Below are 72,089 nucleotides of genomic sequence, written 5' to 3' on the forward strand. Positions count from 1 at the left end.
AAATGATAGTGGTAAATCGGTAAGAGACATCATAGATTGCACCATATCTAATAAAGTACGGTTACGATGTTCGGACACACCATTACGCTGTGGTGTTCCAGGTGGCGTGAGTTGCGAAACTATTCTGCATTGTTTCAAATGAAGACCAAACTCGTAACTCAAATATTCTCCTCCATGATCAGATCGTAGAAACTTTATTTTCTTGTTATGATGATTTTCCACTTCACTCTGAAATTATTTGAACTTTTCAAATGTTTCAGATTTATTTTTCATCAAGAAGATATACCCATATCTTACTCAAATCATCTGTGAAGGTTAGAAAATAACGATACGTGCCGCGAGCCTCAACACTCATCGGACTACATACATCAGTATGTATTATTTCCAACAAGTCTCTTGCTCGCTCCATTGTTCCGGAGAACAGAGTCTTAGTCATCTTGCCCATGAGGCATGGTTCGCAAGCATCAACTGATTCATAATCAAGTGATTCCAAAAGCCCATCGGCATGGATTTTCTTCATGTGCTTTACACCAATATGACCTAAACGGCAGTGCCACAAATAAGTTGCACTATCATTATTAACTTTGCATCTTTTGGCTTCAATATTATGAATATGTGTATCACTACGATCGAGATTCAATAAACCATTCACCTTGAGTGTAAGACCATTGAAGGTTTTATTCATGTAAACAGAACAGCAATTATTCTCTGACTTTAAATGAATAACCGTATTGCAATAAACATGATCAAATCATATTCATGATTAACGCAAACACCAAATAACATTTATTTAGGTTCAACACTAATCCCGAAAGTATAGGGAGTGTGCAATGATGATCATATCAATCTTGGAACCACTTCCAACACACATTGTCACTTCACCCTTAACTAGTCTCTGTTCATTCTGCAACTCCCGTTTCGAGTTACTAATCTCAGCAACTGAACTAGTATCAAATACTGAGGGGTTGCTATAAACACTAGTAAAGTACACATCAATAACATGTATATCAAATATACTTTTGTTCACTTTTCCATCCTTCTTATCCGTCAAATACTTGGGGCAGTTTTGCTTCCAGTGACTAGTCCCTTTGCAGTAGAAGCACTTAGTCTTAGGCTTAGGTCTGGACTTGGGCTTCTTCACTTGAGCAGCAACTTGCTTGCCGTTCTTCTTGAAGTTCTCCTTCTTCCCTTTGCCCTTTTCTTGAAACTAGTGGTCTTGTCAACCATCAACACTTGATGCTTTTCTTGATTTCTACCTTCGTCGATTTCAGCATCACGAAGAGCTAGGGAATTGTTTCCGTTATCCCTTGCATATTATAGTTTATCACGAAGTTCTAGTAACTTGGTGATAGTGACTAGAGAACTCTGTCAATCACTATCTTATCTGGAAGATTAACTCCCACTTGATTCAAGTGATTGTAGTACTTAGACATTCTGAGCACATGCTCACTAGCTGAGCTATTCTCCTCCATCTTGTAGGCAAAGTTCTTGTCAGAGGTCTCATACCTCTCGACTCGGGCATGAGTCTGAAATACCAATTTCAGCTCTTGGAACATCTTATATGCTCCATGGCATTCAAAATGTTCTTGACGTCCCGGTTTTTAGCCGTAAAGCATGGTGCACTAAACTATCAAGTAGTCATCATACCGAGCTTTGTCAAACGTTCATAACGTCTGAATCTGCTCCTGCAATAGGTCTGTCACCTAGCGGTGCATCAAGGACATAATACTTCTATGCAGCAATGAGGATAATCCTCAGATCACAGATCCAATCCGCATCATTGCTACTAACATCTTTCAACTTAGTTTTCTCTAGGAACATATCAAAAATAAAATAGGGGAGCTAAACGCGAGCTATTGATCTACAACATAGATATGCTAATACTATCAGGACTAAGTTCATGATAAATTTAAGTTCAACTAATCATATTACTTAAGAACTCCCACTTAGATAGATATCCCTCTAATCATCTAAGTGATCATGTGATCCATATCAACTAAACCATAACCGATCATCACGTGAGATGGAGTAGTTTTCAATGGTGAACATCACTATGTTGATCATATCTACTATATGATTCACGCTCGACCTTTCGGTCTCAGTGTTCCGAGGCCATATCTGATATGCTAGGCTCGTCAAGTTTAACCCGAGTATTCTGCGTGTGCAAAACTATCTTACACCCGTTCTAGATGAACGTTGAGCTTATCACACCCGGTCATCACGCGGTGTCTTGGCACGATGAACTTTGGCAACGGTGCATACTCAGAGAGGACACTTGTACCTTGAAATTTAGTGAGAGATCATCTTATAATGCTACCATCAATCAAGCAGAATAAGATGCATAAATGATAAACATCACATGCAATCAATATAAGTGATATGATATGGCCATCATCATCTTGTGCCTGTGGTCTCCATCTCCAAAGCACCGTCATGATCATCATCGTCACCGGCTTGACACCTCGATCTCCATCGAAGCATCATTGTCGTCTCGCCAATTATTGCTTCTACTACTATCGCTACCGCTTAGTGATAAAGTAAAGCAACTACAGGGCAATTGCATTGCATACAATAAAGCGACAACCATATGGCTCCTGCCAGTTGCCGATAACTCTGTTACAAAACATGATCATTTCATACAATAAAATATAGCATCATGCCTTGACCATATCACATCACAACATGCCCTGCAAAAACAAGTTAGATGTCCTCTACTTTGTTGTTGCAAGTTTTACGTGGCTGCTACGGGCTGAGCAAGAACCGTTCTTACCTACGCATCAAAACCACAATGATAGTTTGTCAAGTTAGTGTTGTTTTAACCTTCTCAAGGACCGGGCGTAGCCACACTCGGTTCAACTAAAGTTGGAGAAACTGATACCTGCCAGCCACCTGTGTGCAAAGCACGTCGGTAGAACTAGTCTCGCATAAGCGTACGCGTAATGTCGGTCCAGGCCGCTTCATCCAACAATACCGCCGAACCAAAGTATGACATGCTGGTAAGCAGTATGACTTGTATCGCCCACAACTCACTTGTGTTCTACTCGTGCATATAACATCTACACATAAACCTGGCTCGGATGCCACTGTTGGGGAACGTAGTAATTTCAAAAAAATTCCTACGCACACGCAAGATCATGGTGATGCATAGCAACGAGAGGGGAGAGTGTCGTCCACGTACCCTCGTAGACCGTTAAGTGGAAGCATTCTAACAACGCGGTTGATGTAGTCGTACGTCTTCACGATCGACCGATCCTCAACACCGAACGTACGGTGATACGTCTCCAACGTATCTATAATTTTTGATTGCTCCATGCTATATTATCTACTGTTTTGGACATTATTGGGCTTTATTATCCACTTTTATATTATTTTTGGGACTAACCTATTAACCGGAGGCCCAACCCAGAATTGTTGTTTTTTGCCTGTTTTAGGGTTTCGAAGAAAAGGAATATCAAACGGAGTCCAAACGGAATGAAACCTTCGGGAACGTGATTTTCTCACCGAATACAACTCAAGAGACTTGGAACCTACGTCAAGCCAATTAATAGGAGGTCACGAGGTAGGGGGCGCGCCTGCCCCCCAGTCGCACCCCACCCTCGTGGGCCCCCTATTGCTCCACCGACGTACTTCCTCCTCCTATATATATCCACGTACCCCCAAATGATCGGGGACGGAGCCAAAAACCTAATTCCACCGCCGTAACTTTCTGTATCCACGAGATCCCATCTTGGGGCCTATTCCGGAGCTCCGCCGGAGGGGGCATCGATCACGGAGGGCTTCTACATCATCATCCAAGCCCCTCCGATGAAGTGTGAGTAGTTTACTTCAGACCTACGGGTCCATAGTTAGTAGCTAGATGGCTTCTTCTCTCTTTTTGGATCTCAATACAATGTTCTCCCCCTCTCTCGTGGAGATCTATTCGATGTAATCTTCTTTTTGCGGTGTGTTTGTTGAGACCGATGAATTGTGGGTTTATGATCAAGTCTATCTATGAATAATATTTGAATCTTCTCTGAATTCTTTTATGTATGATTGGTTATCTTTGCAAGTCTCTTCGAATTATCAGTTTGGTTTGGCCTACTAGATTGGTTGTTCTTTCCATGGGAGAAGTGCTTAGCTTTGGGTTCGATCTTGCGGTGTCCTTTCCAGTGACAGAAGGGGCAGCAAGGCACGTATTGTATTGTTGCCATCAAGGATAACAAGATGGGTTTTTTTATCATATTGCATGAAACTATCCGTCTACATCATGTCATCTTGCTTAGGGCGTTACTCTATTTTTAACTTAATACTCTAGATGCATGCTGGATAGCGGCCGATGAGTGGAGTAATAGTAGTAGATGCAGGCAGGAGTCGGTCTACTTGTCTCGGACGTGATGCCTATATACATGATCATACCTAGATATTCTCATAACTATGCTCAATTCTGTCAATTTCTCAACAGTAATTTGTTCACCCACCGTAGAATACTTATGCTCTTGAGAGAAGCCACTAGTGAAACCTATGGCCCCCGGGTCTCTTTCTCATCATATTAATCTCCATCACTTTATTATTGCTTTGCTTTTACTTTGCCTTTTACTTTTCACTTTGCATCTCTATACCAAAAATACCAAAAATATTATTTATCATCTCTATCAGATCTCACTTTCGTAAGTGACCGTGAAGGGATTGACAACCCCTAAGCGCGTTGGTTGCGCTGAGCTATTGTTTTTGTGTAGGTACAAGGGACTCGAGCGTAGCCTCCTACTGGATTGATACCTTGGTCCTCAAAAACTGAGGGAAATACTTACGCTACTTTGCTGGATCATCCTCTCCTCTTCGGGGAAATCCAACGCAGTGCTCATGAGGTAGCAAGAAGAATTTCTGGCGCCGTTGCCGGGGAGTCTGCGCAAAAGTCAACATACCAAGTACCCATCACAATCCATATCTCCCGCATTACATCATTTGTCATTTGCCTCTCGCTTTCCTCTCCCCCGCTTCACCCTTGCCGTTTTAGTCGCCCTCTCTCTCTCTCTCTCTATCCTCCCTCTCTATTTGCCTCTTTTGCCCATTTGCCTTTTGTTTGCTCGTGTGTTAGTTTGCTAGCTTGTCGTTATGTCAAGTCCTTTACCTTCTGCCTCTATGTTTGAAAATGGGGAAATTATCGTCGATATGGACAATAATAATATCATAAAAAATTCTGATGCTCCTGCTAAAGAACCTACCATCTTTCATACAAAAAATTCCGTGTTGGTAGTGGTAATATTATTGGAAAAGGAGTTATTCAAGATTTCTTTACTTGTGCCGGTGCTTTAGCTTCTATGGGAAGTTCTATCCTTTATAGAACTAGTAGTCTTGCGGACGCTATTGCCATGCTTGTAGTTGAACTTGAAAGACAATGCATGCACGTACATCCTTCCATACAAAGGATTTTTCTGGATTTTTCTAATATTGAGCATTCTTCTGTTAAGCGTGCCGCCACTATCTTTTTGGCTCATGAGTTTAGATTCATAATAAAAGAAGCCAAAGAAATCTTTGCGCATTATAGGGTGGACGCTTGCCGTCCTCCCATAGAGGCTATCCTCTTTGATCAAGAACAAATAATGCGTTTTCAATCTCTAGACTATGTTGCTTTCAATGAAAATCTTAGAAAAAGGGTTCCTACCAATGTTTTAGTTGATAGAATTTCTGAACTTAATGATGATTTGGCTATTCGAAATAATGAACTAGGATATTCTCTTGAATATAGGCTCACAAAGTTCTGTCAAAAGAATGCTTATAATGATGAATTGGTTGTGCATTATGAAGGACCAAAGGAGGAACCTATACCTCCCAAGGTTGATCTTGGGGAGTTTTGTCCCATGAAATTTAACCCTTTTGATTACTTTTGCTTGCCTCAAAGAAAACTTGCTGCTGAACATACAGAATATGAAATGAGTTTTAATAATCTATCTTACTATCATGGCAATACCTAGATCTATTCTTACTTGTTATGCCTAGCTAGGGGCGTTAAACGATAGCGCTTGTTGGGAGGCAACCCAATTTTATTTTTATTCCTTATTTTTTTGCTACTGTTTAGTAATAAATAATTTATCTAGCCTCTGTTTTGGTTGTGTTTTTTGTGCTTAATTAGTGTTTGTGCCAAGTAGAACCGTTGGGAAGACTTGGGGAAAGTCTTGTTGAACTTGCTGCAAAAAACAGAAACTTTAGCACTCACGAGAACTGCTGTAATTTTTATTTGGGAAGTGATATTTAGTTAATTATTTTTGAAGATGATTAATAGATATATCCCTCACGTCCAGCAATTTATTTTAGAATTTTTGGGGTTCCAGATCTTGCGCTAGCTACAGATTACTACAGACTGTTCTGTTTTTGACAGATTCTGTTTTTCGTGTGTTGTTTGCTTATTTTGATGAATCTATGGTTAGTAAAATAGTTTATAATCTATAGAGAAGTTGTAATACAGTATGTTTAACACCAAAATAAATAAAGAATGAGTTTATTACAGTACCTTGAAGTGGTCTTTTGTTTTCTTTCGCTAACGGAGCTCACGAGATTTTCTACTTTAAGTTTTGTGTTGTGAAGTTTTCAAGTTTTGGATAAAGATTTGATGGATTATGGAACAAGGAGTGGCAAGATCCTAAGCTTGGGGATGCCCATGGAACCCCCAAGATAATCTAAGGACACCTAAAAGTCGAAGCTTGGGGATGCCCCGGAAGGCATCCCCTCTTTCGTCTACTTCTATCGGTAACTTTACTTGGAGCTATATTTTTATTCACCACATGATATGTGTTTTGCTTGGAGCGTCTTTTATGATTTGAGTCTTTGCTTGTTATTCTACCACAATCATCCTTGCTGTACACACCTTTTGAGAGAGCCATACATAATTTGGAATTTGATAGAATACTCTATGTGCTTCACTTATATCTTTTGAGCTTTATAGTTTTGCTCTAGTGCTTTACTTATATCTTTTAGAGCACGGTGGTGGATTTGTTTTATAGAAACTATTGATAACTCATGCTTCACTTAGATTATTTTAAGAGTCTTAATAGCATGGTAATTTGCTTAAAATCCTAATATGCTTGGTATGCAAGAATAATAATAAAACTTTCTTATGAGCATGTTGAATACTAAGAAAAGTTTGATGCTTGATGATTGTTTTGAGATATGGAGGTAATAATATCAAAGTCATGCTAGTTGAGTAGTTGTGAAATTGAGAAATACTTGTGTTGAGGTTTGCAAGTCCCGTAGCATGCACGTATAGTAAACGTTATGCAACAAATTTGAAACATGAGGTGTTATTTGATTGTCTTCCTTATGAGTGGCGGTCGGGGACGAGCGATGGTCTTTTCCTACCAATCTATCCCCTAGGAGCATGCACGTAGTGCCGAGGTTTTTGATGACTTGTAGATTTTTGCAATAAGTATATGAGTTCTTTATGACTAATGTTGAGTCCATGGATTATACGCACTCCCACCCTTCCATCCTTGCTAGCCTCTTCGGTACCGTGCATTGCCCTTTCTCACATTGAGAGTTGGCACAAACTTCGCCGGTGCATCCAAACCCCGTGATATGATACACTCTTTCACACATAAACCTCCTTATATCTTCCTCAAAACAGCCACCATACCTACCTATTATGGCATTTCCATAGCCATTCCGAGATATATTGCCATGCAACTTTCCATCATTCTGTTCATCATGACACATTCATCATTGTCATATTGCTTAGCATGATCATGTAGTTGACATAGTATTTGTGGCAAAGCCACCGTTCATAATTCTGTCATACATGTCACTCTTGATTCATTGGATATCCCGATACACCACCGAAGGCATTCATATAGAGTCATCTTTGTTCTAGTATCGGGTTGTAATCATTGAGTTGTAAATAAATAGAAGTGTGATGATCATCATTATTAGAACATTGTCCCAAGTGAGGAATAAAAAAAGAGAAAGGCCATAAAAAAGAGAAGGCCCAAAAAAAAGTCCCTAAAAAATGAGAGAAAAAGAGAGAAGGGACAATGTTACTATCCTTTTACCACACTTGTGCTTCAAAGTAGCACCATGATCTTCATAGTAGAGAGTCTCTCATGTTATCACTTTCATATACTAGTGGGAATTTTTCATTATAGAACTTGGCTTGTATATTCCAACAGTGGGCCTCCTCAAGTGCCCTAGGTCTTCGTGAGCAAGCAAGTTGGATGCACACCCACTAGTTTCTTTTGTTGAGCTTTCATACATTTATAGGTCTAGTGCATCCGTTGCATGGCAATCCCTACTCCTTGCATTAACATCAATCGGTGGGCATCTCCATAGCCCATTGATTAGCCTCGTTGATGTGAGACTTTCTCCTTTTTTGTCTTCTCCACATAACCCCCTCATTATATTCTATTCCACCCATAGTGCTATGTCCATGGCTCGCGCTCATATATTGCGTGAAAGTTTAGAGGTTTGAGATTACTAAAGTATGAAACAATTGCTTGTCTTGTCATCGGGGTTGTGCATGATGAGAGCATTCTTGTGTGACGAAAATGAAACATGACTAAACTATATGATTTTGTAGGGATGAACTTTCTTTGGCCATGTTATTTTAAGAAGGCATAATTGCTTAGTTAGTATGCTTGAAGTATTATCAATTTTATGTCAATATGAACTTTTGTCTTGAATCTTTCGGATCTGAATATTCATACCACAATTAAGAAGAATTACATTAAAATTATGCCAAGTAGCACTCCGCATCAAAAATTCTGTTTTTATCATTTACCTACTCGAGGACGAGCAGAAATTAAGCTTGGGGATGCTTGATACGTCTCCAACGTATCTATAATTTTTGATTGCTCCATGCTATATTATCTACTGTTTTGGACATTATTGGGCTTTATTATCCACTTTTATATTATTTTTGGGACTAACCTATTAACCGGAGGCCCAGCCCAGAATTGTTGTTTTTTGCTTGTTTTAGTGTTTAGAAGAAAAGGAATATCAAACGGAGTCCAAACGGAATGAAACCTTCGGGAACGTGATTTTCTCACCGAATACAACTCAGGAGACTTAGACCCTACGTCAAGCCAATTAACAGGAGGTCACGAGGTAGGAGGCGCCTGCCCCCCCAGGCGCGCCCCCACCCTCGTGGCCCCCCTGTTGCTCCACCGACGTACTTCTTCCTCCTATATATATCCACGTACCCCCAAACGATCAGGGACGGAGCCAAAAACCTAATTCTACCGCCGTAACTTTCTGTATCCACGAGATCCCATCTTGGGGCCTGTTCCGGAGCTCCGCCGGAGGGGGCATCAATCACGGAGGGCTTCTACATCATCATCCAAGCCCCTCCGATGAAGTGTGAGTAGTTTACTTCAGACCTACGGGTCCATAGTTAGTAGCTAGATGGCTTCTTCTCTCTTTTTGGATCTCAATACAATGTTCTCCCCCTCTCTCGTGGAGATCTATTCGATGGAATCTTCTTTTTGCGGTGTGTTTGTTGAGACCGATGAATTGTGGGTTTATGATCAAGTCTATCTATGAATAATATTTGAATCTTCTCTGAATTCTTTTATGTATGATTGGTTATCTTTGCAAGTCTCTTTGAATTATTAGTTTGGTTTGGCCTACTAGATTGGTTGTTCTTGCCATGGGAGAAGTGCTTAGCTTTGGGTTCGATCTTGCGGTGTCCTTTCCAGTGACAGAAGGGGCAGCAAGGCACGTATTGTATTGTTGCCATCGAGGATAACAAGATGGGGTTTTTATCATATTGCATGAAACTATCCCTCTACATCATGTCATCTTGCTTAAGGCGTTACTCTGTTTTTAACTTAATACTCTAGATGCATGCTGGATAGCGGCCGATGAGTGGAGTAATAGTAGTAGATGCAGGCAGGAGTCGGTCTACTTGTCTCGGACGTGATGCCTATATACATGATCATACCTAGATATTCTCACAACTATGCTCAATTCTGTCAATTTCTCAACAGTAATTTGTTCACCCACTGTAGAATACTTATGCTCTTGAGAGAAGCCACTAGTGAAACCTATGGCCCCCGGGTCTCTTTCTCATCATATTAATCTCCATCACTTTATTATTGCTTTGCTTTTACTTTGCCTTTTACTTTTCACTTTGCATCTCTATACCAAAAATACCAAAAATATTATTTATCATCTCTATCAGATCTCACTTTCGTAAGTGATCGTGAAGGGATTGACAACCCCTAAGCGCGTTGGTTGCGTTGAGCTATTGTTTTTGTGTAGGTACAAGGTACTCGAGTGTAGCCTCCTACTGGATTGATACCTTGGTTCTCAAAACCTGAGGGAAATACTTACGCTACTTTGCTGCATCATCCTCTCCTCTTCTGGGAAATCCAACGCAGTGCTCAAGAGGTAGCACACGACACCTCCGCGTTTAGCACATGTTCAGCTCGGTGACGTCCCACGAACACAGGATCCAGTAGAGCTCTAGTGAGAGTTTCGTCAGCACGACGACGTGGTGACGATGTTGATGAAGCTACCGATGCAGGGCTTCGCCTAAGCACTGCTACGATATAACCGAGGTGGATTATGGTGGAGGGGGGGGCACCGCACACGGCTAAGAGATCAACAGATCAATTGTTGTGTCTTTGGGGTGCCCCCTGCCCCCGTATATAAAGGGGGGAGGAGAGGGCCGACCAAGGGAGAGGCGCGCCCAAGGGGGGGCAATCCTACTCCAAGTAAGTTTGTCCCCGCTTTCCTATTCCAAGAAGGAGAAGGGGGAAGGAGGAGGTGGAGAGAAGGAAGGAGAGGGGGGCCGCCGCCCCTTCCCCTTGTCCAATTGGGATTGGGGCAAGGGGGGTCGCACACCACCTCCTGGCTGCCCTCTCTCTTCTCCACTAAGGCCCATAAGGCCCAATAGCTTCCCGGGGGGTCCGGTAACCCCCGGTACTCCGGTATATGTCCGAAACCTCTCGGAACCCTTCCGGTGGCCGAACATAGTCATCCAATATATCGATGTTTACGTCTCAACCATTTCGAGACTCCTCGTCATGTCCGTGATCATATCCGGGACTCCGAACTACCTTAGGTACATAAAACACAAAAACTCATAATACCAATCGTCACAGAACTTTAAGCGTGCGGACCCTATGGGTTCGAGAACTATGCAGACATGACCGAGACACGTCTCCGGTCAATAACCAATAGCGGAACCTGGATGCTCATATTGGTTCCTACATATTCTACGAAGATCTTTATCGGTCAAACCTCATAACAATATACGTTGTTCCCTTTGTCATCGGTATGTTACTTGCCCGAGATTCGATCATCGGTATCTCAATACCTAGCTCAATCTCGTTACCAGCAAGTCTCTTTACTCATTCCGTAATGCACTATCCCGCAACTAACTCATTAGTTACATTGCTTGCAAGGCTTATAGTGATGTGCATTACCGAGAGGGCCTAGAGATACCTCTTCGATAATCGGAGTGACAAATCCTAATCTTGATCTATGCCAACTCAAAAAGTACCATCGGAGACACCTGCAGAGCACCTTTATAATCACCCAGTTACGTTGTGACGTTTGGTAGCACACAAAGTGTTCCTCCGATAATCGGGAGTTGCATAATCTCATAGTCATAGGAACATGTATAAGTCATGAAGAAAGCAATAGCAGTAAACTAAAACGATCAAGTGCTAAGCTAATGGAATGGGTCAAGTCAATCACATCATTCTCTAACGATGTGATCCCGTTAATTAAATGACAACTCATGTCTATGGCTACGAAACTTAACCATCTTTGATTCAATGAGCTAGTCAAGTAGATGCATACTAGTGACACTTTGTTTGTCTATGTATTCACACATGTACTAAGTTTGCAGTTAATACAGTTCTAGCATGAATAATAAAATTTATCATGATATAAGGAAATAAATAATAACTTTATTATTGCCTCTAGGGCATATTTCCTTCAGAAAGGTGGTCCAACTTGAGGGAGTCAAGATCATCATCATCATCTAGCTCAAGTGGACTTCATGCAAGGCAAAGGTTTTCCCTTGATAGGTTTTATATTTTACCGGTCTCATGGTGATAGTTTGGAGACCGGGTTATAGGATCGATAGCCGTACTATCAAGGGGGGCTCTCAAGTGAGTAGCATGATCGTATCGTTTGTCGAGAGCTCAAACCATTGCATCCTTGCATCATATTTCTTGATTCTTATTTGTATTTTTTTGAGGTTTTAGAGCTTGTGGTTATCTTCGTTACAAGCTCTAGTACATCAAAAACGGATTTCATATGCTTCTTCTATCGCATTTTCGGTGTTGGAGGTTTTACCGGTCTTTTTCGAGAAAGGGTTCTCGCCATTTTCTCTTGGGCCTTTTCTAATTTCCTTCTTATTGTTAGTTCTTTCAAGTTTGTGTTAGCCCTTGTCGCTAGCTTTCCAACAAACTTGGTTTCGTTGAATGCGGAGCCCGTTTGCAGAAGTTGTGGCAGTTTTGGTGTTCTGAAAAGGCTGCAGCGGTACTACCGCGAACAGGAGCGGTTGTAATTTTTTACTATCGCTCCAGAGCGGTACTACCACGGCTACTATAGCGGTAGTACCGCTCCGGACCAAAAACTCGTCACAAGTCCAGCGGTGGTAGGCACGGATGTATTTTTTAGTACCGCTCGCAAGCAGTAGTACCGTTACCCTTTGAGGTAGTATTGCTACCCCTTGCGGTAGTACCGTGAGGTCGAGCGATAGTACCGCTCTGTGCGGGCTGTGAGCATAACAGTTCGATTTTTCCCCACCTATAAAAGGGAGTCTTTTCCCCAATGAACTTTATCCTTTGAGCTCGTGTTCTTCCCCCATTGTTGACCTTCTTCGAGCTTGCTAACTCTCAATCCCTCCATCGTTTCTTGCTAGTTTTTGAGGGAAAAGAGAGAGGAGATCTAGATCCACATTTCCACCAATCAATTTCTCCTCTATGTGAGGGGAACCCCTTGGATCTAGATCTTGGAGTTCTTGGTGTTCTCCTTCTTGTTCTTCCTCTCATTTTCCTCCCTAGCATTAGTTGCTTCGGTGGGATTTGAGAGAGAAGGACTTGGGTGTTGGGGAATGTTGCAGAAAACAAAAATTTTCCTACGGTTTCACCAAGATCCATCTAGGAGTTCATCTAGCAACGAGTGATCGGATTGCATCTACATACCTTTGTAGATCACGCGCGGAAGCGTTCAAAGAACGAGGATGAGGAAGGCGTACTCGACGTGATCCAAATCACCGGAGATCCTAGCGCCGAACGGACGGCACCTCCGCGTTCAACACACGTACGGTCATCGTGACGTCTCCTTCTTCTTGATCCAGCAAGGGGGAAGGAGAAGTTGAGGAAGATGTCTCCAGCAGCAGCATGACGGCGTGGTGGTGATGGAGCTGCAGTACTCCGGCAGGGCTTCGCCAAGCACTATGGAGGAGGAGGAGGTGTTGGAGAGGGAGAGGGAGGCACCAAAGGCAAGGGTGAGAGGTCCTCCCTTCCCCCCACTATATATAGGGGGCCTAGGGGGGGCGCCGGCCCTAGGAGATGCAATCTCCTAGGGGGGCGGCGGCCAAGGGAGGAATCCCTCCTCCCCAAGGCACCTAGGAGGTGCCTTCCCCTCCTAGGACTCTTCCTTTAGGGTTTCCCCACCCTAGGCGCATGGGCCCTAGGGGGAAGTGGCGCCCCAGCCCAATTTGGGCTGGATCCCTTCCCACTTCAGCCCATGGGGCCCTCCGGGATAGGTGGCCCCACCCGGTGGACCCTCGGGACCCTTCCGGTGGTCCCGGTACAATACCGGTGACCCCGAAACTTGTCCCGATGGCCGAAATAGCACTTCCTATATATAATTCTTTACCTTCGGACCATTATGGAACTCCTCGTGACGTCCGGGATCTCATCCGGGACTCCGAACAACATTCGGGTTACTGCATATACATATCCCTACAACCCTAGCGTCACCGAACCTTAAGTGTGTAGACCCTACGGGTTCGGGAGACATGTAGACATGACCGAGATCGCTCTCCGGTCAATAACCAACAGCGGGATCTGGATACCCATGTTGGTTCCCACATGCTCCTCGATGATCTCATCGGATGAACCACGATGTCGAGGATTCAAGCAACCCCGTATACAATTCCCTTTGTCAATCGGTATGTTACTTGCCCGAGATCTGATCGTCGGTATCCCAATACCTCGTTCAATCTCGTTACCGGCAAGTCACTTTACTCGTACCGTAATGCATGATCCCGTGACCAGACACTTGGTCACTTTGAGCTCATTATGATGATGCATTACCGAGTGGGCCCAGTGATACCTCTCCCTCATACGGAGTGACAAATCCCAGTCTTGATCCGTGTCAACCCAACAGACACTTTCGGAGATACCCGTAGTATACCTTTATAGTCACCCAGTTACGTTGTGACGTTTGGTATACCCAAAGCACTCCTACGGTATCCGGGAGTTACACGATCTCATGGTCTAAGGAAAGGATACTTGACATTGGAAAACTCTAGCAAACGAACTATACGATCTTATGCTATGTTTAGGATTTGGGTCTTGTCCATCACATCATTCTCCCAATGATGTGATCTCGTTATCAATGACATCCAATGTCCATAGTCAGGAAACCATGACCATCTGTTGATCAACGAGCTAGTCAACTAGAGGCTTACTAGGGACATGTTGGTGTCTATCATTCACACATGTATTACGATTTCCGGATAACACAATTATAGCATGAATAAAGACAATTATCATGAACAAGGAAATATAATAATAATCCTTTTATTATTGCCTCTAGGGCATATTTCCAACAGTCTCCCACTTGCACTAGAGTCAATAATCTAGTTACATTGTGATGAATCGAACACCCATGGAATTCTGGTGTTGATCATGTTTTGCTCTAGGGAGAGGTTTAGTCAACGGATCTGCTACATTCAGGTCCGTATGTACTTTACAAATATCTATGTCTCCATCTTGAACATTTTCACGAATGGAGTTGAAGCAACGCTTGATGTGCCTTGTCTTCTTGTGAAACCTGGGCTCCTTGGCAAGTGCAATAGCTCCAGTGTTGTCACAGAAGAGCTTGATCGGCCCCGACGCATTGGGTATGACTCCTAGGTCGGTGATGAACTCCTTCACCCAAATTGCTTCATGTGCTGCCTCCGAGGCTGCCATGTACTCCGCTTCACATGTAGATCCTGCCATGACGCTCTGCTTGCAACTGCACCAGCTTACTGCCCCACCATTCAAAATATACACGTATCCGGTTTGTGACTTTGAGTCATCCAGATCTGTGTCGAAGCTAGCATCGACGTAACCCTTTACGACGAGCTCTTCGTCACCTCCATAAACGAGAAACATTTCCTTAGTCCTTTTCAGGTACTTCAGGATATTCTTGACCGCTGTCCAGTGTTCCTTGCCGGGATTACTTTGGTACCTTCCTACCAAACTTACGGCAAGGTTTACATCAGGTCTGGTACACAGCATGGCATACATAATAGAACCTATGGCTGAGGCATAGGGGATGACACTCATCTCTTCTATATCTTCTGCCGTGGTCGGACGAGCTGAGCTCAATTTCACACCTTGTAACACAGGTAAGAACCCCTTCTTAGACTGATCCATATTGAACTTCTTCAATATCTTATCAAGGTATGTGCTTTGTGAAAGACCTATGAGGCGTCTTGATCTATCTCTATAGATCTTGATGCCTAATATATATGCAGCTTCTCCAAGGTCCTTCATTGAAAAACTCTTATTCAAGTAGGCCTTAATGCTGTCCAAGAGTTCTATATCATTTCCCATCAAAAGTATGTCATCTACATATAATATGAGAAATGCTACAGAGCTCCCACTCACTTTCTTGTAAACACAGACTTCTCCATAAGTCTGCGTAAACCCAAACGCTTTGATCATCTCATCAAAGCGAATGTTCCAACTCCGAGATGCTTGCACCAGCCCATAAATCGAGCGTTGGAGCTTGCATACCTTGTCAGCATTCTTAGGATCGACAAAACCTTCCGGCTGCATCATATACAATTCTTCCTTAAGGAAACCATTAAGGAATGCCGTTTTGACGTCCATTTGCCATATCTCATGATCATAGAATGCGGCATTTGCTAACATGATTCGGACGGACTTTAGCTTCGCTACCGGTGAGAAAGTCTCATCGTAGTCAACCCCTTGAACTTGTCGATAACCCTTAGCGACAAGCCGAGCTTTATAGATGGTCACATTACCATCCGCGTCTGTCTTCTTCTTAAAGATCCATTTATTTTCTATGGCTCGCCGCTCAACGGGAAAGTCAGTCAAAGTCCATACTTCGTTTTCATACATGGATCCTATCTCGGATTTCATGGCTTCTAGCCATTTGTCAGAATCCGGGCCCGCCATCGCTTCTTCATAGTTCGAAGGTTCACCGTTGTCTAACAACATGATTTCCAAGACAGGGTTGCCGTACCACTCTGGTGCAGAACGTGTCCTTGTGGACCTACGAATTTCAGTAGCAACTTGATCTGAAGTTTCATGATCATCATCATTAACTTCCTCTCTAGTCGGTGCAGGCACCTCGGGAACATTTTCTTGAGTTGCGCCATTTTCCGGTTCAAGAGGTAATACTTCATCAAGTTCTACTTTCCTCCCACTTACTTCTTTCGTGAGAAACTCCTTCTCTAGAAAGGATCCATTCTTGGCAACAAAGATCTTGCCTTCGGATCTGAGGTAGAAGGTATACCCAATAGTTTCTTTAGGGTATCCTATGAAGACGCATTTTTCCGACTTGGGTTCGAGCTTTTCAGGTTGAAGTTTCTTGACATAAGCATCGCATCCCCAAACTTTTAGAAACAACAACTTAGGTTTCTTCCCAAACCATAATTCATACGGTGTCGTCTCAACGGATTTCGAGGGAGCCCTATTTAAAGTGAATGCGGCAGTCTCTAAAGCATATCCCCAAAAAGATAGCGGTAAATCGGCAAGAGACATCATAGATCGCACCATATCTAATAGAGTGTGATTACGACGTTCGGACACACCATTACGCTGAGGTGTTCCAGGCGGCATGAGTTGTGAAACTATTCCACATTTTCTTAAGTGTGTGCCAAACTCGTGACTCAAGTATTCTCCTCCACGATCTGATCGCAGGAACTTGATTTTCCTGTCACGTTGATTCTCAACCTCACTCTGAAATTCTTTGAACTTTTCAAAGGTCTCAGACTTGTGTTTCATTAAGTAGACATACCCATATCTACTCAAGTCATCAGTGAGGGTGAGAACATAACGATAGCCACCGCGAGCCTCAACACTCATTGGACCGCACACATCAGTATGTATGATTTCCAATAAGTTGGTTGCTCGCTCCATTGTTCCTGAGAATGGAGTCTTGGTCATTTTACCCATGAGGCATGGTTCGCACGTGTCAAATGATTCGTAATCAAGAGACTCTAAAAGTCCATCAGCATGGAGCTTCTTCATGCGTTTGACACCTATGTGACCAAGGCGGCAGTGCCACAAGTATGTGGGACTATCATTATCAATCTTACATCTCTTGGTACTCACACTATTAATATGTGTAGCATTACGCTCGAGATTCATTAAGAATAAACCATTCACCATCGGAGCATGACCATAAAACATATCTCTCATATAAATAGAACAACCATTATTCTCGGATTTAAATGAGTAGCCATCTTGTATTAAACGAGATCCTGATACAATGTTCATGCTCAAAGCTGGTACTAAATAACAATTATTGAGGTTTAAAACTAATCCCGTAGGTAAATGAAGAGGTAGCATGCCGACGACGATCACATTGACCTTGGAACCATTCCTGACGCGCATCATCACCTCGTCCTTTGCCAGTCTCCGCTTATTCCGCAACTCCTGTTTTGAGTTACAAATGTGAGCAACCGCATCGGTATCAAATACCCAGGAGCTACTACGAGTACTGGTAAGGTACACATCAATTACATGTATATCACATATACCTTTCGTTTTGCCGACCTTCTTGTCCGCTAAGTATTTGGGGCAGTTCCGCTTCCAGTGACCACTTTCTTTGCAATAAAAGCACTCAGTCTCGGGCTTGGGTCCATTCTTTGGCTTCTTCCCGGCAGCTTGCTTGCCGGGCGCGGCAACTCCCTTGCCGTCCTTCTTGAAGTTCTTCTTACCCTTGTCCTTTTTGAACTTAGTGGTTTTATTCACCATCAACACTTGATGTTCCTTTTTGACTTCTACCTCTGCTGATTTCAGCATTGCAAATACTTCAGGAATGGTCTTTTCCATCCCCTGCATATTGAAGTTCATCACAAAGCTCTTGTAGCTCGGTGGGAGCGACTGAAGGATTCTGTCAATGACCGCGTCATCCGGGAGATTAACTCCCAGCTGAGTCAAGCGGTTATGCAACCCAGACATAGTGAGTATGTGCTCACTGACAGAACTGTTTTCCTCCATCTTACAGCTGAAGAACTGTTTTCCATCCCCTGCATATCTAGTATGTGCCCACACCCTAGCCACAAGGGTGGGAGCGCGCCTGCCCCCTGGGCGCGCCCCCTACCTCGTGGGCCCCCTGGGTCTCCTCCGACCTCAACTCCAACTCTATATATTTGCTTTCGGGGAGAAAAAAATAGGAGAGAAGGATTCATCGCGTTTTACGATACGGAGCCGCCGCCAAGCCCTAAAACCTCTCGGGAGGGCTGATCTGGAGTCCATTCGGGGCTCCGGAGAGGGGAATCCATCGCCATCGTCATCATCAAACTTCCTCCATCACCAATTTCATGATGCTCACCGCCGTGCGTGAGTAATTCCATCATAGGCTTGCTGGACGGTGATGGGTTGGATGATATTTATCATGTAGTCGAGTTAGTTTTGTTAGGGTTTGATCCCTAGTATCCACTATGTTCTGATATTGATGTTGCTATGACTTTGCTATGCTTAATGCTTGTCACTAGGGCCCGAGTGCCATGATTTCAGATCTGAACCTATTATATTTTCATCAATATATGAGAGTTCTTGATCCTATCTTGCAAGTCTATAGTCACCTACTATGTGTTATGATCCGGCAACCCTGAAGTGACAATAATCAGGACCACTCCCGGTGATGACCGTAGTTTGAGGAGTTCATGTATTCACTATGTGTTAATGCTTTGGTCCGGTACTCTATTAAAAGGAGGCCTTAATATCCCTTAGTTTCCATTAGGACTCCGCTGCCACGGGAGGGTAGGACAAAATATGTCATGCAAGTTCTTTTTCCATAAGCACGTATGACTATATTCAGAATACATGCCTACATTACATTGATGAATTGGAGCTAGTTCTGTGTCACCCTAGGTTATGACTGTTACATGATGAACCACATCCGACATAATTCTCTATCACCGATCCATTGCCTACGAGCTTCCCATATATTGTTCTTTGCTTATTTACTTTTCCGTTGCTATTGTTACAACCACTACAAAATACCAAAAACATTACTTTTGCTATCATTACCTTTTGCTACCGTTACCATTACTATCATATTACTTTGCTACTAAACACTTTGCTGCATATATTAAGTTTCCAGGTGTGGTTGAATTGACAACTCAGCTGCTAATACTTGAGAATATTCTTTGGCCCCCCTTGTGTCGAATCAATAAATTTGGGTTGAATACTCTACCCTCGAAAATGGTTGCGATCCCCTATACTTGTGGGTTATCACCCCCCTCTAGGCAACATCCACGATCTTTCAGCGGGCTGACGCTCCTGCGCGCGGCGGCGCGACGTCGGGGGCTGCGGGTGGTGGCGGCTTCATCGGCCGATGTGCTGCAGCGTAGTGGCAGGGGTTGTCTAAATCCTTTGGGGTACGGCCGGTGAGGGAGTCCTGGATTAGGGGGTGTCCGGATAGCCGGACTATAACCTTTGCCGGACTGTTGGACTATGAAGATACAAGATTGAAGACTTCGTCCCGAGTCAGGATGGGACTCTACTTGGCGTGGAAGGCAAGCTAGGCAATACGGATATGGATATCTCCTCCTTTGTAACCGACCTTGTGTAACCCTAGCCCTCTCCGGTGTCTATATAAACCAGAGGGTTTAGTCTGTAGGACAACAGCTACATCATACAATCAAACCATAGGCTAGCTTCTAGGGTTTGGCCTCTCTGATCTCGTTGTAGATCTACTCTTGTACTACCCATATCATCAATATTAATCAAGCAGGACGTAGGGTTTTACCTCCATCAAGAGGGCCCGAACCTGGGTAAAACATCGTGTTCCCTGCCTCCTGTTACCATCCGGCCTAGACGCACAGCTCGGGACCCCCTACCCGAGATCCGCCGGTTTTGACACCGACATTGGTGCTTTCATTGAGAGTTCCTCTGTGTTGTCGCTTTTAGCCCCGATGGCTCCTCCGTGTTGGAAATATGCCCTAGAGGCAATAATAGATTAGTTATTATTATATTTCATTGTTCATGATAATCATTTATTATCCATGCTAGAATTGTATTGATAGGAAACTTAGATACATGTGTGGATACATAGACAACACCATGTCCCTAGTAAGCCTCTAGTTGACTAGCTCGTTGATCAATAGATGGTTACGGTTTCCTGACCATGGACATTGGATGTCGTTGATAACGGGATCACATCATTAGGAGAATGATGTGATGGACAAGACCCAATCCTAAGCCTAGCACAAGATCCTGCAGTTCGTATGCTAAAGCTTTTCTAATGTCAAGTATCATTTCCTTAGACCATGAGATTGTGCAACTCCTGGATACCTTAGGAGTGCTTTGGGTGTGCCAAACGTCACAACGTAACTGGGTGGCTATAAAGGTGTACTACGGGTATCTCTGAAAGTGTCTGTTGGGTTGGCACGAATCGAGACTAGGATTTGTCACTCCGTGTAACGGAGAGGTATCTCTGGGCCCACTCGGTAGGACATCATCATAATGTGCACAATGTGACCAAGGAGTTGATCACGGGATGATGTGTTATAGAACGAGTAAAGAGACTTGCCGGTAACGAGATTGAACAAGGTATCGGGATACCGACGATCGAATCTCGGGCAAGTATCATACCGATAGACAAAGGGAATTGTATACGGGATTGATTGAATCCTTGACATCGTGGTTCATCCGATGAGATCATCATGGAGCATGTGGGAACCAACATGGGTATCCAGATCCCGCTGTTGGTTATTGACCGGAGAGTTGTCTCAGCCATGTCTGCATGACTCCCGAGCCCGTAGGGTCTACACACTTAAGGTTTGATGACGCTAGGGTTATAGGGAAAGTATGTATGCAGTTAACGAATGTTGTTCGGAGTCCCGGATGAGATCCCGGACGTCACGAGGAGTTCCGGAATGGTCAGGAGGTAAATATTTATATATGGGAAGTCCCGTTTTGGTCACCGAAAAAGTTTCGGGTGCTATCGGTAACATACCGGGACCACCAGGAGGGTCCCGGGGGTCCACCAGGTGGGGCCACCAGACCTAGAAGGCTGCGTGGGCCAAGTGTGGGAGGGGACCAGCCCCAGGTGGGCTGGTGCGCCCCACCACCAAGGCCCAAGGCGCAAGGGAGAGTGGGAGGGGCAAACCCTAGGTCCAGATGGGCCTTAAGGCCCACCCTAGGTGCGCCCCCTCTCTCCCCCCTTGGCCGCCACCCTAGATGGGTTTTGGGGCTGCCGCCACCCCTAGGGAGGGAACCCTAGATGGGGGCACAGCCCCTCCCCTTCCCCTATATATACTTGAGGTATTGGGGGCTGCAAGATACACGAGATCATCTCCCTCTTGGCGCAGCCCTACCTCTCTCCCTCCTCGTCTCTCGTAGTGCTTGGCGAAGCCCTGCTGGAGCTCCGCGCTCCTCCACCACCACCACGCCGTCGTGCTGCTGCTGGACAGAGTCTTCTCCAACCTCTCCTTCTCCCCTTGCTGGATCAAGGCGTGGGAGACGTCACCGGGCTGCACGTGTGTTGAACGCGGAGGCGCCGTTGTTCGGCTTAGATCGGAATCAACCGCGATCTGAATCGCTGCGAGTATGACTCCTTCATCCGCGTTCTTGCAACGCTTCCGCTTAGCGATCTACTAGGGTATGTAGATGCACTCCCCTTCCCCTCGTTGCTAGATTACTCCATAGATTGATCTTGGTGATGTGTAGAAAATTTTAAATTTCTGCTACGATCCCCAATAGTGGCATCATGAGCTAGGTCTATGCGTAGTTTCTATGCACGAGGAGAAAACAAGTTGTTGTGGGCGTCGATTTTGTCAATTTACTTGCCGTTACTAGTCTTATCTTGATTCGGCGGCATCGTGGGATGAAGCGGCCCGGACCGACCTTACACGTACACTTACGTGAGACAGGTTCCACTACTGACATGCACTAGTTGCATAAGGTGGCTAGCGGGTGTCTGTCTCTCCCACTTTAGTCGGATCAGATTCGATGAAAAGGGTCCTTATGAAGGGTAAATAGAAATTGGCATATTACGTTGTGGTTTTGGCGTAGGTAAGAAACGTTCTTGCTAGAAACCTATAACAGCCACGTAAAAACTTGCAACAACAACTAGAGGACGTCTAACTTGTTTTTGCAGCATGTGCCGTGTGATGTGATATGGCCAAAAGGATGTGATGAATGATATATGTGATGTATGAGATTGATCATGTTCTTGTAATAGGAATTATGACTTGCATGTCAATGAGTATGACAACCGGCAGGATCCATAGGAGTTGTCTTAATTTATTTATGACCTGCGTGTCAACATAAACGTCATGTAATTACTTTACTTTATTGCTAAGGCGTTAGCCATAGTAGTAGAAGTAATAGATGATGAGACAACTTCAATAAGACACGATGATGGAGATCATGGTGTCATGCCGGTGACAACGATGATCATGGAGCCCCGAAGATGGAGATCAAAAGGAGCAAATGATATTGGCCATATCATGTCACTATTTGATTGCATGTGATGTTTATCATGTTTTACATCTTATTTGCTTAGAACGACGATAGCTTAAATAAGATGATCCCTCGTAATAATTTCAAGAAAGTGTTCCCCCTAACTGTGCACCGTTGCGAAGGTTCGTTGTTTCGAAGCACCATGTGATGATCGGGTGTGATAGATTCTAACGTTCGAATACAAGGGTGTAAGCCAGATTTACACACGCAATACACTTAGGTTGACTTGACGAGCCTAGCATGTACATACATGGCCTCGGAACACGGAAGACCGAAAGGTCAAGCATGAGTCGTATAGAAGATACGATCAACATGAAGATGTTCACCGATGTTTACTAGTCCGTCTCACGTGATGATCGGACACGGCCTAGTTGACTCGGATCATGTTTCACTTAGATGACTAGAGGGATGTCTATATGGGTGGGAGTTCATTAAATAATTTGATTAGATGAACTTAATTATCATGAACATAGTCTAAATTGTCTTTGCAAATATGTTATAGATAAATAGCTCACGTCGTAGCTCCCTGTTTCAATACGTTCCTAGAGAAAGACCAAGTTGAAAGATATTGTAAGCAATGATGCAGACTGGGTTCGTAGTCCGAGGAGTGTCCTCACTGCTACACAGAAGGCTTACATCTTTGATGCACCGCTCGATGTGCAAACCCCTACAACATCGTCTATGGATGTTGTGAACACCTGACAGACACATCCTGATGACTACTTGATAGTTTAGTGCACCATACTTTACGGCTTAGAATCGGGATTCCAATGACGTTTTGAACGCCATAAGACATATGAGATGTTCCAAGAGCTGAAATTGGGATTTCAAGCTCATGCCCGTGTTGAGAGGTATGAGACCTCTGACAAGTTCTTTTGCCAACAAGATGGAGGAGAATAGCTCAGCTAGTGAGCATGGGGTCAAAATGTCTTGGTGCTACAATCACTTAAATCAAGTGGGAGTTAAACTTCCAGATAAGATAGTGATTGATAGAGTTCTCTAGCCACTATCACTAAGCTACTAGATCTTCGTGATGAACTATGACATGCAAGGGATGGAGTTGATCCCGGAGCTGTTTGCAGTGCTTAAGATCGCAAAAGGTAGAAATCAAGAAGGAACATCAAGTGTTGATGGTTTAATAAGACCACTGGTTTCAAGAAGGGCAAGGGCTAGAAGGGAAACTTCATGGATGGCAAACCAGTTGCCGCTCCAGTGAAGGAACCCAAGGTTGAACCCAAACCCGAGACTAAGTGCTTCTATTGTAAGGGGAACGATCACTGGTAGCGGAATTACCCAAATGCATGGTAGATAAGAAGGCTGGCAAGTTCAACAAAGTATATACGTGTTATTAATGTGTACCTGACTAGTACTCCTGGTAGCACCTGGGTATTGGATACCGGTTCAGTTGCTATTATTGGTGAGTTGAAGCAAAAGCTACGGACTAAACGGAGACTGGCTAAGGGCGAGGTGACGATGTGTGTTGGAAGTGTTTCCAAAGTTGATGAGATCACCATTGCACGCTCCATCTGCCTTCGGGATTAGTATTGAACCTAGATAAATGTTTCTACGTTGAGCATGAATATGATTAGATCATGTTCATTGCAATACAGTTATTCATTTAAGTTAGAGAATAATGGTTATTCTATTTACATGAATAATACCTTTCATGGTCATGCACCCTATGTGAATGGTTCATTGAATCTCGGTCGTGGTAATACGCATGTTCACGCCAAAAGATGTAGAGTTAATAATGATAGGACCACTTTCTTGTGGCACTGCCTCTTAGGTCATATTGGCGTAAGATGCATGAAGAAACTCCATGTCGATGGATGTTTGGAGTCACTTGATTTTGAATCGCTTGACACATGCGAGCCATGCCTCATGGGCAGGATGACTAAGACCCCGTTTTTAGGTAAAATAAAACGGGCAAGTGACTTGTTGGAAATCATACATGCTGATGCGTGTGATCCAATGAGAATTGAAGCGTGCAGTGGATATCGCTATTTTCTCATCTTCACTGACGACTTGAGTAGATATAGGTATATTTACTTAATGAAGCACAAGTCTGAAACATTTGAAAAGTTCAAGTGGTTTCAGAGTGAAGTTAAGAACCATCATAACAAGAAGATCAAATTCCTATGATCTGATCGATGAGAATTTTTGAGTTATGAGTTTGGCAATCACTTAAGACATTGTGGAATTATTTCACAGTTGAAGCCACCTGGAACACCACAGGGTGATGGTGTGTCCGGACGTCGTAATCAAACCTTATGAGATATGGTGCGATCTACGATGTCTCTTACCGATCTACCATTTTCATTTTGAGGATATGCTTTAGAGATAGCTGCATTCACTTTAGATAGGGACACCATCTAAGTCCGTTGAGACGACGTCGTATGAATATGGTTTGGCAAGAAACCAAAGTTGTCGTTTCTTAATGTTTGGGGCTGCGATGCTTAAGGCTTCAGCCGGAGAAGCTCAAACCCAAAAGCGGACAAACACATCTTCATAGGATACCCAAAGGTGACAGTTGGGTATAGCTTTTATCTCAGATCCGAGGGCAACTTGTTTGTCGCTAAGAACGGATCCTTTCTCGAGAAGGAGTTTCTCTCGAAAGAATTGAGTGGGAGGAAGATAGAACTTGGTGAGGTTGTCGAACCTTTACTTCAACCAGAGAGTGATGCAACACAGGAAGATGTTTTCTGTGGCGCCTACGTCTGTTGAATAGGAAGTTAATGATAGTGATCATGAAGCTTCGGATCAAGTTGCTATCGAACCTCGTAGGTCGACAAGGATATGTACTACTCCTGAGTGGTACGGTAATCATGTCTTAGATATCATGTTGTTAGACAACAATGAACCTACGAGCTATGGAGAAGCGATGGTGGGCCCGTATTCCGACAAATGGTTAGAAGCCATGAAATCCGAGATAGGATCCATGTATCGAAACAAAGTATGGACTTTGGTGGACTTGCCCAATGATCGGCAAGCCATTGAGATAATTGGATCTTTAAGAAGAAGACGAACGTGGGCGGTAATGCTACCGTCTATGAAGCTCGACTTGTGGGAAAGAGTCTTTTCACAAGTTCAAGGAGTTGACTACGATGAGAATTTCTCACCCGTAGCGATGCTTAAGTCCGTCGGAATCATGTTAGCATTAGCTGTATTTTTCGATTATGAAATCTGACAGATGGATGTCAAAACAAGTTTTCTTACCAGTTTTCATAAGAAAAAGTTGCATGTGATACAATAAAAGGTTTTGTCGATCCTAAGGATGCTAAAAGGTATGCTGGCTTCAGCAATCCTTCTATGGACTAGAGGAAGCATCTCGGAGTCAGAATATATGCTTTGATGGAGTGATCAAAGCTTTTAGGTTTATACAATGTTTGCTAGAAACTTGTATTTACAAGAAAGTGAGTGGGAGCACTACAACATTTCTGATAAGTATATGTAGATGACATATTGTTGATTCGAAATAATGTAGAATTTCTGGAAAGCATAAACGGTTGTTTGAAGAGTGGTTTTCAAAGAAAGACCTGGATAAAGCTGCTTACATATTGGCCATCAAGATCTATAGAGATAGATCAAGACGCCTAATGATACTTTCAAAGAACGCACACCTTGACATGTTTTTGAAGGAGTTCAAAATAGATCAGTCAAAGAAGGGATTCTTACCTGAGTTGTAAGGTGTGAAGTTGAGTAAGACTCAAAGATTGACCACGGCAGAAGAAAGAGGAAGGATGAAGGTCGTCCCCTATGCTTTTGTCATAGGCTCTATACGGTAGGCCATGCTGAGTACCGCACCAGATGTGTGCCTTGCCACATGTCTGGCAAGAGGGTACAAAGGTGATCTAGGAGTGGATCACCAGATAGCGGTCAAAATTATCCTTAGAGGAATAAGGAAATGTTTCTCGGTTATGGAGGTGATAAAGAGTTCGACGTAAAGAGTTACATCAATGCAAGCTTAACACCTATCCGGATAGCTCTGAGTAGAGATACCGGATACGTATAATGGAGCAACAATTTGGAATAGCTCCAAGTGGAACGTGGTAGCAGCATCTACGATATGACATAAAGTTTTGCAAAATACATAGGGATCTGAATATTGCAGACCCGTTGACTACAACCTCTCTCACAAGCATAACATGATCAAACCCAGAACTCATTGAGTGTTAATCACATAGTGATGTGAACTAGATTATTGAGTCTAGTAAACTCTTTGGATGTTAGTCACATGGCGATGTGACCTGTGAGTGTTAATCACATGGCGATGTGAACTAGATTATTGACTCTAGTGCAAGTGGGAGACTGTTGGAAATATGCCCTAGAGGCAATAATAAATTAGTTATTATTATATTTCATTGTTCATGATAATCGTTTATTATCCATGCTAGAACTGTATTGATAGGAAACTCACATACATGTGTGGATACATAGACAACACCATGTCCCTAGTAAGCCTCTAGTTGACTAGCTCGTTGATCAATAGATGGTTATGGTTTCCTGACCATGGACATTGGATATCCTTGATAATGGGATCACATCATTAGGAGAATGATGTGATGGACAAGACCCAATCCTAAGCCTAGCACAAGATCGTGTAGTTCGTATGCTAAAGCTTTTCTAATGTCAAGTATCATTTTCTTAGACCATGAGATTGTGCAACTCCCGGACACCGTAGGAGTGCTTTGGGTGTGCCAAACGTCACAACGTAACTGGGTGGCTATAAAGGTGCACTATGGGTATCTCCGAAAGTGTCTGTTGGGTTGGCACGAATCGAGACTGGGATTTGTCACTCCGTGTAACGGAGAGGTATCTCTGGGCCCACTCGGTAGGACATCATCATAATGTGCACAATGTGACCAAGGAGTTGATCATGGGATGATGTGTTATGGAATGAGTAAAGAGACTTACCGGTAACGAGATTGAACAAGGTATCGGGATACCGACAATCGAATCTCGGGCAAGTATCGTACCGATAGACAAAGGGAATTGTATACGGGATTGATTAAATCCTTGACATCGTGGTTCATCTGATGAGATTATCGTGGAGCATGTGGGAACCAACATGGGTATCCATATACCGCTATTGGTTATTGACCGGGGAGTTGTCTCGGCCATGTCTGCATGACTCCTGAGCCCGTAGGGTCTACACACTTAAGGTTCGATGACACTAGGGTTATAGGGAAAGTATGTACGCGGTTACCGAATGTTGTTCGGAGTCCCGGATGAGATCCCGAACGTCACGAGGAGTTTCGGAATGGTCGAGAGGCAAAGATTTATATATGGGAAGTCCCGTTTTGGTCACCGAAAAAGTTTCGGGTGCTATCGGTAACGTACCGGGACCACCGGGAGGGTCCCGGGGGTCCACCAGGTGGGGCCACCAGCCCTAGAAGGCTGCGTGGGTCAAGTGTAGGAGGGGACCAGCCCCAGGTGGTCTGGTGCGCCCCCACCAAGGCCCAAGGCGCAAGGGAGAGTGGGAGGGGGCAAACCCTAGGTCCAGATGGGCCTTAAGGCCCACCCTAGGTGCGCCCCCTCTCTCCCCCCTTGGCCGCCACCCTAGATGGGTTTTGGGGCTGCCGCCACCCCTAGGGAGGGAACCCTAGATGGGGGCACAACCCCTCCCCTTCCCCTATATGTACTTGAGGTATTGGGGGCTGCAAGATACACGAGATCATCTCCCTCTTGGCGCAGCCCTACCTCTCTCCCTCCTCATCTCTTGTAGTGCTTGGCGAAGCCCTGCTGGAGTTCCGCGCTCCTCCACCACCACCACACCATCGTGCTGCTGCTGGACGGAGTCTTCCCCAACCTCTCCTTCTCCCCTTGTTGGATCAAGGTGTGGGAGACGTCACCGGGCTGCACGTGTGTTGAACGCGGAGGCGCCGTTGTTCGGCGCTTAGATCGGAATCAACCGCGATCTGAATCGCTGCGAGTACGACTCCTTCATCCGCGTTCTTGCAACGCTTCCGCTTAGCAATCTACTAGGGTATGTAGATGCACTCCCCTTCCCCTCGTTGCTAGATTACTCCATAGATTGATCTTGGTGATGCGTAGAAAATTTTAAATTTCTGCTACGATCCCCAACACTCCGATCATCAACAATGATGCGGTCCAGGGTGAGACCTTTCTCCCCGGACAGATCTTCGTGTTCGGCGACTTTGCACTGCGGGCTAATTCGCTTGGCCATCTGGAGCAGATTGAAAGCTACGCCCCTAGCCATCAGGTCAGATTTGAAAGTTTGAACTACATGGCTGACATCCGCGGAGACTTGATCTTCGACGGATTCGAGCCATAGCCGAGCGCGCCGCACTGTCATGATGGGTATGACCTAGCTCTGCCACCAAATAGTGCCCTGGAGGCCACGCCCGCATCAGCTCCGACCCTTAGCCCGAAGCCAACTGCGCCGATCGAGGACGGGTGGCTAGACACTGCCTCGGGGGCTGTGGTCCCAACGGCGATCGAGCCGAACACCAGCCTCATCCTCTATGAAGCCCATGACTCCAAGGTGCCGGACTCTTTTCCGAACTCCGAACCTTCCGCGCCCCTGCCAATCGAATCCGATTGGGCGCCGATCATGGAATTCACCGACGGACTATAACCTTTGGCCGGACTGTTGGACTATGAAGATACAAGATTGAAGACTTCGTCCCGAGTCCAGATGGGACTCTACTTGGCGTGGAAGGCAAGCTAGGCAATACGGATATGGATATCTCCTCCTTTGTAACCGACCTTGTGTAACCCTAGCCCTCTCCGGTGTCTATATAAACCGGAGGGTTTTAGTCCGTAGGACAACAACTACAGCATACAATCAAACCATATGCTAGCTTCTAGGGTTTAGCCTCTCTGATCTCGTGGTAGATCTACTCTTGTACTACCCATATCATCAATATTACTCAAGCAGGACATAGGGTTTTACCTCCATCAAGAGGGCCCGAACCTGGGTAAAACATCGTGTTCCCTGCCTCCTGTTACCATCCGGCCTAGACGCACAGTTCGGGACCCGCTACCCGAGATCCGCCGGTTTTGACACCGACAGCCGGGCCTGTGCGGGCCTGGTAAGCTCCTGTCGTCATGTCCGGTCGGCTCCGCGGCGGCGGTGGTGGTAGTCCCCTCCCGTCGGCTGAGTTGCGGATGCCCCCGAGCCCGTTGGCTCCTCGTCCTTCCTCCAGGTCTCGTGTCGGTGGCTCAGAGAGACGGCGATGAGGGTTCGATGACCGTGGTGGCACATGTTGGTGTGCGGCAGTTCTGGTGGAGCACTTCAGATCGTCCGGAGTGGTGGTGGTTGTTTGGGTTGGGAGAAATCCCTGGTGGCTCGTCCGTCACCGACGCGGTGACGCTTGCGGGCGCCACCGGACCTTCCTGAAGGGCGTCGGATACACCCCTTCCCCACTGCACTATGTGTACCAGGGGAAACCCTTGGACTTGTCCGGGCAGTAGTGGCGTCGTCGTCGCATTCCTTCTTGAAGGTGTTGCTCAGTACGCGATGCCTCGGAGTGCTAGAAGCACGGTGGTACTTTTCCAAAGGGTGCGGCGTCACCAACCATCTTTGTTTCGTCAATCTGCTGTTGTCGGCATTTGTTTCTCTTTCTTTTTTCTCTCTTTTTCTTTTGGGCTTGTTTGTGTTGCGGCCCCCAAGCTCGTTGTATCGGATGGTTGTTTTCATAATCTAAAGTGGGGGAAGCCCTTTATCGTCAGTACAAAGAACTATACAAGTAGTTCTAAAAAACACTAGAAATAACAAAAATTACAACCAGATACGTAGACTACCTAGCGACGACTATAAGCACTGTAGCGAGCCGAGGGGCCGCCGCCGCCATTGCCCCTCCCTACCGAAGACGAGTAAACATTATTGTAGTAGATAGTTAGAAAGTCATCGTGCCAAGACCCTAAAAGACCAGTACACCAGAACAACAACCGTCACATCATGACGAAAAGAAGCTTAGATTGGAAGGATACAACCTAACACCACAAGAATGAAGACTGGATCCAAACAGATCTACCGAAGACCAGCGCCGACCGAATCTCACGAAATCCACCGAAGACACACATCCACACGTTCTCTGACGACACTAGATGAACCATCGAGGCGGGGGATGGGCGGGAAGGACCTTATTCCATCATTAGGGAGCCGACTTTGCCTCGTCTACCTGAGCATGACACAAACTCTAACCAAATAAAAAATGTAAACTAAAACAGAGTTGAAGCCCTTCGTCCGGCAAGGGGTCCACCGTGCCTCCACGGTCCTAAGGTCATCGAAAACAGGCAAACTAACAGCGACACCTACGGAGGATAAGAAAATCCTAATCACCTTTCTTTGTTGATGTAATCAGAGATAATCTTTTTGCACAAGTTCTCTGCATCATATTCCAAAACGAGATATCAACATATATCACAACATCGTACAACCTAGTACAAGAACAAAGAGCACCACAAAAATGAATGTCAGAGAAGATGAGAGGAAAAACCAATATTGACAGTATCAAAGAGGTCGACTAGAGGAGGTGAATAGACGAGTAATGATTTTTTGTAGCTTTTCTTGCAAATTCAGGAATGTGCGGATGAAGTAAATTCTCCAACCATGCAACTATGATGAGAACAACCTAGATAACAAGGCATGACTAGCTACACAAGATAAGCAAGAGCATAAAGCCAAAAGCAGACGCATCTCGAAGTTCACACTCTTGTATAAGTACTAATTAATCTTTGTTAGTGAGATGCACGCGCCAACCTCCCGAGGCTCACCTTATTCTCCTTGACCCTTCACAAACTTCCATTTGACCTCTACATTTAAAAAAAAAAACTCGAAGTGGGCAATGCATGCCAGCGAGCACCATGCGCGCATCAGACGCCGGTCTCGCCTTGGCCGGTCCCCATCAACATCATCATCCGTAGTACCAGCTGTCAATTCAGAGAACAAGCAAGCAAATCCTAAACAATTGCTAATAATTGACAACACTACAAAGATTCAAGAAGGTGAATTCACCTATTCGAGCTCTACTTTTCCAAACTAAGGACGCGTTCGGCAGTCCACCAACTCCTTCAAATTCTAGAATCCGCGGAGTAGCTGTTTGCTGGCTCCAAGGATTTTAACTACCGCTCCGGGAACGGAGCCATGGAGCCGAGGGAAACCGAACGCGGCCTAAGATACTTCCATGCCAAAAACAAACAGCTGCATGTAAAGGACAATGGAGCTTGTCAGCTCTGTGCTTTGGCCAGGCCCCTGTACCTGTAGCTCTTCAATTTTCTGCTTTAAACTCTAGTTTGTTTCCCTTTTTAGTTGTGTAATCCTCAACTTGTGTGACTGATATTTTCATGTCATGGAAGCCTTCCTGATGATCCAAAAATGTAAGAAGGATATTGGACTGTAGAAGGGCAAGAAGTTAATGTAAAAAAAAAACTTGACAAAGTGTCCAGCACAGGCCCTTGACCTTCAAAATCCTACTACCGTATATCCAAACAAATGTAGCATGAACTGATCCCCAACGAAAGGCAGCACGCCAAGTGAAACTGAAACCCTTTCTTCTATCTCATACAAGAATCAGTGCCTGGCCCAGTGGCCCTACTCTTACACAAGTTTACATCACAGCACTCAGAACTAGCAGTTACACAGTTCATCGATGTACCATTGCGGGCACAGCTGCCTGTGTTTTTCCCCACATGGGCACTGAAAGAATGCTATTCAGCTGTATCTACACTTGCTGAATGCTCGCAAACCTCTGCATCTAAACTCTATCAAGCCTGCAGTTGCCATCTACAGCATTTACCGCCTCTTTCTAACTTCCTATAGAGTAGTCTGTGAATCATTCTCTATACCAGAGTAACTAACATAACTGATCTTGGCAACCAGCTAAGTAAGGACAAGCCAATCAGGAGCACTGAAGTATATCTCGGCCTCCTCTGACAGCAAACAATGCATGGCCAGTCGACGAGCAGCACCATTGGAATCTTCCGTGATGTGCTGCACTCTGCAATGTGAGAGATGCAGTAATGTCGTCAACTCTTCCATATCTCGGCAGGGAGCATGAGCGCCGCCAAGTAGCAGGTCGACCAGATGGAATAGATGGGACTCCAGTACAATGCTAGTAGGTTGATAGGCCTGAGCAACTTTGATCCCTTCACAACAAGCAGCTGCAAAAAGAACCGTCTCCTCTGTGCTCCGCATCGGAAAACATAACGCGCAGATGAACTGCCATGTTTCCCTCTTGATCAACAACCCTGCAGCACCTGTAGTGCCGTCATCTGCCATCAAACAAGCCACATGGACCCGCAGGTCTTGCTGGCCTACTCCTAATGCAGGTCCCTTTCCTTTGACATCTACTGCGGGCAGCACTGAAATATGACACAGAATTTCATGCATCTCTACCTTCCAAGCTGGAAATGACAAGCGTTCAGAAAAAATCTAACCTTCTCTGTTCTGCATCATCCCCTGTGGAGTGAGTTGCGCTGGTCCAGGTTGGTGCAGAGATGGTACTCTCATTGCAGGTGTACCATAGCTGTTCTGCATCAGCTCCCGTGGAGCCATTTGCTGGGATCCCGGTTGGCCCAGAGATAGGTTTCCAAATGCCAGTGCTGGAGAAATATCAGAGGAAGACCCACAAAGCGTTAGATAAAGGATGCCTTCTAATACAAATAATGCTGCAATGTTATTGGTTTCATTTTCTTGAAATATTAATTAGAGTATTGCAACAGAAACCACAGAAACGACGTAATCAGTTGCTCAGATATTATTCGATGTGATAAAATTTCCATACATTTGCATGGAAGTACACTGCAATATAGAAATGAGAAGAGAAGCAGCAGAGGTGGACATCTGCAGTAGCATCTTATATTCGTCCATATATGGAACGGAAATATGTTCTACTCTGTATTTGTTAACCAAACTAGAGAAAAACTATCACTGTGTTCCCTTACTGTGAAAACTTGAGTTGGATCCCTTTTAATGGATTGCTTTTTAAAAAAACTTCTAAATGGATTGCCACAAAAGTTCACTGGGCCATGTGGTTTGGCCTCATAGGACTCATCTGCCACTATGGCTTGATCGCGTATTCAACTGTAATGTAAAGTAGTGTTCTCTGAGCATAGCTCAAAATATGTACAGGTTGAACCTGTCTGAACTGGAGCAATATAAGCATACATCTTAAAATAATAAAGTTGAATAGCGTATTTTGGTGGTAACTAGTTATGTACTTATATTATTGTATTAAGGGAAAAATATACATCATTGTGTTATAAGAATACATGCCCAATGGCTTATAGCCTCTGTTACTTCAGGGAAAAGATATACTAGAAGAATAGCAAGAAGTTGATCTTGGCAATCACAAACATTCCAGGCTACATTGAGAGAGTTGAAACTTCAATCATAAATGCACTAGTGCTCTGTCCAGTATATGTTTTATGAATAAACAAGTAGCTAACACAGCATACAATCAAGACAAAAAAAAAACTTCTTGTGTGGTACCCAAGTCAAACTAATAAACAAATTAAGTGACCTATGAAGGGACAACGGTACTAACCAAGAGTAGAATCAGTCCCCCGTTGAGCAAAATCTGAAGTATGAGTTGCCCAGTTAAAAGCAGATGTTCGATTAAGCGGTCTGGCACGTGAGATCAGAAAATTGATCACTACACACATGAGACATAATGATTAGTATAAGGACATCCTTAAGTTATTTTTAGAGTAAGCAAACAGAAAGCATTTACTAACCATCTTCCTGTTGTGGAGAAAGCGTTGCAGTTGGAGTGCTTGAGCTAGAAGCATACAATTGATTAAGCATTGCAGCATTTCTGGGCACTGCACACAGATGATATGATGATAAGTGGAAAGACATTGTTCAGACAGAACCAAAGCATAGAACTTAGCTAGAGCATACTGCCAGTTTCATCATACATGTATATCAACTGCAGAATACTGGGTGAACTAAGCAAGCGATGCTGTTGCTAACTTTGGTTTCTATTAGCAAATGTTCTTTTTTATTTCAGAAACCCTTTTTTGGTAATACTTGATAGGAGTTAAAGAAACAATTACTTGGAAATATAGTCACAAAAGATTGTACGCATCAGGCAACAGGCAGGCCTAAATCTTGGGTAAATACGGTAGTAGAAAATTTTAATCCTTGTGACAATCATCTTTATCAGATAGTCGTGCATTTACAGCACAGCCAGTATAGTGGAATAATGGTAATCTTGAGAAAAATGATAATAAAACAGGCCAAAAACTACATTATGAGTCATATCATTCAAAAAAATGCCCAAAAAGAAGATCTGTTGAAGTTCTAAACCTGCATCGAAATTGGATGGATTACCAGATATCTGAGGCGCACAAAGTCTGCAAACAACAGCAAAAATTAGATAGCTCATGTGCAGGGCTGAGCTCACATAATGCCATATTCAGTTAGATCAAACTGCTTTTTTGTCAAATACAAGTGATGAATGGGTCAGGGATAGTCATGTTCCCTCCTGCTTCCTACAGCTTTTCTATTATTAACTACAGTACTGCTTAAATTCCTACCAAATGGCAACATAGAAACAAATATTTATCAAGCCTTCGTCTTGATGATGCTTGTTGTCAGGTTGAAATACTAACTGTAACAGACAAAAAAACTGAATCCTAAGATAGAATATGGTTCTATTAAACTGAAAGGCAGAAACACAATGGGTATTAAGTTGGCATAATTATAATTCCTTCAGGAGAAAAAAAGTAATCCTGCCTATAAGCTGGTTTAGAAAAAATAATACCAACCAGGAAGATAAATACTGCTATCAGAAAATATCAGGCCAACAAACTCTTGTTACTACCCTTTTTTTTGTGTGTTTTCTCAAAGCAATTTTTTCGTTAATCCTGTCCTGTCCATATCCTTTCAACCAAGCAAACCATTGTCGCACTCGCACACTGCTAAACTGTCAACAAAGTTTGGGACTGGGCCTTCTGTCCAAGGTTTCACCAAATAAGCAACAGTTCTGAAAATAAAACTTTTGTACATCTCTATAAAATCTAAGCAGTGAGGATCAGAGCTTGATACTTCATTTTCTTCCACTTGACAAATATAATTTCCCAGTGTGATGCGCACCTTGCCACTTCTAGGAACTTCCAGGAAAAGAATTAGACATAAAAAAGGTGTTCTCTTACAGGACTGAACCAAATCTTTTAGGTCAAGAACAGCATTGGATAAAACTTAACAGACTGATCCATTCCAGTTACGATTGATCTTTTTCGCACTATACGAAAACTCTAAACCAGACCATCTGTTCCAACAGCATGCAAATTCTGTACAGCAGACAATTTACTGAGTGCTTAAGCACGTAAAGGTAACTGACTCCAATAGCAACAATTCTGTGCACCATCATACTAAACCAAACCGTTCATTCCACCAGTAACAAATCTGCACATGAGACCAGAAGGAATTAACCAAGTGCTTGAGAACTTAACCATGGAAGCCTAATTACTTAAGCTGCATCAGACTGTGAGCCATTTCCTTGTGCACAAAACATCGAACAGATTGCGGGGGGCAAGGACCAACCTGTTAAGCATTGCGTCTGCGTGAGCCCACGTGTACATGGCCCAATACAGTGTCCACGAGCTCTCGTCGGGCCACCAGTTTCTGGAGGGAGAGAGATAAACACATTGCAAGAATCAGAGCAAGAACATCACCAAATTAGCACTAGGTGAGAGGTGAAAGAACCATCGCAAAAAACAGAGCAAGAAGCCAAGAACGCGACCAATTAGGCCCCAGAGGAAGCGAAAGAACCAGTGCAGAAATCCGAACAAGAACGGAATCAATTACGTCCCCAGAGGAAGGGAAAGAACCAGTGCGGAAATCAGAGCAAGAACCGCAACCAGAGAAAGGCCGAGGCCAAGTGGCCCCGGAAGAGGGGGAGAAGGAACCGCCGCAAGAATCTGAGCAAGAACGGGAAACCAATGGAAGAACCATAGCAAGAATCAGAGCAAGGTCGAAAAGAACCGCGGCAAGAAGCGAGCCGATTAAGCGGGAGATGGGCAGCGAAAAGCTCACCCCAGCCGCGGCGCCTGGAGAGCCCTCTCGGCGAAGCCGACGAGGCGGCATCGTAGGTCCGCGGGCGCTCCGGGGATGGAGTGCACGTAGTTGAAGAGGTCCCGGGGCCGGCGGTTGATGACGAGCAAGAAGACGCGCTCCGGGTCGAGATAGACGCCGTAGGGGGAGACGTAGCCGCCGAGGGAGCCCATCTGCACCGACGCGCGAAGCGGGAGCCCAGAGCAAGTCACTAAGCAGGAAATGCGGCGGCAACGGGGGAGCGCGATGGTCGGCAAGCCCTCACCTCGGCGTCGGTGGTCGGCGCGCGGCGCGAAGGCGAGCGGGCGGGCGGGAAGGTGGGCGGTGGCGGGCGACGCAGGAACGAAATGAGCAAGACCGCGACGGCCGTGTGCCCCGTGCGGGTGAAATACTTTGCGGCGCCGGACGGAAAGGAGGGCGGGCTTGCCTATTTGGGCCCAATCGATTACCAGTGACGGAACACCCAAGTGGGCTTGCGCTTTTTTTCTTGAGGGGAAAGTGGGCTTGCACTTGCATGAGTGTGATGTCGACACGCCTCCGGCCCGCATTAGTCTACTTTTGAGAGATGCACACAACACCTTCCCGGACGCGGCCGCCGTCGTGGAATCACATTCAGCCCTGCTATACACACGACAACCCAGCAGCCGACTCATGGACGATCCCATGTGGCAGCTCCAACCATGTCCGTGCACGCAGGAGGCGATTGATTTATTTTTTTAGATGATGTGTAGGGAACGCATCGTTCGCAGATCGTTCATGCTGTATCGTGTGTGAAGCAATTCCGAATCACATTCCTAGAAGGTGTCTCAACTAGTGTACATGCCCTTATAACTCTGGTCGTCGTAACCACATAGCCCTTCATGTTGATGAGTATTTGAATGTTGAGAGAAAGAAGAAGAAAAGGAGAAGAATAAAGAAACGAAAAAAAAACTCTGGTTGTTGTATTGACAGTCATCATATTTCATATATGAAAGAATAACTATGCGGTAAACACACAAATCTAAGATAATATTGCATCACAAAGTGGTTACACATGTAGAAAAGTTTATTAACGACATTTTTTTTCACTAAAGTGGCGACTTTTTACGTTTTGGAAAGAAGCACTAGTTTTCCACCATGACAATGATGATGCAAAGCACAAAGCACATGCAATATTTGATGAGTCGGGTCGTCATCTACGTGTGGTAGTGTAATGATCTGGTGACCTCATTTTCGTCTCATTTCTTCCCACGGATGTCGAGGTCAGGGAGGCCTAAATCAAGTGATTTGATTCGACTCGGCGAGTGTCACCGTGTCCATCTCGAATGTGTGCGTCATCTGACGTGCTCCCTCTCCGTCGTCAAATCTGCATGTTTCTTCTCTTAACGGAGCCACACAACACGGTCCTGCTCCGCCTTTAACGTCTGCCCGACGGCAGTCTCTTTGAAGATTTCACAAGGGCAGGCGGTTGAGGCATATATGGTGTCGCTCATCCCATGCCTCCTTAACAGTGAGGCGATGTGGAGCACGTCGTGGCTGATATGAGCTACGTGGGTGAGCTCTGTCCTGCCTATATGGTATCTGCACGTAGACGTACTCGACATCAGATCCAGATCTGGGAACTCGCTGAGGAGGGCGGGATCTTCCAACATGGCCTCCAGTGCATCATGTTGATTCCACTCCTGCTCCTCTAGAGCGGCCTCCTCCTCCACCCGCTCTTCGTCCAGGATTTTCTCCTCCTCCGACAGTGGCACCTAGTCTAGCAGCAAAGGAAGAGGCATGGGACGAGGAGGGAAGTGGAGGTTCTGGGCGGCGATGGTATGAACTATCCAGACAGGGTGATGGCCACTTTATAGCAGCAGGCGGTGGGAAACATGGAGCACAGAGGGGAAATATGGAGGAAATGGTCGCGGGCAGTTGGCACGCGGTGCCACCATTAGTTGACATGCTTCTCGGTGCCATTGGGCGTCTATCGTCCGAGTCATTGGCGCGGCGAGGAGATGGCTTGTGTAGAACGTTGAGGAGGGAGGTGAAACTTCCCTCCCTACGCGAGTGGTTGTTGGATGGAGTGCCTCCTACCCCACGCCCCACAACCCAAATATGGAGGCTAGTGGGATCGATATGGAGTGCCTTCATAAAATATAATGACAATCCGGAGTCGTATGACAACTTTGCTAGAGTGGTATTTTTGGTCAAAATCGTCATATCGAAAGTTATTATGGAGATCGGTCTGATATGACGAAACCGCTAAAGTTGCTCTTAGGATGCTTCATTGCATCTCTCAAAAAAAGAGGAAGGACCCAGGTGGACCTAGAACAACTTCATTAATTTAACATTCGAACACAGCTGACCCAAAGACCCCCAAATTAAGAAATAGTACAACTTGGTCCAAACTACGTACAAATGGACCCATGGACTGAGCTTAGCTTAGATGGTCAAGTTCATTGTCGTGGAACTAGCCCATTAGGATTCAAGTCTTAGACTTGACACTGGTGCTCATATTTTTTTGAATTTTCAATGAGTACCAGTGCCATTGTTGATGACGATGGAAATGTTGTCTCACACTAAATGAACAAAGGAAGCACATGTGCTCACATTGTCGATTCAAGTCTTATTTCAGGCTTTTCAATGATGATCATTCAGTGGGAGACGACGTTCCCATAGACAATGAGATGCTTGTGGTGACTTTGTCAATCTCAAGCCTCTCTAAAGGGTCAGCCTTTAGTCAGAAGAGTCAATGACGAAACAACTCAGGGCCACCAATCAACTACAAAGCCCGAAGGCAGTGAGGGATGTTGTAGCTCTACCCCCACAACATTGTTGATGGTGATCTCAAGACGAAGCAGACACACGTGCTTCAGGTCCAACATGTGAGGCTCATTCTTGACAAGATGACCGATATGAAGAGGTTGAAGCCGAGACCATTGTCGTCTCCTCTTCCGTCACCTCACCAAAGGATGAAATAGAGGGAAGCCACATCTGTTTTCGCTAGATCTTGCTGCCACATGAGCTTATTTCAAGAGCTCTTGCCAGGTGCACCTCCAGTGGTTGACTTTCACCATGGAAACGACAGTAGCCAGCGAATGGCAGCCACGGGATGAAGCTCGCAAGCACCGGTGAGAAGCTTTGGTATAGCATGACACTAGACGGCCTTAAAGCAAACCCTAACCCAGACCTAGTTCTAATCATACAATCTACAACTTGGAGTCGGCCTCCTCTGCCATCTCTAATTTGAGCAGCGAGGCCACTGGAGGAGAAGCTGGATGAACCCGAGGCACCATCATCGGCTCTAAACAGGGGCAAGAGTGATAAGAAGTAAGAGAAGACTGAATCCGTCCCATGCGAGCTCATGATACCCCTCATACCTATCTTGGTCTACATATCTCTCTCCCACTAAACTTCCTTTGTTTGTCTTCGCTCCGCTTATCGCCAAGGTAGCCAAATATCATAGCCAGATGGCGTGGCATCATCCTTCCTTTGAGTGGAAGGCTTGTTCGCTGAAATGGTGTCCTTAAATCCATGCCTACTTACTATGGGCCTCTTTGATTTGCATGATTCTAAGAATACATAAATAGAAAAGGTATGGGATTGCAATTTCATGTTCATTTGAATCCTACAGTTTTTTGTTTGTTTGATTTGATTACATCACAGGAAAAACAAAGGAGCACAAGGAAGTCTTTGCAAGAGGTTTGAGTGAATGTTAATTTTTCGTTGGGGTGTAGTACAAATGAATCCTTAGGGAAATAAGTATAGGAATCAATCCTACCCATATATTTTTTTCCAAAGGACTATAATCCTCCAAAATTCCTACGAAAAATCTTGAATCAAATAAGTCATACATGTGTTACCCTTTCATAGAATGATGAAAGCTACAGATAAGAGATGTCGGTCCTTTTTTTGGATTGGCACGAAAACTTTACTGGTTCTCATTGCCAAACTCTTGGGAAAATATTTTGTTCTGATAAGAAACAGGGAAGCATCATCATGACATCATTCCTGGAGATGATTGTCAATAAGGACCTTCCCCTTCACCGTGCAATAACTATAAAGGCATCTCTAACCAGTGCCCCAAACCCGCCCCCAAAAGTTAACTCCTTAGGCACTAGAGGCGGTGCAATCTAATCCATACCCAAAAGTTTAATTCTTCAACTTCCCACCACTACTACCACTACCCTTCCGTCTGGCCCATAAGGAAGCTACCATAGGATGGTTGTGCAGGTTCAAACCTGAGTCGAACTGGGTGCGACTCGCGCATTGGCGTGCTTTCTTTCTGTTAGGTTCAAACACAATGACATTGACCAGCTTCGGTTAACATTTGTACGACTGCCAATCTCTTCCGAACAGTGAGGTCCTTTTGATTGAAAGATTCCGACTTGCTTCAAAGGGTGTTAAAGACATTTTGATTCAAAAATAGTTTTTGAATGTGTCTAATTTGTAGGAATTTTATGTTAGTCATTCGCCTCGTAATGTGGTAATATATATGCATTTTTCTAAGAATTTCTCTACACTATATTTGATAGAGAAAAAACCCATCCATCGCAATCTTCTAAAACATTTAGTTATGTTTCTTATATGGTAGAATGTAACATCATTTTAATTCAAATAAACCGTTTGTTCCCAAATATAAGGTGTATTTTTAAAAAATCAAACTTGTCTATGTTTGACCAATTTTATAGAGAAAAATTATCAATATCTATCATGGTATCATTAGATTCATCATGAAATATATTCACTTTTTTGCTAGGTATTATAAATATTAATATTTTTTTCTAAAAAATATCAATATCAATCATGGTATCATTAAATTCATCATGAAATATATTTTTCAGTTTTTTTTGCTAATTTCGTATTATAATTATTATGATTTTTCTATAAACTTAGTCAAGCGTAAGGATTTAAACTTTTGAAAAATCAATGCACCTTATATTTCAGAATGGAGGGAGAAGCATTCAACATGGTGTGACATTATGGTCCTACACTTTTCTAGCGCTGCAATTTTAGAAAACAAACGTGCACTCGCAGTCCTACAACTTCAAAACAGTCTAGAACAAACATCTAACTTATAAAACAAATCACATTTTGACACTCCGTTGATTTCAAAGCGGTTTCAATTTTAACTTTGAAAAATTAATGCACCTTATATTTCAGAATGGAGGGAGAAGCACTCAACATGGTGTGACATTACGGTCCTACACTTTTATAGCGCTGCAATTTTAAAATACAAACGTCCACTCACAGTTCTACAACTTCAAAACAGTCTAGAACAAACATCTAACTTATAAAACAAATCCTCGATTGATTTCAAAGCGGTCTCGACTTCATAGGGAAGTTGCTTTGCAAAACCCTGAATCTAAACACCGCAGTGACAATAAACCATAATGCCACATCTCTCTTCACTCAAATAAAGTCTCCTGGCACAATATTTTGGGAAATGCTAAGCAACCCTTTGCTTTACTACTGAAACTTGGTCCAGAGGTGTACCAAGCCGAAAGAAAAAGTTCACTAGTTGATGCTTAAACGGCATACATGGCGCAGCTCTTTAAAACGATTACAAGGAAATGCGACAATCCAGGAAGTCCACCCCCTTTATTCTGCCTCATGGAGGTTAAAATCTGGTGGGCGTGTTGACACACCCTCATCAACCGAGCGACTCTCGATTGTTCTTTGAAACAATCACAAGGCTTTATCAAAATTGTCTATCTTGATTGGAGCAATGTTATCTGCCACCTTGAAGTGCCCCACCAATCTTGCGAAGAACATCATCTGCTGCTCCAAGGTAAACTTGATGTTCTCAGCCTGCTCCAAGAAAACGTGTATCAGCTATGAGCTTTTCATATGTGATATTTGAGTTCATTTCTACTGAGCTTCCCGTCCGCAAGTAGCCATCATTCATATTCAACAAAAGAAAAACCAAGTTGGTCGATTACATCGCTGTTTACTGTTCAGGTGCAATGTGGGACATTGGAGGTGCCTTGTGTAAGAATTAAAAATAATGTGACTTGTATAACGAGATACGAAAACGATAATAAATGTGTTAACCTTGCGGAAACCATGTTGTTCCCCTTCATACTCAACCAAAGCAACAGGCAGACCTTTGTCCTTTATAGCCTTGTATATCGTTGTTGCCTGATCTGGTGATACAACCTGAAGATCATCAAAGTGTAAGTTGGTCAATTACATCGCTGTTTACTGTTCAGGTGCAATGTGGTCAACCCTAAACCCTAACAGTTCAAAGGATAAGAATGTAGACAACTGACACACTGCAGTCTTTCCTAGCAGAATTCCGTTCAATCCTCACTATCTGGACTAATAGTTGCATTTAATTCATTACTCTAAAGATAGTTGATATTGTACTAAGAATGTTCTCTTATGAAATTCTACAACCATACATATCAAACTACTATAAATTGTCTAGACAACTATAGTATGACATCACACTTCAAAATTCAAAGTTTTACCGGGTCATCCAATCCTTGAAACAAAATGACCGGACATGTAAATCTCTCAACGAAGTTTATTGGCGACCTCTCAAAGTAAGCCTGCTTATTCCCTGGAATATTGAAGGTACATGGGTGTTATTTAGTAAATTATAAACAGATTCGAACATCCATATCCTAGTAAAGATGAGTACAAAGTTCCTTACCCACAAGGTTGTCAATATAGTACGCCTCAAACTTGTGCATGTCTGCCCTTAATGAAGCTAAGTCAGCAATCTGCTCAACAAATGTATAAATTGTTAGCTAGTATTAGGCTGCAGCAAAAAGGAGAGGAAAAATTTTGATTTGAAACTTGCCCCGTATAAAGAAGAACCAGCCTTGAACGTCTGTCTAAAAGCAAGGCAAGCTAAAGTTGTGAATCCACCAGCAGATTCCCCTGTTACACAGAGTCGTTGCGCGTCTACTCTTCCAGTTGCCACCTTATCATCAGTAAAAAGGCATATTCATTAATCTCATCTTATTATATGCACTGAATATGATGATCACAGAAGCTACATGAAATTATTAAAAGGATCAGTCAGTCTGAATAAGCCATACCAGAAATGTAGCACAGCTGCAGCAATCATTTACATCCACAACACCCCATTGCCCTAAAAGCCTCTCTCGATACTCCCTCCCATAGCCTTCAAGAAAACAAAGAGAATACTTATTACACTTCCATGTTCTTCAGTAAGAGATTAAGGCTTTTGTACATAAGAGGATGCAAATCATTAAACAATTCATGCATCAGATGTGCAAGTATATAGAACGCAGGATTTATTTTACTCATCAGATAGATAGCCAAGAAAGTTAGGAGACAAATACCTGCACTTCCCCCATAGTTAACATCAACGAATGCCCATCCTCGGCTCGTCCAGTATTGCACACTAAGATCAAGAATCCCACGTGCTTCATCTGTAGGTCCACCTAAATAATTGCAGTAATACCAAGAGAAGTAGTCAGTTCTCTGTCGTGATACTTTGCCAACCGATTGGTGCATCATTTCACCGGCCTTAGCAATTTGATAAGTTGGTGAGTACAGTTAGGACCACTGTATGCTCTTTTTATCATCGTACGAGCACAAACAGTGTAAACAGAAAGTTAGCAGATATGCAACGAATGTCAAAGACATTGACACCAAGAAAGAGTACATAATCAACGAAATCAGGGGAAAATATTTTATGGAAGACAGCATGTGCTATGCCTTGTCTTTTGAGAGAGGGCATGTACAAAGCTTTTTGGTACCTTCAAGAAAAAGATAGGTGAGATTTGATTCATTACCATGGGTTCTGACCAATAACGGAGGCTTCTCATCTGATGAACCTTGGAAAGTATGGTTGTATGGAGGATAGAAATAAGCATAAGCATGCTGGCCAGGGATTACGGTTGGGAACTCCATAAATTCAGGCAAACTAAAGTAGGGTGTATATTTCTTTATGTCCTCTGAGGAGGACCAAACTATAGAAAAGTCAGTTGCCATTGTTCTCTTTTCATCTAGTGTCACCTGGTGAAAAATCATAGGATCAAGCTAGGTTGCACACTGGAGGATCTCAGAGTAGATATTTAGCACGAACAACCAATTCATGAAGGTAGTCTAATGAACCTTTGCTATCGATACTGGAAGACTAGCAGATGCACCTTCAACATAGAAAGATCCATCTGCAGAAACCTAACAAATCAACATGATGTGATTTATAGCATCATCATGTGAAAAAATTAAGGAAATATCAGTTAGCTCTTATCAGAATTTGCACTTACTATGTTAGTTACAGCAGAGAAGGGAAGGTCAATTTTTGAAAATGACCCTGAATCATGGTCCAGCAACCCAACATATGACTTCCCATTCTGCCTAGATAAGAGAAAAATAGGCTTATCTTTATGAATCCCATACAACCATAAAACAAATACGGTCAATACTGAAAACTGCAGCAACCTGTAGCAGCAAACTATTTTCTGACTCTGGTCGTCATTTCCGAGGAAAGCATAGGAGCTGACACCAAAAACCCACATTGGCTTCGAGAATTCAGCATCAAGTGAGTACACTTGCACGACCACATTGCTCTGCTCATCCTGTCATACATGAATCGGCACAATAGCAAGACAAAACCAATTAAAGAATTCCCCAAACAAATGTTAATATGTGTGAAGAATCTAATTCTTAGTTACCGCCCACCTAATTAGAGTGATTTGATAGTAGGTCCTCAACGCAATACTATTGTGGTAATACCAACCTAGCTAATGGTCTTGCCAAAATAAAAACTCAATAAGAAAGTGGTTTGTCACAATTGTTCCTGTGAATAGATACCGATGAAGGTAAAATGCTGCAGTTATTTGTTAAAAACAGAAAACTGAATTGTTAAAAGATGGGTGCAAGTAATAAATACAGAGAGATGGCAATGGTAATAAGGACACACATCAATTACCGGCTACTCCATGCTGTACCTAAATAGTTTAATAACTTGGGAACAAAGTTATTTCAATGGACAACATAATAGAGACAAACAAGTTAGAAAAAATCATACCCATTTATAAATATTCCAAAATCCACTCTGTCGGTCAGTTATGAAGAACAGTTCACCTAAAGAAAAACTAGTTTAATTAAATGAGATTTTGAAACATAATGTGTTTTATTTTGGTGAAGTACCTAATAACAAGTTAATATACCGAAAATCAACTATTCATGTGGACACAAATATGGAATAAGTTTGAACACGAAGTTAGAGTATGCCAAGATGCAAACACCTTTTGAAGACCACTTGGGTTCAGTAGGAGATTCTACTATCATTGGGTCTCCACCAGCAATGCAAATACGTTTTTCCACCTCTCTGCACAAATAACCATCGTAATAAAAATGAAAAGCTTAGAAGAAGATTAAGAAGCATTCAGGCGTAACTGAATCAACATACAACTGAATCATTCATCTTTTACTTCTCGGAATAAAGGATTGAAAAAAAATCTGATCAAATTGATCATCTGGTGCTACAATAACCCACAAAATAAGGTTTAAATAAAACCTGAAAAGACAAGCATTTTCCGTGAACTGGCTATAGGTTTAGAGTGATCTAAAATGTGCAGTCGTACCGTGGTCATTCAAAAATACACTGATAAATGTTCCAACAACATCCTTCAGTATATTGCAAAAAAAAAAGTAAATGTCCTTTTTTCACCAAAAAAAAGTGCAATAGACAAGCATGCAAATAATTTGAAACAACAAAGCATGCAAATAAGAGATTACCCTTTGCTGGAGAAATATCCAACCCATAGTTCTGCTTTATCCCATGACATGTTTGGGTCACTCCATTCAATCCATGCCATGCGTTTTTCAGTTGGATCAATGCGTGGAAAGGCATAGAAGTCATTCCCACTGAGCAGCACAGTTGGTTCTAAGGTGCACATTGAGAACATTATTTATGTAATCCTCAAGAATCTTAAGCACAAATTAATGCAATAGGTGTATAGTCCTCGGTTCTTCTTACCATTAACATCTTCAACACTTGTGCTCACAGCAGCAACTGTTGTGATGGGATTTGAGCCACTCTTGCGGTGATCTGTTGTCAAACTGGATTTACTTATCTTCTTAAAAGAATGTATGAAGCACCATTGACATGCTATATATGGAATACTAATTACCTTCCATTACAGTGACATAACGATTGAAGTGAGGGTCAAAGACACCGTCCGCATAGCGGACAACCGATCCACCATAATCCGGTGTCAGAGGTAGTGGTGAATTATCTGAAACCAACAAAAAAGAGCCGTTTGAAGACACATCACATGATACCCTTATTTTTTTTTTCTTAAAAGGAGAAGAGATGTATAGTGGCACTACTCTAATCAATCACAATATAGACTAAAAAGATGCAGAACCACTTTTTTTACAAGTCAAATTGAAGCTACAGTTCAATAAATTAAAATGCAGCTATTTTAGTTCATGTTTCTGGAAATGCTGCTTCGTATATCCGTCAAGTATGGAGTCCCCAACATGATGTAAAATCATACCCTCATGCATAAATATTCCAACATAGCGCGCATGTTGTCAACTACAGAACATGCATAGTTTGAAACTGACATGAAGGAACACTTATCTGAAGAAATGCAGAAGTCAAGTCATTCTACTGCAAAACAAAATGCGTGGAGTGCCAAAATGTGCTATGCAGAAGCAATGCGCCTATCCATGAAGATATATCGTAGCACTGAGAAAGCAAGCAATCATCAATAGCTAAACGCAAGCTTCCTCCGCACCTCCGACGGTTTGCTTGTACAGGCGCTGGTCGCTGTAATTGGAGAACACGACGACATCCCCCTGCACGGCGAACGCGCCACCGCCGTACTCCTGCGCCAGGGACCGCACGGCGAACTCCTGCGGCGTCACATCCGAACCTCTGCCGTCTGCGCCCGCCCCTTCCTTCACGAGAACCGCGCGTCTGGGGAAGAGAGGGGAAGTCAAAGCATCAGCGTCGCGCACTGTGAACGATGGGGGCAGCGAGAGGGGGTGAGTGGGTCTGTTGTTTTCGCTTACCCTCCTTCCTCGGGGCGCGTCTCGACCCAGAGGAGCCGGCCGTCGCCGGCGACGGCGAGCCCCTCGACGGTCTTCCCGGCGGAGGAGACGGCGACGGCGCTGATCGGCGAATCCCAGGAGCCGTACGGCACGGTCGCCTTCTCGACGCCCGTGGCGTGCGGGCGCATCGCGGCCGGGCGTGAGCTGGATTCGGCGAGCGGCGGAGCACTGGTAGTACTCGGCGTGAGTTGGAAGTGTGCAAACCGGAGTAGTCAGAATTGTCTGGACTGTTTGACTGGCAGCGCACTGAATAGGATCATAGGAAAACGTCCGGCCGATTCTACGCCTCGCGTCCACCGTGGTTCATGTATAGTTGACTTTTGAAGCCCGGCTCCCGAAACCAGACCTTAAAAATTCAGCGTATTGGGAGTCTCATTTCGAATCGATGCCCAAAAGTTAAATCTAGTAGTATAAAAATTTTCTTTTGCAATTTCTCTCGCCCTACTGCGACGTGTAAACCTTATTTCGACTTCATTTCAACAAATTAATTCGACAGATACGTCAAATGATTTCAATAAGATTTCAAATGTGGATGCACAAAATCATTATGTTAATGAATTGTACCAAAAGAAACGACATTGTTCATCTGACAACAAGGTCATCGAAAAGAAACGCGAGGCAACATGAGCATACATCAAGCACCCCTATGCAACTTACATTTATTAGATACATTTATCTTGGCAATATCGAGGATGGCGGTTTTGGCGTGCCCATGATCCCGCGAGGTTGTTCAATTCTACTTTGTTTTGCCCTGTCACATGATGGTGAAACATCCATGAGCACGAGTGCTTGCTCTTGCTCCTTCCTCTTGTTTTGTCTTTGTCTTGGCGGCGAGCACCTCGTCTCTTCGAGGACAAACTTCTTCTCATAGGTCACTAATTTCCTCTCCTCGTCAATTGCCATCACCTTGAACCTCTCCTCCTTCCGTCGCATGAAGTCCATCCACATTGTCATATTCTCTGATTTCTTTGATCTCTTCTATATACTAGATGAACCGTTGTGCCAATTGGCGCAGAGGCCAACTGTAGCATGGAAGCTAACCGAACTATTTGAAATATTAAATAGAAGTTAAGCGAACTATTTGAAAGATGTTTCTTGTGAATGGTCTGCAAGCATTTATGTTCATAATGCATTTGTATCTGCCACGTGTATTTACCCACAAATGACAAAAATGATTGTTTTTCATGTCCTTCTTTGACCGGACAGAGCAAGCCAACAGTCGGTGCACAGACATGTGGGTCTGTGAGGGGCTTGGCTGTCCATCTTTGGTTGCGCACGTCCGGAGTGGCGTGTTGCATGCCCGTGTGCCACACGACGCCTTTACCCGTACTTTGCCTACCCGAATCCTTCCCATCGTCAACCCTGGTCGGCTAACGCTCGAGGACCACTTTCTCGTGCCGTACATAGGAGCAAACCGTAATAAACTAATATATGAACAACACGTCTATAAAGAATGTTTTTCCAAGTTCCATGCAAATGATTATTACTATCTAACTGCGTTTGCATTGCTGATTGCTCGGAATCGATACTCTGAAAAGGCTAAAACTAAACCCTATGCATTTGCAGGCTATCACTGTCCGATTTGGCTTTTCGTTTATCTACTTATTTAACTTTTCCTTCTTGCGCTATGCCACTTCTGTTTTGTGCAGAGGTCAAAGATATTTGGAAAGGGAGGGGGAATCGGTGATGCGGCCGACACGTCCTCTTCTAGGGGGAGGGCGGCTATGCCTACTAGTTGCCGGGGAAATCGTTCTTCCCGTCGGTGGGTTTGCCATTGCTTCTCATCATCTTCTTTAAGCCCCGTGGCTTCAATTGTTGTGTTGGTTGCGGTCTTGGTCGCCGCTTTTGTAGTGTCTCTTTGTACCTTGCCCTTAGTGGTAGGCGAGGCAACAACCTGTTCTTGCCTGGCCATAGTTCTCCGCTGCCTTCTCCACACGTCGGACATCGCAATCGTAAAACATTTGTTCTTCCAATGCAAATTGGCTCGTTTTACATGATCAGTCATCCAAATAATTCTTGGCTTGTATCCTTTACGTAGTGTTGCTAATGTTTTTGGCAACTGGTTACATGGGATTAATAACAAGTTTAGAATTCTTCTTAGGGTGGGAGCGCTTGCCGTGATTTGGTCGCTTTGGTTATGTAGAAATGATAAGGTTTTTAATGATAAAAGTTCCTCTCCTCTGCAGGTTATCTATAGATGTACCGGTGCGTTTCATTCATGGTCGTCTCTACAAGGTGTGGAGAATCGAGACCTGTTTACAGAGGTGTGTACATGCCTGAAGGCCACGACGAGGGATAATTTTACCTGACATGGATGACAGCATGATCTTCGTATTGGCCCTCCTACGTCTTAGGCGTTATACAACCTCCACATGATTACTTCTATTCCTCCTTATTTATTTATTTGGATATTAAATTTGGTTATGGCAGTGTGCATCTCAGTTATGCAGAGACCGGGTGTAATGTTTAACATTTTTAAGTAATAAAACGCCCTTTGTCATCCTTTTAGGGTTATCCAAGGGAGTGTAGAGGTGTGGTGGCGCCGTGGCGGCCTGCAACTAGGGAGGGTCATGGAGTTTGGAGGCGTTCCCAACGTCCTACTCCATGCACTCTGTAGCCGGATGGTGCTCCTCACCACAAGTCGCCACTTGCAGCCACTTGCAACTAGGGAGGGTCATGGAGTTTGAAAAGGCTAAAACTAAACCCTATGCATTTGCAGGCTATCACTGTCCGATTTGGCTTTTCGTTTATCTACTTATTTAACTTTTGTTTCTTGCGCTATGCCACTTCTGTTTTGTGCAGAGGTCAAAGATATTTGGAAAGGGAGGGGGAATCGGTGATGCGGCCGACACGTCCTCTTCTAGGGGGAGGGCGGCTATGCCTACTAGTTGCCGGGGAAATCGTTCTTCCCGTCGGTGGGTTTGCCATTGCTTCTCATCATCTTCTTTAAGCCCCGTGGCTTCAATTGTTGTGTTGGTTGCGGTCTTGGTCGCCGCTTTTGTAGTGTCTCTTTGTACCTTGCCCTTAGTGGTAGGCGAGGCAACGACCTGTTCTTGCCTAGCCATAGTTCTCCGCTGCCTTCTCCACACGTCGGACATCGCAATCGTAAAACATTTGTTCTTCCAATGCAAATTGGCTCGTTTTACATGATCAGTCATCCAAATAATTCTTGGCTTGTATCCTTTACGTAGTGTTGCTAATGTTTGTGGCAACTGGTTACATGGGATCAATAACAAGTTTAGAATTCTTCTTAGGGTGGGAGCGCTTGCCGTGATTTGGTCGCTTTGGTTATGTAGAAATGATAAGGTTTTTAATGATAAAAGTTCCTATCCTCTGCAGGTTATCTATATATGTACCGGTGCGTTTCATTCATGGTCGTCTCTACAAGGTGTGGAGAATCGAGACCTGTTTACAGAGGTGTGTACATGCCTGAAGGCCACGACGAGGGATAATTTTACCTGACATGGATGACAGCATGATCTTCGTATTGGCCCTCCTACGTCTTAGGCGTTATACAACCTCCACATGATTACTTCTATTCCTCCTTATTTATTTATTTGGATATTAAATTTGGTTATGGCAGTGTGCATCTCAGTTATGCAGAGACCGGGTGTAATGTTTAACATTTTTAAGTAATAAAACGCCCTTTGTCATCCTTTTAGGGTTATCCAAGGGAGTGTAGAGGTGTGGTGGCGCCGTGGCGGCCTGCAACTAGGGAGGGTCATGGAGTTTGGAGGCGTTCCCAACGTCCTACTCCATGCACTCTGTAGCCGGATGGTGCTCCTCACCACAAGTCGCCACTTGCAGCCACTTGCAACTAGGGAGGGTCATGGAGTTTGAAAAGGCTAAAACTAAACCCTATGCATTTGCAGGCTATCACTGTCCGATTTGGCTTTTCGTTTATCTACTTATTTAACTTTTCCTTCTTGCGCTATGCCACTTCTATTTTGTGCAGAGGTCAAAGATATTTGGAAAGGGAGGGGGAATCGGTGATGCGGCCGACACGTCCTCTTCTAGGGGGAGGGCGGCTATGCCTACTAGTTGCCGGGGAAATCGTTCTTCCCGTCGGTGGGTTTGCCATTGCTTCTCATCATCTTCTTTAAGCCCCGTGGCTTCAATTGTTGTGTTGGTTGCGGTCTTGGTCGCCGCTTTTGTAGTGTCTCTTTGTACCTTGCCCTTAGTGGTAGGCGAGGCAACGATCTGTTCTTGCCTGGCCATAGTTCTCCGCTGCCTTCTCCACACGCCGAACATCGCAATCGTAAAACATTTGTTCTTCCAATGCAAATTGGCTCGTTTTACATGATCAGTCATCCAAATAATTCTTGGCTTGTATCCTTTACGTAGTGTTGCTAATGTTTTTGGCAACTGGTTACATGGGATCAATAACAAGTTTAGAATTCTTCTTAGGGTGGGAGCGCTTGCCGTGATTTGGTCGCTTTGGTTATGTAGAAATGATAAGGTTTTTAATGATAAAAGTTCCTCTCCTCTGCAGGTTATCTATAGATGTACCGGTGCGTTTCATTCATGGTCGTCTCTACAAGGTGTGGAGAATCGAGACCTGTTTACAGAGGTGTGTACATGCCTGAAGGCCACGACGAGGGATAATTTTACCTGACATGGATGACAGCATGATCTTCGTATTGGCCCTCCTACGTCTTAGGCGTTATACAACCTCCACATGATTACTTCTATTCCTCCTTATTTATTTATTTGGATATTAAATTTGGTTATGGCAGTGTGCATCTCAGTTATGCAGAGACCGGGTGTAATGTTTAACATTTTTAAGTAATAAAACGCCCTTTGTCATCCTTTTAGGGTTATCCAAGGGAGTGTAGAGGTGTGGTGGCGCCGTGGCGGCCTGCAACTAGGGAGGGTCATGGAGTTTGGATGCGTTCCCAACGTCCTACTCCATGCACTCTGTAGCCGGATGGTGCTCCTCACCACAAGTCGCCACTTGCAGCCACTTGGTATGGCCATGTTTTGATGCCAGAACTAAATTCTAAAGGATCGCTACACATTAACTTTCAGTACCCAGACAAATTTGGTGGTGGCATGCTTGTCAACGTGGCGGTAGGTCGAGCGTGACTGACCATGGCGCGGCATGCGAGTGGTTCAGGACCCAGTGCTCAGATCTGACGGTCACTGTGGCGTTTGCCGTTGTATGGTTGACGACAGCGGCTGGCGTGGTGGTGGGTGCTCCCTATAGCACCTGGAATCGGGGCGGCGGCCCCTCTTCTTCAATAATGGCGGACTCTGGAGTCGTGTGAGTGACTCATAGTTTGGATCTCGAGGTGGTGACGACCTTTCTGAGGCTGCTGGCGGTATGGGGCGTCTCCTCCATCAATAAATCGGGTTCGATGCTGCTCGGCAGGTGACACATGCATCTCGTTCGGAGTCGTCGGCCAGTGCCTATCATCGGCAGCTGAAGTCTCCGGCGGATGCTACGCATGACGTCTCATGCAGAGGCATCAATTCATGCCTGCTACCGGCGCGTGCTACATGGTGGCTCTGGCGGAGGTCTCATGTCTAGCCTGTTGCTGCTGGATCGAAGGTAGTGCGACAGTGGTGGGAGGCAGGCGGTATGAGACGTCTGTCTTCTGGTGTCCTCCACAAATATCTGGTTATCGAGGCGTCGATAGCCAGATATAGGGATAATGTTACATATGTCTTCAACAACAACTTTATATACTCCGGTGGAAACACAAAATCTCTGATTAGGCTATGTCGACACGCGCCTATGTCGTGTCCTTGCTGAAGGTGATGGATTGAAGCTTGGCTTCAGGGATGAGAATTCGGAGTTCAAACTTGTGTTGCATCATCTGTGCACGTGTGGTGATTCCTTCTTGAAGGCGTAGTCTAGGAGTTGTGTATTTTTCGTTTTGATGTCGTCTTGTAACATAGTTAGTGGCTATCTGATGAAGTTATTGCCGCAAGGCATGCGGCCTTAGGGTTTCTTTTCGCTTTATTTTTTGGTCAATGTTTTTTTTGAGAAGGAACGAATTATATTCCACTTAAACTTGGGAAGCCATATCAGCGTTCACCAAGACAGAAACAAAGTCTGGGGCAACATTCGCCCACACATGAAGTGGTTCAGCAACACCCATAGCAAACTGGGCCAAAGCATGCGCCACATGGTTACAGTTTCGGGGACAATACATGAATTCAGAGAAAACAAAGGAGGCATGGCACAGGCTTCTTGCTTCTCTGAAGAGAACTCCCAGCTCCGCAGCATCGTAGTCCCGCCCTTTAAGTGCAGAAATCATTGTCAAACAGTCTGATTCAAAACTAATACGTTGTGCACCCAGGTCAGCTGGCCCTTCAATAGCTCACATACAAGCGATCACCTCCACGTGCAGGGCAGATCTTACATGGTTCATCTTGCCAGCAGCAGCCACCAAGAAAGCGCCGGTTTCGTCTCTCGCAATAAAACCCCACGCGCCCTTCTCAGACTCCACCTGAAAAGCAGCATCCATATTGATCTTGATCAAGTTTGTAACTGGAGGGACCCAAACCCGGGGTTGTTGCGGCTGGGGCGTTTTCTGAATGTGCACCGAAGTGAAATCAGTCAAGTGTTTTGTGATGAAAGAACTGATATCTACTGTTGTCTTTTGTACTTCACCTGCATTGACTTTGTTCCTCGACGTCCACCAGTCCCATAGGAGCACAGCCACGTGCAACTTCTTTTCTCACTGCATAGCGCAAACATGGCGTATCATATCTTGTGGATCTTGGCACTGGCTGAGGGAGATGCGAACATCCTCCAGGAATTGTTCTCTCCAAACAGCTTTCACCTTCTTACATTTGAAGAATAAATGCCCTCCATCTTCATCAAGCCTCCAGCACATGGGACATCTCGTGTCAAGTTCAATATGCTTCCTTTTGATATTCATCCGGGTTGGAAGACTGCTGTGAGCCAGACGCCACAAGAACATGCAGACTTTGCCCGGAAGTTCAAGCTGCCAGATTTGATTCCAGTTCGCCGAGCTAGGCCCCTGCTGACCAGATGTTCCTGCATCTTGACAATGACGAGACTCCTTTAGGCTCACTCCTAGGTGATATGCAGATTTGACAGAAAACACCCCCTTTTTGTCATAATGCCAGGAGATAAAGTCCTCCATATCCACTCTCAATGGTATTGCCAGGATAACCTTTGCATCATCTTCAGCGAATAGCTCTTTTACCAGCTCCTCATCCCAAGTTTTCGAAACTGGGTCAATCAGTTCATTGACCTTAGTGATAATGGAGTGTCCTTGTAGAGCAACGGGCCTCCTGGTTGACCCCCTCGGCAGCCATGGATCGGTCCATGGGTTCACTTGCATTCCATCCCCAATTCGCCACACGATGCCCTCCTTCAGCAAATCTCTTCCCCGGAGTATACTCCTCCATGTGTAGGACATGCCCTCTTGTTCTGTCGCCTCTAGAATAGAGCAGTTCGGGTGGTACTTGGCTTTGAGAACCACAACACATAACGATTCTGGGTTTTGAGTTAGTCTCCAGCATTGTCGAGCAAGCATCGCCATGTTGAAAATGTGAAGGTCATGGAAGCCAAGGCCTTCATCCCTCTTTGCTTTCATCAATCTCTCTCGCCTGATCCAGTGACACTTGTGCTGGCCATCCTGCTGGCTCCACCAATAACGGCAGATCATGGAGGTGATCTCTTCACATAAATTCTTTGTAAGGTCGAAGCAGGACATTGCATATGTGGGTATTACCTGGGCAACCGCTTTAATTAGTGTTTCCTTACCTACTTTGGACAAGAGCTTCTCTATCCATCCCTGGATTCTCCTCCAGATATTTTCCTTTATGTACTCAAATTCCTTACTCCTGGCTGCCCCAATATGCACCGGTAACCCGAGGTACCGCTCATTCTGTGATTCAAAAGGTATGCCAAGGACATGCAGCACCTGCTGTTTGGTGTGGTTGTTTGTTCCCTTACTGAAGAAAGCACAAGATTTGTCCCTATTGATTTTCTGGCCAGACTGAGCCTCATACAACGTGAGGATCTCTTGCAGGCGAGTTGCACTCTCTGTTTTTGCCTCCATGACAATTAATGAGTCATCGGTGGAGAATAGGTGGTTGATCCTTGGGGCCCCAGGACAGATTTGTACCCCTTCAATCGAGCCCTTTAGCTCGACTCGTTGCAACAGGATTGAGAATGCCTCCGCCCCACAAGATGAACAGATATGGTGATAATGGATCGCCTTGCCGCAGACCTCGTTGTGGGAGACCTCAGTTAGTTTCCTATTATATCTCACGCGATACGAAACAGATCGGACACACAACATAATTAGACTCACCCATGCCGGATCGAAACCCATCGTGTGCATCATCCTCTAGAAAATCCCATCCACTCTATCATACGCCTTACTCATGTCAAGCTTCACCGCAACGAGTCCGTGTCTGCCTCCCTTCCTCTTATGCATCAGGTGGGTAATCTCATATGCCAACAACACATTATCTGTGATCATACGCCCGGGGACGAAGGCAGACTGGGTAGGTGAAATTATCTCCGGGAGTACCACCTTCAAACGGTTGGCCAAAACCTTTGATATCAGCTTATAGAGGACATTACAGAGACTTATCGGCCTATATTGAGCAAGGGATTCTAGATTCTTTACCTTGGGGATCAACAGAATCGTTGTTTCATTCCAGCCACTCGGGATATCACCACCATTCAAAACTACTAGCACCTCTTCCTGGATCTTCTGCCCCATCATATGCCAAAACTTCTTGTAAAATATAGCGGGCATTCCGTCCGGTCCCGGTGCCTTCAGGTCCCCAATAGCATCCAAAGCACTTCTGATTTCCTCCCCAGTGAAAGGTTTGGTCATCAAAGCATTCATCTCTGGTGTGACTGAAATAGGGATGTGTTTGAAGATATCATCATTTGGAGGACCTGCAAAAAGATACGAACAAACTTTTGTAGTAGTTAGTAATAAAAGGCCCTATCTCCTCCTCCCTCTCCACTACACCTCCATCTTCCTTCTTCAATTTTTTAATCATGTTAACTCTTCTCCTCTCTGACGCCTGAGCATGAAAAAACTTTGTGTTTCTATCCCCCTTTTGAAGCCAGTTGACATGAGATCTCTGCTGCCAGCAAGTATTATATTGGTCCTCAAGTCTGCTCAATTTATACCGAAGGAGCTGCTCTTTTGATACTTGTTGTTGATCTATCGCCTTCCTTCTACACCGTTCCAGCTCCCGCTTTGCCTTTTTTATTCTGCCTTTCAGCTCCCCCAACACTTCCCTATCCCATCTTGCTAGATTCCTCCCCACCCTACTGATCGCCTCTCCCACCGAACAACCTCCCTCCCCAAAAGCTTCATTCCAAGCCCCCTCAACCACTTCCACGCATCCCTCCTCCTGCAGCCAGCGAGCTTCAAACCGAAAATAGCTGGACCCACCTGCTTCCCTTCCTTCCCCCGTATACTGGTCCCCAAGCTCTGCAATGACGGGTCGATGGTCTGAGTGACGTGGATCACCGTTGATGATTTTGTGCAGCGGGAACATGCACCTCCACTTTACATTCGCAACCCCTCTGTCCAACCTCTCCCGTGTATACCCCTCCACCTTACTCCAGTTATTCCGCCAGGTGAAGGGGTCACCCACAAAGCCAAGATCTTCTAGCTCACAGAATTCCAGGCATCTCCTAAACGAATCCATGCATCCCTGGCCCCGAGCCGACCCTCCTTCCTTCTCCCCCGCAATAATATATCGTTAAAATCCCCTAGACAAAGCCATGGCAGATCGGCCTGTCCATGCAACATTCTAAGAAGCCTTGATACGTCTCCGTCGTATCTACTTTTCCAAACACTTTTGCCCTTATTTTGGACTCTAACTTGTATGATTTGAATGGAACTAACCCGGACTGACGCTCTTTTCAGCAGAATTACCATGGTGCTGTTTTATGTGCAGAAAACAAATATTCTCGGAATGACCTGAAACTCCACGGAACATCTTAGAAAAAACAATAAAAAAAATCCTCGCCAAAGATGAAGACCAGGGGGCCCACACCCTTCTCACGAGGGTGGGGGGCGCCCCCCCTAGGGCGTGCCCCCTACCTCGTGGGCCCCCTGTTGCGTCTCCGACTCCAACTCCACCTCCACCTCCATATATTGAGTTCCGATGAGAAAAAAATCAGGGAGAAGAAATCATTGCGTTTTACGATACGAAGCCGCCGCCAAGCCCTAAAACCTCTTGGGAGGGCTGATCTGGAGTCCGTTAAGGGCTTCGGAGAGGGGGATTCGTCGTCGTCGTCATCATCAACCATCCTCCATCAACAATTTCATGATGCTCACCGCCGTACGTGAGTAATTCCATCGTAGGCTTGCTGGACGGTGATGGGTTGGATGAGATTTATCATGTAATCGAGTTAGTTTTGTTAGGGTTTGATCCCTAGTATCCATTATGTTCTGAGATTGATGTTGCTATGACTTTGCCATCCTTAATGCTTGTCACTAGGGCCCGAGTGCCATGATTTCAGATCTGAACCTATTATATTTTCATGAATATATGTGAGTTCTTGATCCTATCTTGCAAGTCTACAGTCACCTACTATGTGTTATGATCCGGCAACCCTGAAGTGACAATAATCGGGACCACTCCCGGTGATGACCATAGTTTGAGGAGTTCATGTATTCACTATGTGCTAATGCTTTGCTCCGGTTCTCTATTAAAAGGAGGCCTTAATATCCCTTAGTTTCCAATAGGACCCCGCTGCCACGGGAGGGTAGGACAAAAGATGTCATGCAAGTTCTTTTCCATAAGCACGTATGACTATATACGGAATACATGCCTACATTACATTGATGAATTGGAGCTAGTTCTATGTCACCCTATGTTATGACTGTTACATGATGAACCGCATCCAACATAATTATCCAACACTGATCCGGTGCCTACGAGTTTTCCATATACTGGTTCTCGCTTATTTACTTTCCCGCTGCTACTGTTACAATCACTACAAAATACCAAAAACATTACTTTTGCTGTCTTTACTTTTGTTGCCGCTACCACCACTATCATATTACTTTGCTACTAAACACTCTGCTGCAGATACTAAGTTTCCAGGTGTGGTTGAATCGACAACTCAGCTGCTAATACTTGAGAATATTCTTTGGCTCCCCTTGTGTCGAATCAATAAATTTGGGTTGAATACTCTACCCTCGAAAGCTCTTGCGATCCCCTATACTTGTGGGTTATCAAGACCTTTTTCTGGCGCCGTTGCCGGGGAGCATAGCTCTATTCTTTGAGTCACTTGGGATTTATATCTGCTGGACACTATGAAGAACTTGAGAGATCCAAAAACCAAGATCTATCCCTCAACTACGAGGGGAGGTAAGGAACTGCCATCTAGCTCTGCACTTGATTCACCTTCTGTTATGAGTAAGTTAGCGACACCTACACCTGCTTCTGCTATTCGTTCTGATATGTCGCATGTTATTGCTGATGCCACTTCTGCTATGCATGATACTTATGATGGAACTGCTTCTATGCCTGATACTATTGTGCCCCTTAGTGTATTTGTTGATGAACAAATTGCCAGGGCTAGAGAAAAAGAAATTATTGAATCTGAATACGATGATGATAGTAATGATGAAAATATGCCTGTTATTCCTGAGGGTTATCTTTTTGATATGGAATCTTCTACCGCTATTTCTGCTTGCAAAGATAGATATGAGCTTAAGAGGTTATTAATTAAATGGAATAAAGAATCACTTAGAGATAGAGTGAAACCCGACGCTGCTTTTGCTACTTCACCTATATGTGTTCCTAATAAAGATTATGAATTCTCTGTTGATCCTGATATAATTACTTTGGTTAAATCTGATCCGTTTTATGGCTATGAATCTGAAACTGTTGTGGCACATCTTACTAAGTTAAATGATATAGCTGCCCTGTTCACTAATGATGAGAGATCGCGTTACCTTTATATACTCAAAAAATTTCCGTTCTCGTTGAAGGGTGATGCTAAGATATGGTTCAATTCTCTTGATCCTGGTTGTGTGCGTAGTCCCCAGGATATGATTTATTACTTCTCTGCTAAATATTTCCCTGCTCATAAGAAACAAGCTGCCTTGAGGGAAATATACAACTTCGTGCAAATTAAAGAAGAGAGTCTCCCACAAACTTGGGGGAGGCTTCTCAAGTTACTTAATGCTTTGCCTGATCATCCTCTTAAGAAACCTGAAATACTTGATATATTTTATAATGGACTAACCGATGCTTCCAGAGATTACCTGGATAGTTGTGCTGGTTCTCTTTTAGGGAAAGAACACCGGATGAAGCTGAAATTCTATTGAATAATATGTTGACAAATGAAAATAATTGGGCACCTCCTGAGCCAGCTCCTGCTCCAATTACTGAGCCTATTCCTAAACCAACTCCGAAGAAGAGAGGCGTTTTATTTCTCATTCCCGAAGGCATGCAAGAGGCAAAGAAATCCATGAAAGAAAAAGGTATTAAGGATGAAGACGTTAAGAATTTACCTCCTATTGAAGAAATACATGGTCTTAATTCATCGCCTGTTGAAGAAACCTATGATATCAATTATTTATTTACTGAAGAACCTCCTGATCCCGATATCCCGACACAGGTAGTAAAGGTAAATTCTCTCTATAGATATGATAAAGCTGAAGTCCCTCCTACTAAAATTTCTAGTCAATACTTGGATGAGTTTGATAACTTTATGTATAAGCAAGATGACTTCAATGCTTATTTTGGTAGACAATTAAAAGAGAATGCTTATATGATTAGACACTTGGGTGATTATATGGCTAATATTAAAGATGAACTTAAACTTGTTAGCAAACATGCTTCTATGGTTACCACTCAAGTAGAACAAGTACTTAAGGCTCAAAAAGAAGTGCTTAATGAAATGAATAGTAAGAAAAATGATTATGTTGTTAGAGTGGCTACTAGAACTGGTAGAATGGCTCAGGAACCTTTGTATCTTGAAGGCCACCCTAAGAGAATCGAGCAAGATTCTCAAAGAAATAATATTGATGTTCCTAGTTCTTCTAAAAAGAAGAAGAAGAAAAATGATAGAACTGTGCAAACTTCTAATGAACCTATTGCTGAACCACCTGATAATCCAAATGATATTTCTATGTCTGATGCTGAAACACAATCTGGTAATGAACATGAACCTAGTAAAAATATTAATGATGATGTTCATGATGATGCTCAACCTAGTAATGATAATGATGTAGAAATTGAACCTGTTGTTGATCTTGATAACCCACAATCAAAGAATCAACGTTATGATAAAAGAGACTTTGTTGCTAGGAAACATGGTAAAGAAAGGGAACCTTGGGTCCAGAAACCCATGCCTTTTCCTCCGAAACCATCCAAGAAAAAGGATGACGAGGATTTTGAGCGCTTTGCTGAAATGATTAGGCCTATCTTTTTGCGTATGAGATTAACTGATGTGCTCAAAATGAATCCTTATGCTAAATATATGAAGGATATCATTACTAATAAAAGAAAGATACCGGAAGCTAAAATTTCCACCATGCTTGCTAATTATACTTTTAAGGGTGGAATACCAAAGAAACTTGGAGACCCCGGAGTGCCTACTATACCTTGCTCCATTAAAAGAAATTATATTAAAACTACTTTATGTGATCTTGGAGCCGGTGTTAGTGTCATACCTCTCTCTTTATATCGTAGACTTGACTTGAATAAGCTGACACCTACTGAAATATCTTTGCAAATGGCTGATAAATCAACTGCTATACCTGTCGGTATCTGTGAGGATGTGCCTGTTGTGGTTGCAAACGTTACTATTTTAATGGACTTTGTTATACTTGATATTCCCGAGGATGATAGTATGTCTATTATTCTTGGAAGACCTTTTCTTAATACTGCAGGGGCTGTTATTGATTGCAACAAAGGCAATGTCACTTTTCATGTTAATGGTAATGAGCATACGGTACACTTTCCGAGGAAACAACCTCAAGTTCATAGTATCAACTCTATTGGAAAAATTCCATCGATTATATTTGGAGGTTTTGAATTTCCTCTTCCTACTGTCAAGAAGAAATATGATATTCTTATTATTGGGGATGTGCATATCCCCATTGAGGTAACTTAGTGTTATTCGAAATTTCTCCGGTTTCATGATTATCGAAATGAGTTTGTTAACAACACTTGATCAACCTTATTAGTGGATTCTTTTTGATGAGCATGAGATGGATGAAATTAGAAGCACAACCTTCTGTACCCCACTTTTACTTTCTGTTATTTATATTAAATAAAGTAAAAATAGTATTTTCTTTCTGTTCCTGATTTATCCGTGCAATATAAAAATATCCCGAAAATAAAAGTCCTCAGAATGCCATGCCAATTTAATATGATTTTTTCGGGAATATTTGAGGATTTACTGTGCAAAAATTACCGCAGGAGGAGCTGCCACCTGGCCACGAGGGTGGTGGGCTCCCCCCCTATAGGGCGCGCCCCCTGCCTCGTGGGCCCACGGTGGCCCTCCTCCACTTATCCCAGCACCCATCTTCTTCCTCTATCTCACACAAACCCGAAAAACCAACTCAAGCACGAGTTCCAGCCACTTTTGCTGCGATTTTCGATTTCCTTGCTCAAAGCACCTCTCTCAAAACTGCTTGGGGAGATTGTTCCTTGGTATGTGACTCCTCCATTGGTCCAATTAGTTTTTGTTCTAGTGCTTTAATCTTTGAAAATTTGTGCTGCATAGGTGACCATGTTCTTGAGCTTGCATGTCAAATTTATATGGTTCCAAGTAGTTGTAATGCTTGATATAGGCTCTAGGCACTTGTAGGAGTAGTTTCTATCAGTTTTATTGAGTTTGGTTTACTTTTATTTTGAAGTTACTAAAAATTTCAGAATTTTTCAGAGAAAAACAATATGTTTAGTAAGATGTTCCAAGATGGTTCCTCTAAGAAGCAAGGACCCATAATTGCTATGTGCGATGCTGACGAGGATCCACCAAGAGACGCTCCAGTACGGCCTTGCGAATGGCCGTCGGAAAATTTTATGGACCGTGCGGGAATTAAAGAAGAATTCAAATCATATTTGCGCAATGCCGGTCTTGAGGATTTTGAGGCTAACAAATGCCCCCAGTATCATGATCTCACAAGTTCATTTGTGAGGAGGTTTGAGTATTCATCTTCGCGTAATTCTCCTTTAGTCATGTTTGATCCTTATGACAAATCTTATACCATGGACCTAGAGGATTTCACTTCTGCTTGCGAACTTCCATCATGGGGCAGTATTAGGGATCCCCCTAAATTTGAATTTAGAAACTTTCTTGCTAGTATAACTGTGGGGGAATCCAGAGATATAACGCAAGCTACCATAGGGAGCATTCACTTTCCTGCTATACATTATTTTGCTCTTTTCATCGGTAGATGCATAAATGCTAAGGATGAAGCATGTCATATGTGTGTCCCTAATCTCAGCATTCTTAGGAGTGCTGTGTTAGGAGACCAATCTTATCATATGGGAGCCATTGTAGCTCGTAGGTTGCATAATAATAGACATAATGAAGATTTCTTTGGAGGAATTTATGCAACCCACTTAGCTCATTTTCTTGAAATAGACATTCGTGAGGGTGATATGAAGTTGCCTCCTGCATATTTAGATTATAACTCTATGACTTCGCACCAGTTTGTCGAGAGGCCTGAATCACCTCTCTTATATCGCTTAATTTTTGATAAACGACGTGTTTTCCGTATTACTCTCCCTGCTCCTGCCTTCTTTGATTCACAGACAAAAGGAAGATATGTTATTACCAGAGAGGAGGCAGAAGAGTACGATAGGAGAGCGGAGGCAGCCCGACTCCACGCTGCAGCTCAGCAGGCGATAACCGCTGCATATCAATATGATCCCAACTATCCTTCCTCATCACAGTACGACCCCAACAACTATTATTATGGATATCCGCCAGGCCAGCCGTGGCCATAGACCAACTTAGGCCAAAAGCCTAAGCTTGGGGGAGTACGTATTTTTCACCGACATTTCATTTATATTCACACACACTCATTGCTAGATGTCGGTGCTCATACTTTTTCACTGTAATATCCATGCTAGTTTATTTTCTTTTTCCTGCTTTCTTCTTGTGTGTTTGTTAAACCTTAAGAAAACCAAAAAAAGATTAGTAGTAGTTTATTTTTCTGCTGTAGTAGTAATAATTAAAAAGAAAACCCAAAAATATTTTCCGTTCTTTTTTTGCTTGTTGGGAGCTTTTCCGTGTAAATAGTTTTATTTCTTTTCTTCTATTTGGGGGTCAGTAGGAGAAGACCATAATTAAATTGTTGAAGTGGATCTTATATGCATTATTGTTGATTTAACCAAGATCCCATATTGCCTTGTCTTCTCCTATTTATTGAATGCTCGTAGATTCCAGCTTAGTCCAATGCACGTGCACTCTTATTATTATTCACACCGTTCGGTTGTGCAAGTGAAAGGCAATTATGATGATATATGATGGACTGACTGAGATGAGAAAAGCTGGTATGAACTCGACCTCTTTTGTTTTTGTAAATATGATGAGCCCGTCGTTCTTGATTCAACTTATTATGAATAAACATGTTTGCAATAACAATTAGAGATCAGAGTTGCTTGTGCCATGCTTGATTAGCTATGAGTTATAATGATTTACCTTGTATGCCGACATGCTATTAAGATGATTATGATGTGGTATGATAGGGTGGTATCCTCTTTTGAATGATTTAAGTGACTTGACTTGGCACATGTTCACGCATGTAGTTGAAACAAAATCAACATAGCCTTCACGATATTTATGTTCATGGTGGATTATATCCTACTCATGCTTGCATCCAATGTTTATTAATTTTAATGCATGTACATGGCTGTTGTTGCTCTCTAGCTAGTCGCTTCCCAGTCTTTTGCTAGCCTTCACTTGTACTAAGTGGGAATACTGCTTGTGCATCCAATCCCTTAAACCCCAAAGTTATTCCAGAAGAGTCCACCATACCTTCCTATATGCGGTATCTACCTGCCGTTCCAACTAAATTTGTATGTGCCAAACTCTAAACCTTTAAATAAACATTCTGTTTTGTATGCTCGAATAGCTCATGTATCAACAAAGGCTGTCCTTATCTTCCGTGTTAGGCGGGTTATTCTCAAGAGGAGTGGACTCCGCTCCTCACTCACGAGAAAATGACTGGTCACCGGGATGCCGAGTCCCATGCTTTATGCAAACTAAATCAAAATTAATTGCAAACAAAACTCCCCCTGGGACCTGATGTATGTTGGAGGCACTCATTGTTTCAAGCAACCCATGGATTGATGCTTGTTGGTGGAGGGGGAGTATAAACTTTACCATTCTGTTTGGGAACCGCCTATAATGTGTTTAGCATGGAAGACATCGCCATCTCTTAGTTGTTACATTGACAATGAAAGTATACCGCTCAAAATACAATTTATCTCTATTGCAAAATCGAGCTCTGGCACCTCTACAAATCCCTGCTTCCCTCTGCGAAGGGCCTATCCATTTACTTTTATGTTGAGTCATCACCCTCTTATTAAAAAGCACTAGCTGGAGAGCACAGCTGTCATTTGCATTCATCACTATTAATTTATATTGGGTATGACTATGATTGGATCTCTTTTACCATGAATTACAATGTCTAGTCAGTCCTTGATCTTTAAAGGTGCTCTGCATTTATGTTTTGCGGTCTCAGAAAGGGCTAGCGAGATACCATCTTGTTATATCATATTATGATTGTTTTGAGAAAGTGTTGTCATCCGAGATTTATTATTATGACTTGCTAGTTGATTATGCTATTGATATGAGTAATGATGAGACCTGAGAATTATTGCAAGTGTGGTTAGTTATGATCTATGCTGAAAACTTGAATGCTGGCTTGACATAGTTACAACAACAAGAGCAAACAGAGTTTGTAAAAGTTTTTCTTTCTTTCTTTCAGTTTGTCAACTGAATTGCTTGAGGACAAGCAAGGGTTTAAGCATGGGGGAGTTGATACGTCTCCGTCGTATCTACTTTTCCAAACACGTTTGCCCTTGTTTTGGACTCTAACTTGTATGATTTGAATGGAACTAACCCGGACTGACGCTATTTTCAGCAGAATTACCATGGTGTTGTTTTATGTGCAGAAAACAAATATTCTCAGAATGACCTGAAACTCCACGGAACATCTTAGAAAAAACAATAAAAAAATCCTCGCCAAAGATGAAGACCTGGGGGCCCACACCCTTCTCACGAGGGTGGGGGGCGCCCCCCCTAGGGCACGCCCCCTACCTCGTGGGCCTCCTGTTGCGTCTCCAACTCCAACTCCACCTCCATATATTGAGTTTCGATGAGAAAAAAATCAGGGAGAAGAAATCATTGCGTTTTACGATACGGAGCTGCTGCCAAGCCCTAAAACCTCTCGGGATGGCTGATCTGGAGTCCGTTCGGGGCTCCGGAGAGGGGGATTCGTCGCCGTCGTCATCATCAACCATCCTCAATCACCAATTTCATGATGCTCACCGCCGTACGTCAGTAATTCCATTGTAGGCTTGCTGGACGATGATGGGTTGGATGAGATTTATCATGTAATCGAGTTAGTTTTGTTAGGGTTTGATCCCTAGTATCCATTATGTTCTGAGATTGATGTTGCTATGACTTTGCTATGCTTAATGCTTGTCACTAGGGCCCGAGTGCCATGATTTCAGATCTGAACCTATTATGGTTTCATGAATATATGTGAGTTCTTGATCCTATCTTGCAAGTCTATAGTCACCTACTATGTGTTATGATCCGGCAACCCCGAAGTGACAATAATCGGGACCACTCCCGGTGATGACCATAGTTTGAGGAGTTCATGTATTCACTATGTGCTAATGCTTTGTTCCAGTTCTCTATTAAAAGGAGGCCTTAATATCCCTTAGTTTCCAATAGGACCCGGCTGCCACGAGAGGGTAGGACAAAAGATGTCATGCAAGCTGTTTTCCATAAGCACGTATGACTATATACGGAATACATGCCTACATTACATTGATGAATTGGAGCTAGTTCTATGTCACCCTATGTTATGACTGTTACATGATGAACCGCATCCGGCATAATTATCCATCACTGATCCGGTGCCTACGAGTTTTCCATATACTGGTTCTCGCTTATTTACTTTCCCGTTGCTACTGTTACAATCACTACAAATACCAAAAATATTACTTTTGCTGTCTTTACTTTTGTTGCCGCTACCACCACTATCATATTACTTTGCTACTAAACACTTTGCTGCAGATACTAAGTTTCCAGGTGTGGTTGAATTGACAACTCAGCTGCTAATACTTGAGAATATTCTTTGGCTCCCCTTGTGTCGAATCAATAAATTTGGGTTGAATACTCTACCCTCGAAAGCTGTTGCGATCCCCTATACTTGTGGGTTCTCAAGCCTCCAGGTGTTCTCTTTTTCACCCGCTTTAGATTCTCCGTACACACCTGTCAACCGCCACTTACTCCCATTCTCTTCCACCACATCAACATCTATATGGTAACGTCCCTTCCACCTCAAACTTACATCCACCCTCTCCTCCAAAACAGCGCCAAACCCCCACTCCGTCCAACACTATCCACCACCACCATGTTCACCATATTCAAACACCACCTCAAAAACTCTATCTCCTTCGCCTTCATCTTCGTTTCGGAGAGGAATAGAATATCAGGCTCTTCCGCCCTCTGGAGCTTCAGAAGGCTACGAACTGCCGGCGGGTTCCCAAGCCTCCGGCAGTTCCAAGCTATTATCTTCATTGGTCCTTGCAGGGCTGTTCTGACAGCCCCGCTTCAGTGGTGTGTGTTTCGCTTGCCTTCATCTTGTAACGTTTCGCCTCCCCCTCCAGCCCCTCGTCGTACTCCATTGCATGTCCATCCCGCTTCTCTCCAACATTCACCTCCAGCTTAGAGGTATCTCCCTTCTTTTCCTTCCGGTCTTTCCTATGAAAATTTCCCCCCACCCTTCCACTTTTCTTATCGCTGTCCCGATCAGCTAGTGAGGTTTCCGCCGGTAACATATCCTTGTCCCCTCCCTTTACCTCCTCCTCGTTCCCTTCTAGCACATGTTCTGATGGTGCGACAACATGACTTGCGCCTGACAAAACCATCCCTACCCCCATTTGTTCAGAACCCTCTTCCCCTATCCCATAGGTGAGTTGCTTCTGTGCACTGTTGTTCATCTTCGTTCCTTCTGCCTTATTTCCAGTTGCACCGTTCTGCACCTTTCCACAATGAACTTTCAATGGGCTGGTGACCTCCTCCTCACGAGTCTCTTTCCCTGCCGGTTGGTGTCGAGCCCCCGGTATTTCTTTCTTCCAGCTGTCGCTATCACTGCCCGAACGCCCCTTAGAGAGCCCTAGGTTCATGCTTCTTCCACCTCCAGAACTCCTCCCAGAAAGGTTGTTCCGACCTTCACTCCAGCTACCCCTGCTTGTATCGCTCGCTGCTCTTGGTATGTGTGCTTTAAGCCAAGGACCAAACTACTTCTCTTCCCCTTTCTTCAGTCTTATGGAACAGTCCTTATCCACATGATCTAGCATGCCGCATATGTAGCACAAGTCAGGCAGAAACTCGTACTCAAACCGGCGCCAACTCTTCTCCGTTTTCCTCTTTTTCTCCTCATCGGTTAACATCCCTTCCCCATTCTCCTTTTCGTCCCCATCATCTAGCACAAAACCCCTCATTATCAGCTTCGAAATATCCATACGGACTTTGATCCTTAAGAACTTTCCCACTGCCATTCCGTCAGGTCCCGCATCCACCTCAAGAGCCTCCCCAATTATGTCTCCTATCGCCAAACCAGCCTCATGGTGCATCATACCTAGCGGCAAGTCAAAAACTCTAACCCATATTGGAATCATTTTGAATTCATATTCCTTCACACTCTTGCTCGGATCAAAATCTTCAACCACTAGCAGAGACTTCCGAACGTCCAAGGCCCTTCATCTAGAGCCCTTCTTTTACCTGACTGTTGGTGGAACGTGATCATGAAGATGTTGTCTCCCAGATCCTTGCATTGTATCCCCCTCATCGGACACCAGATCCTTCCCAGAGCAGTCTCCATCCCCTCTGCAAAGGCCGGTTTGTCTGACATTAATTTTGCCATTGCTTGTAGTTCCACAGCTCCCCCTTTCTTCCATCTGTCCAAACGATCTTCCTCCCCTTGCTTTCCAGATCCGACAACTTTAGCCCCTTCATCAAGCCCTCAACACGCTCCATTGGCGGCTTCGAAATCAGGACAAAGGGATCCGGACCACAAACTAGGGTTTGAGAGGAATGTGTTGTGGTGCCTCAGCAACACTCGAACTCGGCGATTGTGGGTGGGACAGGGTGCCCGAGGGATGAAGGGTGCAGGAGAGAGAGGCCGAAACCCGGCGCCCCGCGGGGTGGCTGATGCACAGCTTAGGGAAACTCTGACAATGGCGGGTGGGAGCAGGGTGGATCTAGAGTACCAGTGTGAGGGCTTGGAGGGGGTGGGGAACCTAGCGAAGCGGGGCGCCGCGCACGGGGTGGGCGGAGCTAGCGAGAGCGGCGGCGCAGGGTGGCGGCGCTGGCACCAGGACGGCGGCGGGGATTGACTCGGGGTCATCTAACCAGTCGCGAGAGGGAAACCACCCCGTCACCCTTGGGACGGACAAGAAAACGCCTGTTGTGGGGCTTATTTTTTGGTCAATGTTGTTCGGCTGCCGAATTTTACATTTTTAATAATACATGGCTGCATGCATCGTCCTCATGCCGAGGCCGGAGGTTCTCCTCCTTTTCGGAAAAATAATCTACAGAGATTACCATTGTGATTAAAATGTGTGCAAGAAATTAACCCGACCCCTTTTACAATGTTTCTTTCCATTTCTCCTGACATGAAGCATGCCCTCTGCAATTGTGGTTCACTGTTGTTGACCTAATAATAAAGCATGCACTTGAAACAAAAAAGAAGTCACTTCTTCACTGACTTAGGTTAGAAAGCTATGTGAAAGTTTGTCAATGAATCTGTAATTTTATTTTTGAGATGGTTATGGAATTGTATTTTGTCCAGAGCTTGTTATGGAGATGCCATATTTATGTTGTCATTTACCTGCTACTGCTACTTCCCCTGTAAAGAAATGTAATATGTTTTATGTCACTATTTGTTTATAGAGGGAGCATTTTTTTTCAAAAAATAAATCTAGAAATGGTGATGACTAATGTGTCTCCTGATGCGTGTGTGCAATGCATGCATCTCCTGATTGCTGATGCAAGTTCTTCGTACACATGCATTTAAAAGAAACATGTCTTGAACTATACATGCATCATTATTGTGACTGATGCATGAATATTGACACAATTGTTGTAAATTTCAATTTCAATTATTACAAATTAAAAAAAGAGTTCTCTAAAGCATAGAACTTCAATCTAATTTCTCCTTTTGCTTATCATCAAAGAAGAACAGCGTGGCAAGGCGCACTACGAGATTCCAGCTTTGCTGTCCAAACACTGCTAACCTTTCCTGCTTGTGATAAACAACAAAGATTATACAACTGCCTGAGCGCAGTGCATGAACTTGACACGGCACGGTAGTACAGTTTCAAACCGGAAAGCCTTCGTAAGAAAGGTTGTCATGTTCCCCTTATGGATTTCTTAATACGTTTTTGTCTGCCCTTTGGCATTTTGCTGATGGTGACGAACAATAATTAAGAGTAAATGATGTGGTCTCTCAGACTGGTCGTAATGGTAGTATCATAACTAGTATCATACATGCCAACTAGGCAATTTTGATGAGGTGTCATATCATTAAATGAAGAAAGAGATGATGGAGTATCATATTATGATACCGTATCATAATAAATGATATTCTACTTTGTGTCATGCATGACAATAAATAGAGTACTACATGATACTAATATATGATACTATACTATGCATTAGGAAGGTAGTATCATACACTAGTATCATATGCATAATACTACTATATGATACTTCCCATTACAATCAGCCTCAGTAGCCCTTTTTTGTCAGGGGAAGCACGGTGACAGCCGGTCGTCGACGAGCAGTCATGCATGCGTGCAACTTGTAAGTACTCCCTCCGTTTCAAATTACTCGTCGTGGGTTTAGTTCAAATTTGAACTAAAACCACAACGAATAATTTGGAATGGAAGGAGTACCATAATGTAGTAACCGAGATTTTTTGTTCTCTTGTGTGAGCCGTTGGATCTCTATTGGTTGGACCATCAAAAAATGAAGAAGACTAAATTTCAAACCTGGCAAATAAATGGCGAATCTCACTGACCATCACCCGTTCAATCTTTTTTTTAGGAAGCGCAGAAGAACTGTGTCTGCATTATAAGAAGCCCGTTCAATCTTCTAGAGAAGCTATATATAAAGGGCGGCTGGGGTGGCACTTGCACCGTGATGAGACACGGACTAGCGAGATGCTAATTCACGCATATAGATGACCCGATCTTTCACGGTGATGCTTGATCAACAGTTCGTCCCCTTGTTCCTCCTCGCAACCTTCAAAATAATTTTCACCTGTGTACGAAAATACACGAACGAAAATAATGACCCTCTCGTATCAGCACGTAGGCGTCGATGTGATGATCAACCCTCCGTCGCTAGTAAATTTCCACGATGGGAAAATCACAAATAATACACAAGATATGACCGCCCGTAACTCGAACATTTTTCTGCATATCTCATACTCGAAATAAAACTCCAAAAACTAATCTCCGTACAACGGCCGTAGCCTGACCATTAAATAGCCAACTTCCATGACCCTTTCGCAAGAAAAATAAAAAACTCTAGATGTTGCCGAACAAGTTGTACGTGACTTGGACTAGGAAAGAAGATAACAGATCCTACCAAATTAATTTTTTTTTGACATTCAACACCTCCTTTATTAATTGACTACAATTGTAGCATCAGTAACCAGAAGAGGAACAACAGCCATCGGGGCTGCTTCCATCCATACATCAGGAGGAGTGAATCTAGCTAATCTAGCTAATTTATGGGCTAATTTATTATTCTCTTTATAACAATGTTCAAAAACAATATTATTGAAATCTAAGGAAATAAGAAAACAATCATCAAAGATCGTTGCTGGCCACTGAAGATGAGTATCCCTCTTTAAGCGGGAGCTACTATCTAGGAAACCTTCTAATAAAATATTCTATTTATCAATCATGCACGCATGCATGCCTCTTTTCAGATT

At 43.9% G+C, this 72,089-nt stretch overlaps 2 protein-coding genes across 2 annotated transcripts; both read right to left on the reverse strand.

Annotated features, from left to right (window-relative positions):
* Nucleotides 1–32,349: 32,349 nt before the first annotated feature.
* Nucleotides 32,350–37,209, reverse strand: LOC119331060. Its single transcript, XM_037604230.1, has 8 exons — nucleotides 37,163–37,209; nucleotides 36,880–37,070; nucleotides 36,388–36,468; nucleotides 35,149–36,249; nucleotides 34,575–34,661; nucleotides 34,385–34,492; nucleotides 33,276–33,440; nucleotides 32,350–33,200 (listed from the first exon to the last, which is right to left on the reverse strand). The coding sequence occupies exons 4-8, from the start codon at nucleotides 35,225–35,227 to the stop codon at nucleotides 32,719–32,721; spliced, it is 921 nt and encodes a 306-aa protein (XP_037460127.1). The 5' UTR covers nucleotides 35,228–36,249; nucleotides 36,388–36,468; nucleotides 36,880–37,070; nucleotides 37,163–37,209; the 3' UTR covers nucleotides 32,350–32,718.
* A 4,962-nt stretch (nucleotides 37,210–42,171) lies between these two features.
* On the reverse strand, nucleotides 42,172–48,163 carry LOC119329725. Its single transcript, XM_037602799.1, has 18 exons — nucleotides 47,872–48,163; nucleotides 47,595–47,776; nucleotides 46,983–47,087; nucleotides 46,829–46,900; nucleotides 46,588–46,735; nucleotides 46,095–46,177; nucleotides 45,875–45,930; nucleotides 45,286–45,422; nucleotides 45,111–45,201; nucleotides 44,956–45,021; nucleotides 44,634–44,856; nucleotides 44,178–44,279; nucleotides 43,911–43,996; nucleotides 43,670–43,792; nucleotides 43,520–43,589; nucleotides 43,335–43,426; nucleotides 42,916–43,020; nucleotides 42,172–42,672 (listed from the first exon to the last, which is right to left on the reverse strand). Exons 1-18 carry the CDS (start codon nucleotides 48,036–48,038, stop codon nucleotides 42,550–42,552), a joined length of 2,031 nt encoding a protein of 676 aa, XP_037458696.1. The 5' UTR covers nucleotides 48,039–48,163; the 3' UTR covers nucleotides 42,172–42,549.
* Nucleotides 48,164–72,089: the final 23,926 nt, after the last annotated feature.

Source organism: Triticum dicoccoides, chromosome 7A, assembly GCF_002162155.2.
Source record: "Triticum dicoccoides isolate Atlit2015 ecotype Zavitan chromosome 7A, WEW_v2.0, whole genome shotgun sequence".
Taxonomy (NCBI): domain Eukaryota; kingdom Viridiplantae; phylum Streptophyta; class Magnoliopsida; order Poales; family Poaceae; genus Triticum; species Triticum dicoccoides.

Excerpts from the sequence above, each read along its gene's own strand:
- LOC119331060 (XM_037604230.1), bottom strand. The coding sequence starts at position 35,227 with ATGAGCTATCTAATTTTTGCTGTTGTTTGCAGACTTTGTGCGCCTCAG. Across the intron at positions 34,493-34,574 it reads TTCTCCACAACAGGAAGATG|TGATCAATTTTCTGATCTCA; the intron begins GTTAGTAAATGC and ends TCATGTGTGTAG. Across the intron at positions 33,201-33,275 it reads GATGATGCAGAACAGAGAAG|TGCTGCCCGCAGTAGATGTC; the intron begins GTTAGATTTTTT and ends GTCATATTTCAG.
- LOC119329725 (XM_037602799.1), bottom strand. The coding sequence starts at position 48,038 with ATGCGCCCGCACGCCACGGGCGTCGAGAAGGCGACCGTGCCGTACGGC. Across the intron at positions 47,777-47,871 it reads ACGCGCCCCGAGGAAGGAGG|ACGCGCGGTTCTCGTGAAGG; the intron begins GTAAGCGAAAAC and ends TCTCTTCCCCAG. Across the intron at positions 44,857-44,955 it reads TTCCAGTATCGATAGCAAAG|GTGACACTAGATGAAAAGAG; the intron begins GTTCATTAGACT and ends ATTTTTCACCAG.